At 35.5% G+C, this 72,089-nt stretch overlaps 3 protein-coding genes and 1 long non-coding RNA gene across 13 annotated transcripts; 1 reads left to right on the forward strand and 3 right to left on the reverse strand.

Moving 5' to 3' along the window:
* Positions 1-1,968: 1,968 nt before the first annotated feature.
* Positions 1,969-9,042, reverse strand: LOC120081755 (neutral ceramidase 2-like). The gene is made up of 10 exons (XM_039036907.1): positions 8,666-9,042; positions 7,695-8,089; positions 7,264-7,472; positions 6,446-6,790; positions 5,645-5,909; positions 5,271-5,541; positions 5,004-5,129; positions 4,423-4,486; positions 3,321-3,490; positions 1,969-2,672 (listed from the first exon to the last, which is right to left on the reverse strand). Exons 2-10 carry the CDS (start codon positions 8,036-8,038, stop codon positions 2,124-2,126), a joined length of 2,343 nt encoding a protein of 780 aa, XP_038892835.1. The 5' UTR covers positions 8,039-8,089; positions 8,666-9,042; the 3' UTR covers positions 1,969-2,123.
* A 4,345-nt stretch (positions 9,043-13,387) lies between these two features.
* On the reverse strand, positions 13,388-28,166 carry LOC120081450 (mediator of RNA polymerase II transcription subunit 12-like). 9 transcript variants are annotated; one of them, XR_005482828.1, is made up of 8 exons: positions 27,836-28,166; positions 27,196-27,442; positions 26,891-27,106; positions 22,876-26,769; positions 22,600-22,784; positions 22,349-22,508; positions 20,340-20,433; positions 13,388-14,814 (listed from the first exon to the last, which is right to left on the reverse strand). XR_005482828.1 is itself a non-coding variant. In XM_039036329.1 (6 exons), the coding sequence occupies exons 2-6, from the start codon at positions 27,400-27,402 to the stop codon at positions 22,436-22,438; spliced, it is 4,563 nt and encodes a 1,520-aa protein (XP_038892257.1). In that variant the 5' UTR covers positions 27,403-27,442; positions 27,836-28,166; the 3' UTR covers positions 22,064-22,435. The 9 variants fall into 9 exon arrangements, 3 of the variants coding, with proteins under 3 accessions (XP_038892257.1, XP_038892255.1, XP_038892256.1); XR_005482827.1 differs by having other exon boundaries at positions 20,337-20,433; XR_005482824.1 differs by adding an exon at positions 22,236-22,285 and having other exon boundaries at positions 13,388-20,433.
* A 14,377-nt stretch (positions 28,167-42,543) lies between these two features.
* Positions 42,544-49,104, reverse strand: LOC120080822. Of its 2 annotated transcripts, XR_005482650.1 has the most exons (8): positions 48,761-49,104; positions 48,557-48,671; positions 48,404-48,472; positions 47,792-47,883; positions 43,409-43,468; positions 43,185-43,318; positions 42,873-43,009; positions 42,544-42,789 (listed from the first exon to the last, which is right to left on the reverse strand). It is a non-coding gene; the product is annotated as an uncharacterized LOC120080822 (long non-coding RNA). The 2 variants fall into 2 exon arrangements; XR_005482649.1 differs by lacking the exon at positions 47,792-47,883 and having other exon boundaries at positions 48,761-49,102.
* Positions 49,105-51,607: 2,503 nt separating this feature from the next.
* Positions 51,608-57,702, forward strand: LOC120082232 (cytosolic enolase 3). The gene is made up of 13 exons (XM_039037508.1): positions 51,608-51,965; positions 52,141-52,295; positions 52,509-52,683; positions 53,353-53,424; positions 53,503-53,619; positions 53,906-53,986; positions 54,592-54,668; positions 54,890-54,993; positions 55,250-55,348; positions 55,440-55,525; positions 56,132-56,218; positions 56,737-56,934; positions 57,232-57,702. Exons 1-13 carry the CDS (start codon positions 51,837-51,839, stop codon positions 57,301-57,303), a joined length of 1,452 nt encoding a protein of 483 aa, XP_038893436.1. The 5' UTR covers positions 51,608-51,836; the 3' UTR covers positions 57,304-57,702.
* Positions 57,703-72,089: the final 14,387 nt, after the last annotated feature.

Genomic DNA, 72,089 nt, shown 5'->3' on the forward strand with positions numbered 1-72,089 from the left:
AAGTGTTTTATAGATCTCTAAGTTTTAAATATTCTATTTAATAGGTTCTTTCAATTTCTTTTTCATCTAATAAGTTTCTAATCTTAATTTGTAATGATGGATTTTTGTTTTTTTTAATTTTGGAGCATGTATTTAAATATTTTCATATACTTTTCTTTTTTCTCCTTGTATGTATCTAAAACACTATTTTTTTTACGTCATTAATAGATATCTTCATTACTATATGTCTATCAGCTACATATATTTATTATTAATAAATTAATAGACATTTATCACTGATAGACGTGTGTGATATTAAGATAGATGTCAATGAGCCAGTTTATTATATAAGCAAGTGCTCTTAAAATTATTTAAATAGTTGCCCATTAATTTTTCAAGAAATTATTTAACAGAAACCTATTATTGGCCTGTGTTTATAAATAAGCATTTGAAATCATGTAGAATGGGTCATGCGTGAGGCTTCAAATTTTAATTTATTCAAAAGTTTATAGACCAACATAATAAAAAAAAATTGTGAAAGTAAAAACTAAATATATTTAAAAATTCTATTAGTTTATTTATATTATATTTAATAATTCATCATAACATCATTCGAGTCTTGTGGCTTAAGTAGAATTTCAATTTGGTCTATATTTTTTTCAAAAAAATTATTTTTAGTTCAATAATTATGGAGGTGGTGGAAGATCAAACCATTGATCTTTTAAAGAATAATTGGTACTAGAAGTGTTTGCGGGTTGGATTGAATTGGATTGCCCAATTGCTTGGTTATAAATTTCTTCAACCCAAATAATCTTTATTAAAAATAATGACCCAACCCAATCCAACCATGAAAATTTTGGTTTGGTTAGTTCGGGTCACTCGGGTTACATATTTAAATTTTTGTTCAAAAAAGAAGTTAAACGTTATAAGTAACATTTTTTATTTAATTATTTTCATATATTGATGAGAATTTTCTTTCCAAGTGTTAAAAATCTATTTTTAAGGGTTGTTGGAGAATAAATAATTGAAAGAAAATAATGAAATTAAATAGAACTATAATAAATTTATGTATACATACTTGTATCATAAATAAAAAAAATAAAACTAATAATAAGTCCGAATTGGTTCAGAGTCAGTTCAATTTATTTTGAGTGAAATTATGAAACAACTCAATCCATAAACTAACTTGATCTAAAGGAGTAGATAAACCAACCCAATTCATACAAATTGGTTTGGGTTGATCTGTTTTTTCGAGTTATCATTTTTTTTATTTATCCATTGAAATATGCACGAATTGACTTCAAAATATTCATCATAATCTCATGTTTAGTCTCCCAAAAACGTTTATTCATCTTAGGTTTCTTACATGGGTAGAGAGACCATAAGTTTCTTAGTTTTTTTTTTTTTTTTTTTTTTCTCATTTTTTTTTTAGTTAATAACGTAAGGTGGAGAATAAACCTTTTTTTCATTCTCTTCATCGAGAATTTATTGTTGGTGAATTAATGATAGACTTGATAGCTTATCGGTCAATGCAAGTATAGAATTAGTCAAGTAAAATAAACTACTCTGAGAATTTAAAAACTGAAAATGTAATTTGCCACAAACAAAATCTTTATTGGTTGTTAAAAACTTATTGTACAATGAATAATCTAGATGATTTGTAAATTATATTGTCCAATGACTTCAAATTCTCAACACTATTATCACTGTATGTTTGAACAATGAATAACCAATCATATATATTCTAGTCTAAGAATTTAAAACATTTTTTAGAATCAACTTCCAAACAAACCTTTGGGTTCTGTGTAAGGCTAGAGATTATGATAACATTTGTTCATTTTCTTTCGGTATAATATGGGTAGGAGAATTTGAACCACATACCTTTTGGTCATTAATACATGTATATGCTAGTTGAGGTATACTTATTTTTGACATCATAGATTCATTCTACAAGCTACAAAGTTCTACATGATTCAAAATTCGATCAAATGCCACAAGAAGATTAACTTTTAACTCGTGAATAAATTATCTACATGATTCAAAATTCAATCAAATGCCACAAGAAGATTAACTTTTAACTCGTGAATAAATTAGGCAGACAATCAACATCCCTCCCTACCAGCATAAGTATTTTTCATACATTCTCAAGCTACAACAAATGCACTAGATGAACCTGTAAAATGTCGAATCGATCCCAAGAGACTTTTTGCTGCTCCAAAATGTCTGATTCTGTAGACACCCGACACTGCGGTCTGCGGTATTCTCCACTCTATGGTTGCATAACTTTGAGGACTAAGTCGAGAAGGTCTCGACCACTTAAAGCGTAAGCAGAAGTCATCGTCGTCATAAGCTGGAACCCAAGTATCCTTCTTCTGGAGGATTTCGACGAGAGCAAATGTACCTTCAGTCATCAGATCATTTCGAGGGCATCCAGACCAGAAGCTTACAGTCACCAAGTTACCTCTCTTGAAGGTGGAGTTAAGGGGAACATCGGATTTCACGTCCCCGAAACTCACTCCAATAGGAGTCGCATCCATGATAACTGGTGTAAGCAGGCTTATTTGCCTAGCAAGAAGATCAGGGGGCTGTGGCCCTGGCTCAACAGGCCTACCATCAATGAGGGATTGAGCAAGCTTCTTGAACTCTTGTATGTAGGCATCCAATGTGTGTGGACCATACAATGTGGAGGCACCCTGGGAACCAAGATCAATTGCCAAAATAAAGGAAAGATTTAAATCTCATTTTATTTAAGCTTATTCTAATTTGACCCCTAAACTTTCAACAATCTATTTTAGACTTTTATAGCATGTTTGGGAGTGATTTTAAAATGATTAAAATCACTTTTTTTCATATTTAAAATAGCTTCGAAATACACCTTTAATCATCCAAAATCAATTCAATGTTTAATTTTATATTTTTAAGCATATTTTTTATTCTATTAAAATTGATTTTAAATGATAATAAAAGCATTAAATGACAAAATTGATTTTAATCATTTTAAAATCAATTTCAAACATACAACTAATCTCCAAACTTGTCGTAATTCTACCAATAAATACATAACAGTAATTCTACCAATAAATACATAACAGTAATTCTATCAATAAATACATTGAATGTGTGTTAAGATGCTGACATGGAAATCTATTGAAGTCATACAGGTAGCTGAGATGGTATTATGTTTTTTTTTATATATATATATTTTTAAGTTCAGAAATTAAAATAGACATTTTGAAAAATCACGGGCCAAAATGGAATAAACTAGAAAGTTCTAAAAGTAAAAACTAAAACATTAAATTGATGACAGGTACAGAAAAGGCTGAAAGACCAAATTTGCTAACCTCATATCTCTGCATCTCATATTCTTCAAATGTGGTAACATATTGAGAATAGGTATTAGTCAAGCCTGCTATGACAACATGAACATTACCATTGAATTCTCTCTTGGCTCCAGTAGTTAACACTGTTTTTACAGCATCCCGAAGCCGTCTCCCCGCCATTGTCGTGAATTCTATTAGAGTTTTATAAAAGAAATTAGCATATTGGACTAAGAATAAGAAGAAGGGCCAGTTCTAGGAGAATCTGCAGAAGGAAAGAGACAATATTGGTACATGAGCCATCTACATTTTCCGTAAAGAAAAAATGAATATATTTATAACTGAGGGAAATGTAACTCAAGTTAAGAGCCAAAGATCATTTTGACCTTTTCATTTCGAACTCAAATAGCAAATGGAAGCAAAGATTATACCAGAATACCAAACTGGAAACTTTACAGACATTTTATAAACTGATTTTGAAGTCAGTTAAGATGCCAATGAATAAGCACATTTTACTCAACTGATTATTTGAAGCCAATAAATCTATTACCGGCAGTAGTTTTGGCAGGACCAAAAAATGCTCCCTCAAACAGTCAAATTCATGTTTTGAAGTGATTTATATAGGCTCTTGGAAAAAACAATAAATTGTTTTGTGAAATAGAGTGTTTTTGAGTTTTGAAGTTATTATTAAAGAAGCATTGAGAAGTACTTCTAAGAGTGTAAAATCAAACATCACAAGCACTTTTTGCTCAACATATTATAATCAGTAGTTTTTGCTAGAAACAATTATTTTAAAAGCACTACTTGATGGAAACCATTTCATTAATTCTTTATCTTGCATCCCTCCTGTTTTAAATGATTATTTCCAACTGAATTTGCCCATTATATTACACAAAGTGGATTTAGTCCGACTTTAAGAGTCAGTGCGCATTAAATTAAACTAAGTGGATTTTAGTCCCACGAGCGGGTGCCTATAAAATTACAGAAAGTGGATTTAGTCTCTCATTTACCCAATTTACAAATTATTTATAAAATGAACTAAACTTTAAGATAATCAGTGGTTATAACATTAGGATTAACCTAGCTACAAAGACAGAAATAGATAAATAACAAGGGTCGCTACTACCTCCTGGTACACCAAGAATGACAAGCTGCCCAATGCGGAGAATTTGAATTGGAAGTATTGAAGGCTGAAAAGTTATTTGAGAAAGAAAGTTGTTAGTAAAATTTAGGATCTCAATTATAAGAAAAACAACCATGTAACTAAATTTCAATATCAAAAAGAAATTACAATATCAACCGTCAGCTCAATCCACTTACTATCAATCCAAATCTCCCTGAACTTCTCTTTTACAAGTAATTACCAATTTTCCACACTCAATATTCTAATTATATTTCCAATATATTCTCCCATCAATACTGTTGGAATTTCTATTATTTGTGTAAATATTAGTTGTCAATATTCAGTCCTTTGTTATCATTCTTTTCCATATACGTAGTAGGTCTATTGTCTATATAAAAAAAACCTGACTTAACACAGTTTAAGACAGAATATTATATATATTACCCTCTGAAACTCAAGAATACACTAACATAAAACTTATCAAAAATAACCTTTATCTGATAAATTGATAAAAAAAAGAAATTTAGTCTCTGGAATAGCGGGAAAAATAAAAACAATTTAATAGATTATGTGCAACCACTTACAGCCCAGTCATATGGTATCTTCATCTCGCCAGTGTCAAGCAGAATGGGCTTGGGACTTTGACAAGCAATTTGTTCGTTGCCTGGTGCTTTAAGCAAATTGCGTACCAACTTCCAAAAAGCATTGCCCTTGAATAATTAGAAAAGAAAGAAAGGAAATGTCATGGCAATTAGGACCAACAATTGTCAGTGAAAAAACTGAAAATATGCACACTACTGAAACTGAACTGCTTTCTAACAAAAATTAAGAAATAAATGAATAACAGATACCTTATCATCTCCTTGCTTAAAATCAAATGCTCCAGGTCCATCAGTTGTCCCAGCTGCAAATGCAAACCCCATAGCAGCAGGACATGTTCTTATCACCTCAGTGGCTCCTCCCTGTTTGCTAAGAGACACTTCAAGCTGGGAGAAGTCTACATAAGAGTGACGAAAATCCACTTTTCCTGTGAGCTGCTCCGATGCTTTACTGAATAAATCCACGGCTTTTCTGAATTGCCTCTCACCAATAATACGTGTACTTTCGAACTCATCAGGGTAGCTGTAAGTTAAAGTACATGACAACGTGGTTCACATCATATGCAAGTGATCAATGATTCTTGAAGAAAAGAAAAAATGAATCTTCAATGCAGTGAGTTATGTACCCCGGTCCACGTCCATAACATAGCTCATTCTTTCCCCCGCAAGTACTGTGGTTAAAGTCACATGGTAGTCCAGTGTCTATGCAGAATGCCCCAAGAGTATTTGGGCTAACATCACCACAGTTCGATTGACAAAAAGCAGATACAAACTGAGGCCTATTGGCCTGCCTGAGAACATTTCTAACACGCCTTGAAACGCTAAGAATCCTGGTTGCTGGTCTACCAGGTTGTGACTGAAACGATGCTGCACGTTCCAACAACTCCTGCTCTGAAATATAACATTATCAGGATAAGAAAACTTGTCTATAGCCAATTTACAGCACAACATGGTATATCCAATAAAATGTAACTCTCATGGACACCCGAAATTTACAAGTTTGGTCCCTAAACTCTGAGGGATAATAGGTCCCAAATTTTAAAAAGTACCCATAAAGTTTCTAAACCTTTGATTTTATGCCTAATAGGTATCTACAATATAAAAAGTGTTCAATAAATTTCTAATCTTTTTCAATTTTGTATCCAACAAATCCTTGAACTTTAAAAAATAAAAAGTTGCATATGAGTAAGGAATATTTGATGCAATATGGGAAGTGTGTGAACCTATTAGATAAAAATGAAATTTCAAAGACTCATTAGACACTTTTTAAAGTTTAGGAACCTATTACATACAATTTTGAAAGTTTAGAAAATATTTAGATGCCTTTTAAAGTTCAAGTACCTATTAGACATAGCCCTAAAAGTTAAAGGATCAAACTTACCATCTAACCAATAAAATAGTAGCACATCAAGAGCTTAGTAACTTACTGTTTTTAAATACTTCAGGAATAATGTTTGAGACCCTGCGTGGAATACTATCCACTTCAGATTCACCAGGGTGCATGGTTCCAGTGCCCTTTTGCTCAAACCAATCTTCCATAAATCTTGCAGCCGCACCCTTGTTATCACCACTTATTAGTGAGTTCGTACGACTCATAGAAGTTCCATGAGTTGCAAACCAATTGAAGCTACCCACAGGACCCCATTCATCATCTACGAACTTCAAAAGAGTCATTTCTTTGTCAACATCATATTTGTATCTGCTGCGCTCAGAGGCAGGATTATTTAGGTAAGCACTCGGACTGCGGTTCACACCAGCATCAATGAGTTCTCCTGTACGAATATTAATTTTATTCCAAAAGGTTAAAGGTTTAAGTAACAAGTTTCTAAGTAGTCCAACAGTTGAAGTTGTTTACTAATCACTATAAGCGTGAATCTATGCTCTCACTCAGAATGATCAGATTCACTAGTTGACATGCACATGCTGATGATCATACAAGTGATGAGTTATGAACTAAACAAACATTTTCATTCAAAATACAATTTTTTGTAAGATCAAGTTTGAGATATAGAATCTATCTTCAGCAGGAAATTGAACTACCGTCTGAATACTCTGTTGCAGTCATTAGGAAACCCCACTTCACAACAGCCAAAGAATATACAAAGAGAATTCAGATTTCGGCTCATCTGTATGATTGTTGAGGACATGGATAAACTGACGTGAAAATATAACCTCACCAAACAGGGAAGTCCAAGAGAAGATAAATTTTATGCACCCATAGAAAGTAATGTTAATGCATTATTACCCTTATTTATTAAAATTGATCCTGGCAAGAGATTTTCGTGAGCTTGTATGATGCTCTTCTCGATACCATCCACAAGTACATCAAATGACTGGCGCACAAATCCAAGAGATGTCACGATATACACAACATACTGGAGATAACCACCTGGCCCAGCATGGGTATGGATTCCACTAATAGCAACATTCTTTTCAGTGTATAAGTCCCCATACCTACATATGTTAGGATTAATGCTTTAGTCTTACAAGGTTTATGCTTTTAAGATAATACAGATCTCCCCTCTGGTCAACCTTTTTCCGGCAGTGAAAACTTATGAGTCATAAGAAAAAATGCCCGGTAACAACATACAAACTGAACTAGAACCTAGAAGACAAGAAATGTGTTCAGCAGATAAGAAATAATTATTGATGAAGTAGAAGAGACATAGCAAGTACCTTGCCTTCAATCTCTCAAGCACCTTAATTGTCACAATCTGTGAGGCCATACAAGCATCAAGATTTACAAAAATAACCCGTTTTCCTTGAGGCTCTGCGACAATGAATGCACGAGCTCGTAATCTAAAGTGAACTCCAGATGCAATTTGTTCTGCATTTGCATATCCCATCATATTGACATCTGCTGCTGGTCCAGTGATGTCATGGCTTCCAAGACCAATTAGATATTTGGATTCTGAGAGCACACTTCTATTACTTTGTAGAAGCACTAACATATAAATACACAACCAGATAGTTCCCAATGATCTCCGAACAGTAAGATCAAACAGAGAAGATAGCTCCATCGCACTCTACCAAATAGATCAATCAGCCCTTAATCTGCTCTTCTGATCATCCTTCACAACATTTATGTTACAGGTCATTTCATATTCATAACTCAAAATCTCAACCACAATAAGCCTCTTCCAATTAATGAAAAAGAGGAAAGAAAAATAACAAGAAGAACGACAGATCCATGGACTCTTGGAGAGAAATACAAAGTGGCAGAAAGAGAAAGGCAAACTAAATAAAGCACATATATTGCATGTGGTTGAAATGTTTGTCTGTTTTGGTCTTTCCTTTATGCATAAAAATACTATGCGCATTTCCTTGTACGCTTAAAACTCTTTATCTCTTAAAAACCCATCAAGCAGTCATGGAAAACGTCCAGACCACAGGGACATAAGAAAAAACCTCAAAATAAAACATGAAATTAAGAAGTGGGTATCATTCATATTCTAAAATTTCCAACTTCAACTAATCTTTTCAATGCCATTACTCCAGAGCTTACCATTGAAGAATCAACCCCTTCTCAATCAAATCAGCAATGAATCGACATACACAACTAAGATTCAATTAGAAACAAGAAATTGGAATAACATTCCAAAACAAACACAGAAACTAAGATCGAATGAGAGCAGAAATTACAGTACCTGAAGCCAATTGAGCGAACAAGAAAGTTTTCAAACGCCACGAAATAATCAAATCGATGGAACTGTGGCTGTTCCTTTCACAATGATGAAGACGGATAGAGCTCGCGTTACGTTTATAAGTGGAGTGGAAATGAAGGAAGACGAAGAAAAAGCAAGTACACGGGCATTACCACGATCAATTCAATGGTGGGTGTGAAAAATTAATCAATAATGAAAAGAAGAAATTGGAGAAGAATCGGAAACGGACCCACTGAAGTTTTCACATTGAATAACTAAGCTGACGGTTAGTGGGGTCGATGAAGGATTATGATAATCGCACTGGGGCTGAGTTGTTCGTTGGAGAGAGATTTAAGGAAAATACCCAAAATTGAAAAAGGGAAAAAGAAGAAGAACAACTTCCCACTTTAGTCTTCAATTTTACTAAGAATGGCTCCTATTTATCTGCTATTTATTTGATTTGTATATTCATCTTATTAGATCAACAAGCGTTGAGGGAGGGTTCGAGACGAAGATTTTCCGTAAGAAATTTACGGGATCAGGTTTTTACGTAAGAAAAGAAGATAAATAAAGTAAAGGCGGAGTCTTTGTCTCTATCAACTCGGAAGAATTTTTTTTCTTCGTTTAAATGTGGATTCTCCCTCTCGTTTATGGACAGGTTCGTAAAAGAATTTTCTCAACATAAAATTTCTTCATTCAAACAAATTTGGAGATAAAATAGAAGAAATCACAAAATGTTTAGTAGTTCAGCAAAATGTTTTAAAGTTGGGACAAATTAAGGAAGAGACCAATTGCTCCCTCCTTCCTTCTTTGTTTTACCTCTAGAGTGTAAAAAAATAGAACTGATCAAAATGTGAACCTACAATCTTTCTTATAGTTAGAAAGAGTTTCTTGTTCAGAAATTCTTATAAATAAAAAAATTCTAAAAATACTTACAAAAAGTTTCAAAAGTGTTTTATATTTTTTTAAATTTTTTGTTATGTGAATATTTTTAAATATTTTTTATATTTAAAAAGACCTTTTCTTGTTCTTACTAGTAAAGAAAGGAACAACGTATCATTTTAAAAAAAAATCATGATGATTTAATTTTGTTTAAATTGTCAATTAGTATAATATGGAGTGTTATTCTCTTTTCATAAAATATTCTTTTTTTATCTATGTGATTGGTTCGAGTTAATTTTAATAGTCAAATATTAGTTTCATTAAATTAAACCATAGTTAAGTTCCAATTTCATCCAATACTATTTTAATCCTTCCTTATTTGTTCTACCTTACAAGGAGTAAAACAACAAAAAAAAAATTAATTTTTCCTAGAGTTCTTCATACTAGTGAGAAACAGTCCTTTACAAAAGATTACATATTTCATAATCGTTTAACTAGATTAAAGTTGTCAAAAATAGAATTTTATTATCTTCCTTTTTAATAAAATATTTTTTTTGTCTAAATACTCGACTCAATTCGCTAATTTTAATCTTCCGCTATTAATTTTATTAAATTAAATTATAAATTTAAACAATAAAATAAAATAAATAAAGTCGAAAATATAAGGACTAAATCTAAAATGAGTTTAACTCACTTAATATTTATACTATCAAATTTAAAGTTAGATATTTAATTTCTCTACTTTACTTATTATAAAAATTATAATATAAGAAATTAAAATAGAATTTAAAACAAGCCAAATGAATTTTGAAAAAAGTATTTCATTAAGCAATAAGTAGTAGGCACCGTTTTTCGGATGGAATGGTATATGTCATCCTAATAAATATTATTTACCAAACTATTATTGAACAATAATTTGTGATCTGCCAGTTACCTCGAAATACGTTCTAAGAATTGTAACATCTACCAAAAAATCAAATTAGCCTTCTATATAAAATATATATATATACATCTCACACTTATTGTTGAATTATTGAAATTTCAAAATCATTCAACATTTGTGTTATTCAATGAAGAGTTAGAAATTTTAATTTGAGGGTGAAATTTTCAAACTTTTTAAATCTACGATGAATTAAAATGATGGTACTTGTTGATTAAATTAGTTGAGTTATACTCACAATGACACTCGTTATTTTTTGGTTAATCTCGTTCTACATTTATAGCATAGCATTCTTAAAAAGAGCACATTAATTAGTCTAAGTATCTTGAATTTTTTATTTAAACAAATTTCACTCCTTACTTCAAAAGAAAACAAAAATGGTGATTGAACTTTGTCAACTATATTCCACCATCTTTAGAGGAACAAATAATAAAGTGGACATCAAAGTAAGCATAGTCTAAATGGCATTCAAATATGCTAGTAACCACGAGATTGTGGTTCGAAAGTTCAAATGTCATTATTTCGAATTATTGTACTCAAAATAATTATAATAATAAAGTAGGCAAGGCAACTGTTTACTGATTTAGGTTAGAAGGGTTAAAGAGAGAGTACAGAAACAAAAATTTATTGGGGGCAAAGACATCTTTGTCTTACAAAGGCAAAATTGGTCAAATAAATCTATCACTATAACTGGCGATCTACATTGTTGTTATAAATAATTGATCGAAATATTGATAATATGTCATGTGATATATATTTCTAAAAACTATATAAAAACAAATAAATCAAATAAATTATTTAAATTAATAAATAAACATTTTATATTTTTTAAATAAGTTAAAATATTCACATTAGTGACATGTTTCTTTTCTATATTTCATGAATTTTCTTACAATATAATGGAAATGTCGATTCATCCCTTATGTCGATGTTGAACTCATGGAAATTAAAAAGTCTCAACATGCAAACGAAAATGTAATACTATGATTATATCATTTCTTTGGTATGTTCTTCCGAGAGTTCAAGTATTTTGGACCAACGTTTTTATTCTCCCTACCTATCGTTGGAATGCCTTGGTCTCAACACGAAGTTGGATAGGTAAAATATGTCGCCAAAATGCTGATAACACTTGCATCGTCTAGTATGCAGGGTGTCTTGGTGTACAAATATCACTACTTATAGCGGGAGTGTAACCTTTGGATACATGCATAATTCTCATAGAATTTACTGTTTAAATATTCTTTAAAATTTATAGAACAAATAGACACAAATTTAAAAGTTTATGAACTAAACTTGTGATTTAACCTTTTAAAAATTAATACTAAAAATTAGAACTTTTAAGATATGTTTGATAGATCCTTAAACTCTAAAAACGTCCATAATTTTCAATTTATATCTAAAAGTTTCTCAAACTTCAAATTTTGTTATAGATCCTTGATTTATTACATATTCTTTTTTTTAAAAAAAAAATAGAAAACTATTACAATATTATCTTATACTTTTGATTGTTAGAATACTTCATCATTTTCAATGAAATATCCTTTTTCTCTCAATATTTGCAATATGAACTAAGGACACAAAATTATATTTCAATGACCTTATAGATACTTCCATTATCGAAGTTGAGTTGCTTGAAAAAGAAAATGCCCATAAATTTCTATGAAATGGTTTCACAAGTTTTGATAACATAAAATTGTGTCGTAAAATGTACTGTTCAAAAAAATTTCAAAATTTATATACTTATTAAACCTAAAGTAATTAAAAGTACAAATTTATACCATATTTTAAAATTGGAGGACTTTGAAGACTAAAATTGTAATTTAGAATAACTTCAGATATCCACTAACCATATTTTCTAAGGCCTAGAAAAACAAGAAACTTTGTATGAACATAAAAAAGATGGTTGTACCCAACTTTAAATTGGCACACAAGTACAAACAATTGATGACCCTACAACAATGAGTATTGATCATTTTTTTAGTAATTCATAACATCAAAGAAAGGTTATCCCTACTTTCACACAACTGATAGCTTCATTTAAGTAGATTTAGGTCAAGTGGATGTCTTATCTAAGCCACTTCTTGATATGATAAAAAATAAAATACAAAAGTTATATAAACTACAACGCATCAAGGGTTGTTGCCATTACAGTATTAAATATTTATCCACATTTGATATATTTCCATCTACATTTTCACATATTCATAAATTCACATTAGCAACACTAGTGAAATTCATTCCTAATATCATTGTTGAATTTATAGACATATAGAAATGTCAATAAGAATATTAAACATGTAGAAATTTTACTTCATAATTAAAATGTCATATCTCAAGTTAATATATATATATAAAAAATTGTTTTAAATGTCAAATTGTTGAAAATATTTTTAAATATAGCAAAATATCACAGTCTATCAGTTCACAATCTATCTATCAATTAAACACTGATAGACAATAATAAACACCAGTGACAAACAAATTTATCTATCAATTAGACATTGATAAACATTAATAAACATCAATGATAGATATTAATAGACACGAATAAACCCTAATGTCTACCAACGACTTCGACACTAATAAAAATGAACCAAAATATTTACAAATGACATTTTGCTCTATGTTTGTAAATATTTTATTTCATTTTTCTATATTTAAAGACAACCCATATATATACATATATGTTACACTTTTTTAATAAGTTTAAATAAAACTGATTTTCAAAAAATAAAATAAGATTCACCATTTGGGTTCACATTAGTGACAGTAAAAACGTTCGTACATTCTCTCAAATTCCATTATTTAATTCCATAATTGGATAGAATGTTTATCAAGGATTCAAGTTCTAACTCAAAATATAATTGCAAAAGGACAACATAAATGTGAACTAATGGCCGAAATGTCAACAAAATTTGCCATGGACATTGATCATTATACATTTGGGGGATGAGGAAAGCATAAGAAAAAGAAAGAAGAAAATTCAAATTCAAATTATGAATATAAGGGTTAATGATTTATTACACAGCCTCATTAGGGAAATATGGTCCAAAATGAACACCAAAATTACAAAAAGAGAGTGAGGGCAGCAACACCGAGATTGAAGAGTGCAGAGATGATTTTGAAGCCACCTACTAGTTCATTAAATCAAATATGTTAAAACAGTTAGTTCATATAATCATACAAATAATAGATCCATATCACTAATCTCCCATTTTTCTTCTCAAAGTCCCTTATTTAACTTCTCTAGTGTTTTTTTTTTTTTCTTTTTACAGGCCGATTGGATGAATCCCCATGTAATTTTGTTTTATTTTCATATTTTTTTTTTCACATCTTTTTCTTTTTTTAAGGGGAAAAAAGGTACCAAAACTCTTTGTTTCATGTCAACTCTCCAAAATCTATGGCAAGATTCTTGACCAAGTTCTGAGTTTTTTTTTTTTTTTCCTCTTTTTCCCTCTTCTTTTTGCTACTTTTTCAAGTTGGGAATCTAACGAAAATTAATGAAATGAAAAGGCCAGTTGAAGATTCATGGCAAGAAATATTATTCCAATCTCTAACTAGTCCTAATTGCAAAAGGATTACTCCCAAGGTATTTTTAGATTGTAAAAGCATTGGACTACATTTGAGGCTTTAAAATATGGGAAATATCTATGATCTTCCAAAATTTTACTTTCTTCCAAGTCTTCTACCCAAAAAGAAAAAGGAAAAAAAAAATCCTACTTTTGAATTGATCCATAACCATAAGCAATCCTCTTGTCATGCCTAGGATTTTTCAACCACCATTCATATCTTCTCAAGGTTCAGAGCCAAGGCCACAATCCTGATCCTATAATTTTCTACTACCTGAAATCTTAAAAAGATATAAATGATTCAAATTTCTATTTCTAACCCAGAAGAAAATTAACTGCTTCCAATTGAAACAAATTAAACATAACTTAACAGAAAAATGTATGGTGATCGTAACAACCAAAACACAAACTTGAGAAGTAGAATGTAAACTTACAAACAGCTTAACCAGGACGGTTCTGAGAAGATACAGAATTACTTGTATTTAAGATAGTTACGAAAGAGGACATTACCTATATCCAGAAAATTAATGAAGATATGATTTAACTCCATCCCACCTTATCCTGAAGTGCAGAAAACCTAAAAAATAATCATGTTCAACGAGCAGCAGATAGATTACTGCAGGTCACTAGGGGTGCAATCAAAACCGAAAAACCACCCAAAACAGTAGGTGGCTGGTTAGATTCCAATTGGGCTCAAGCAGTCAGGGCTTGGAGTGTAGCACATCGAACGCTAATCGGTTAGTCATGATTACGGGTGCGACCTACCAAACATCACCCAAATCAACCAATTAGCATAATCTTCTTTCTGTTCTTTTTAGTTTATGTCCTTCATAGTATGTTTACTGTATAGCATTTAGATTTACCATTCAAATAAAGGAAGCCAACCGATTTGGAATGGATTAATCTCAAATCCCTAAGACATGGAATTTTTTTTTAAAAAAAAAAAATCTATTTCTAATTTGATTTAACAATTTCAACTTCAATTTTCATCAGTCTGACATTCTTCAGAAAGAAGCCGTAGTCTGCATTGCAATCACATATCTTAGTCCATAGTCCACACCACTCTGAAAGTTCTAATTCTCCACACCATTTGATTTGGGCATCGTTGATTGAAGATTGAAGTAGAACTTTGAAAATCCACAACAATCACATCAATGGCAACAACACACATCAATCTTGTCAACTCGATCAGTGTTGCATACACAAAGTTGAGTTGCTGACAGCACAGCAGCGAGCAGTCCAACCAATCGACAGCGCACAAACATGAGTGAAGGGCAATAAGCAGTCTCATCTCCTCCTCCTTAATTTACTTTTTTACACCTAACCGCTTCGTATCCACCCCATCCCTCAAGCAACTAATTCATTAAGTGGTGAACCATTAACCTAACTGACCAAACCAATGGTCTGCGTGATTCGGTCAGCATGGTTATAACAGGTGGGTGATTCAGCTTCCATTTTTCATTTTCCTTCAATAAATAAATGGTCCAAGTACGATTTTACCCAAAAACTGAGGTAAATCAGGCAGCCTACAACCCCATGGGTCACTAAGAAACTCAGGCCACCCACACAAAAGTATATATGAACAAAATTCTAAAAATGCACAAATAAAAAGTCCCTCACGATGGCCACTATCCATAACCATGCCTAAGAGCCTAAGAATCAAAGGAATGTTGCCTTTTTTGGTGTTTCCATTAGGGCTTTGATTTGGGGTCTTCAGCTTAAAAGAAACAAAAGAGACTTTTTAAGATATGCGAGCCACCTCCTTTTTACTACTTTTTGGAATTTTATCCTTTTGATTTGGTGTATTACCCTATTTCTTTCATCCTTTTGAATTGGTGGACCTTCTTGAAAGTAGTTATCTTTGGTAGGGGAAGCTCTCTTCTCCTGCACCTAGGCTGTTTCTTCAAACTCCCTCCCATTATTCAAAAAAGTGTATTGTGGGCTTTAAACATGCAAGGATTTTCTAGCTAAACTTCTGCTGCAATTCCACCTCTTTAACATTCTTAATATCGTTCTTAAGGAAGAAGCCCCTAGATTTTAAACCCCATCAAACATTTTTGTAATGTTTTCTGCAATCTATACAAGACAGCTAAGAAGAAAAAAGAAAATAATAATAATTAATTAATTGAAACACTACAAATTTTTGTCTAGAAATTAGAAACACGGCAGCTGTCATTCATTATTGAACTAAATATCTGTCTCAGAGCGTCTACAAAAGCCACTAAAACATTATAATCTCAATTTTGGTGGCCAAAGGCAATCACCAAGTAACATAACATTGCATAAGCATACTAAATAAGCTTAACATCAATCTCATTTATCAACTCAGGTTTACAATAGATAGGTCAGTAAGCTAAGTAGATCTTCTGAAACTAAGTGCGACAGAGACGGGACAGTCACTAGTTAAGCCGTAAACTTCTCTTTGTTGATGTACTGGGAAGGAAAGGCTTTGAGCAGAAGTGTAACCAATGGTTTGAGGGAGGATGCATTCATGGAATTAAAATTCAAGTTTTCTGATCAGAAAACCAAGGAGGCAAATAAAAGCATCTACGGAGCCAGGTAGGGGATCCACTCTCATTCCTCTTCTTCATTGTGGGCGACATGCTAAGGTATGATTTAACAATAAATCAATGATGGCAGTTGTTTGGAAGATTTAGTTATTAGAAGTTGGGAAGTGGTTTATAAAAATAAAATTAAAAAATATGTATATATATCTCTTGAGTTTGAACACCATGCAGAAGTGGGATTCAAAAGTTTTGACTTATTGGAATGACCGATTGAGCATTCAATGCTCAAATCGGCTTTGGAAGACCTCTGGTCTGAAAAGACAATAAAGAATGAATTTTATAAAGGACACTTTCATAAAGACTATTTTTTTTTAAAAAAAAAAAAAGGGGAAAAAAAACTAACGACAATAATTAATTTTAACATTTATTGAAAATACATGAACTAGTATTAAAAGTCGAAGACCTTTACAATGCTTCCATCAACCATGCAAATGTTTCCTTACTCATCTTAAAAGGGAAATTACATCACATGTTAAAGGTACCCAACATCTGCCTATAGATAAATAGAGAAAACTCTAATGCGTGGAGTCAATATACCAACCAATCAAATGAAGGGTGTAGTAGAGGGTGATCGGGAAATGAGTGTCTTAACTTCAACTTGCTTGGGTGATGAAGGTAAGCAAAGATTTCTTTCTAAAAAACCAACGGTGGACAGAGAGACGTGCAAGTTAGAAATTTACAAGATGTTTTCCTAAAAGTCTAAAATTGGCATTAAGCAAAGTCGTTCTGACATATTTCTAAACCTATCACATCTATTTTTCCCATGCCCAGGCAATCAGCTACAAATTGACAGGTGACCATATATAAATAAAATGGAGGTCTGCAAGAATTGGGCCTTTGAGCGAAAGGAATGATAGTCTTGTGTCAAAACAGTTAGGCAATTTCTTAAGGAACTGATAGATCAGATCTAGCGGCAATATTTATACGAATGAAGAAAGGGTGTGTTTCACTAAAATCAACTCTTGAACTTCACGTCTCTAAAAGACATTGCAAGATATAGTTTATGGAACATTTGTCAAAAACCTAAGAAACTCGAAAACAATTACACAAGGTACTGCCAGATTTCCAGAATAGCAACAATGAAAATAAGATATGATTTTGATCTTCCCTACCTTTTGACTTTCATAAACTGGATACGAACAGCTGCTTGTAAAGCAAGCAAAAGGACTTCCATTAATAAATTTTGAGTGTTGTTTACCCTTTAGCAAGATCCAAATAAACACATTGAACTAATTGGGAATTCTAGACTTCCAGCAAACCTTGCACACAGACTAGGATAATAAGAGAAAGCTAAGCTCAGTGAGCAAGGAAAGCACCAAGAAAATGTTAGGGTACTTCCTAACCAAAATAGGATCTGAAATATATTGACATATAAAGATGAAACTACATGATAACCCCAGTATAAAGGCACTCAAAACCTCCCCTATTAAGTATGCTAACCCAAGCCCTAGATCACTCAACAATTCCCCATCTACTCTCAATCACTCTCCCTCTATTTATAACCAAATACACTAACTTCCTAACTAACTATACTTATGCCCTCTTACTAATGTCATACTAAGATATCTAACTAGGACCTTTACAGAAAACACTGCAAATACTCCTTTCCTTTGGATATACCATTCGAAAATCGGGTAAACCTTCCTCCAAAGCAAGGAACTAAATTCCTGAATTTAAGATTTCTTCTAGTAACTTCCAAGACTTCATTGTTCTATCAAAGCATCATAAATAAAACAAAGAGTGCTAGAAACCATCCAAAAATACTTGTAAACTGAGAAAGACACTTAATTTCTGACCAAACATCTTCCTAAAAGTAGGCCCCACCTTCCATCTCCCACTATGATATGAAACGAGAGAATTTCTCAAAGAAACACCCCAAAATAATAAGTTATTCCACCAAGAACGAACTTCAGCCACTACCTTCCAAAGGAGAAACATTGCTAAATTGAAAGGAAATATCTCAGACCATTCCCAGACCAAAATAGGTCATGGAAAGCAAATCCATGGGAAGAAGCCTGGATCGACAATCAATTCCCTGCTGCTAGATTTTCCAATTTATGTGATGGAGCCTTAAGCAAAAATGGGTGAGTGAATACTAGGGTGAACAAATTAAGGTTTGAAACTTTGAGGCAAAAAGGAAACTAACCAACTTGGAATTTGAAGACCTTAGAGATAATAAATGCTGAAAATATGGGTGAAGGGTCCATTTGGGAGTGCTTTTCACCATTGCAATAGTACTTCGTTAAAAAGTGCTTCCTACCTCAAAAGTTTGTGCTTTATAAATACAATTTGAAAGTGCCTATCAAAAAATCCAAATGCACATTTAGAAGTGCTTTTGAAAGAAACAAATCATTGATGCTCTAATCAAGTGCTTTTGGTTTACACATTATTCCTTAATTACACTCTATACACATTTTTCTCACTAATCTCTCTTGACACACCTTTCACTAACTTCTCATAATTAACTCTCAGCAATTTCCCACTGAACTTTCTCTCATCGCAACATAGAACTCTCACACTAATTACAACATGGTCTCTCTCTATACATATTATTTTTCTCACACTAATTACAACATAGTCTCTCTCTATACATACTAGTTTTCTTTTTACATGCTCGCTCCCCCTCATTTTGTTGTTTTCATAAATTTAGTTAACATAGTCTCTATACATACTATTTTTTTTTACATGCTCGCTCCCCCTCATTTTGTTGTTTTCATAAATTTAGTTAACATACTCTCTCTATACATACTATTTTTCTTTTTACATGCTCATTCCCCCTCATTTTGTTGTTTTCATAAATTTAATTATCATCACAAAATTTTTATCGAGCGTGCAAACAAACTAGAAATCAAAATTCCCCAGGAGATTCTTTTTTTTATTTGATAGGGTGCAAAAGGTATGGACCACATATCTGAATTGTGCTTGACTTGGAATGAAAGCAAAGGAGTCACAAGAAGAAGACAGTGAAGCCAGCTCCACAGACTTGGGAAGGAAGAAGAGGAGGAGGAGAAGCAAAAGACAAGAGACGGACATTTGTAGGGTGCATTTCATAGTTCTCACCATAATTACGCTCCCTCTGCAGTTACCTCCACAATTGGAGTGGTTTTTCTTGCAAACTCCTATGGGTAATAAATACATCTTGGTTGTAGCTTTTCATAAAATCAATACATACAATAGATCCTCTGCTTCCTCAAAATTAAATCTGTAAGAGGATGAATAAGCTGGTACTTGGGACTTATTAGCAATTGCTGTATGACGTCCTTTTCCAATCTATGGATAAAGTGAAATGTATGTCATCTTTTGGTTTTTCTGGTTAATAAGAAACCAAACAAGTTTTTAGGACACCGCTATAGATTCAGAAGAAATATGGGGAATAGTGTAGAATTTTATCTTATTCCAAGTGTGCACTTCCAGAACTAAGATAACGTCCATTTCATTGATGTACCAGCAGAATGCTTTTTGGTTAACACCCCTCACTCCTTTTCACTATTAGGGCGTATTTCAGTTTTCTAGCCAAAATAAAAATAATAATAATAAAAAGAAGCTCCTCCCCTAATAATGAAAATTATGGCTGAAACCTAAATTTTATGACATTAATGTGAAAAAAGAATTGATGGTGCAAGAAACAGAATTTAAGCATCAGTGCAAGGTTAATAAATAGAAATACAGCAAAGTGATTTGCAACTAATGCATCTTTACATCAAACACATTCTTACCACCTCAAACAAAGATGACTTGCTAACCCTTTCCACTGAACTTTCAGCATTTTGGTAGTCTGCTTCGCCCAGAAAAGTACAGGTTGAATTGAAAGATCTATTATGAAAAACAAATTTCACCAAAAAAATAGAAAATAGAAAATCAACTCTAAATATTGACCGTGGAAGCTTAAATAGTTATGATGGAATAATTATCAGATCTTCAATAAGAACATAAAAAAATTGGAAATGGTAAAGAATTTCAACAACAAAATCTACACGAGCTCATTCCATAATTCCTACAATATCTAAGAAAAGAAAGGTGTTATTATCCTTCTTCTTTTGTAATTTCAAATTGACTGTCAGCTATAGTTCAGTCTATGGATAAGAACCCGCTAATACATCTAATATGCCATTTCAACAAGTATTGCGAGATTAACAGGCTTCCTACAGCAAGCTTTCTTCATATGTCATTCTGAATAACTTGAGTAACTATTATATATGAATCTTTCTTTCCGTAAATTTTTCATTAATAATGAAAAGAGGATAGTTACATGTCTTTTAGGGGGTCTGTTTTTCAAAGGCAAAGCAAAGGTTCTGGAGTTGTGTGGCTTGAGTCCCCCCTTCCGCATATTTGGAAGGAAAGAAACCATAGGATTTTTTAAGATAAATCGACTTAGTTGGAGTCTTTTTGTAGTAGTGTACAGCATACGACTAATTGAGGGTGTTCTAACCCTAAGCAGTTCTGTTGTAATTATCATCTTCTTAGGATCATTAATGATTGACTGAAAGGCTCTTCTTTTGTAGTCTTGGGAGGACTTTGAAATCCAATACATCATTTCTTATCATCTCGTCAAAATAATAATAAGAAGAAGAAGAAGAAGAATCTTCTTGAATATCAGCCTCCAATCGTCCCTTTTGTTCATTACAACGTCATCTAAATTTTCTAAATATATAACTCTCACGAAAGAAAAGTTCCTCTTGATGAATTTTTTTCCGCTCATACCTCACTCAGATCTAATCCACTAAAACACAGTAGTGCTTATGTCAAGGATGGGTGCTTAGTTTCAAAAGAAACTAGTATCTTATCTTGATAGACATATCATCCAAGAGAACTAGTGTCTCCTCTAAAGTTAGAAACATGAATTATTATGTTCAGAAATTGAGATTGAGATTGAGGAGGGATTGTATAATAACTAGTGTCTCCTCTAAACTAGTGCCAACCCCCGATGAGTAAACAAAATAAAACTGGTTAAAATGATACAGTTTACGCTTACAATAAGTTTAATCAGTATTTCATGGGCTTGCCAGTTTGTATATCCATGCCACTCAGATTAACTAAACTCAAAGATGCCTAACCTGTTATGAAGCAACACTTCAGCTTTTACCCTCCATAGTTTTTCTTTCCACCAATTAATAAAAAAATAAAAATAAAACTAAAGTAGATGATTGAAAGCGCTTTCCTAGTGAAAATTTGGTCTAAACAAGGTATACTTGGCATACAATGATACACGACATGAGTTGTAACAAGCATAGCCAGGTTAGTTACTCATTTAAGGACTCTCTCTCCCAGACAAGAATCACTTACCCTAATGCTAAACGCCCACAAGTCCGGACAACTTATATAGCTTCTTTTGCTAGGAAATCTTTTTGACAGAGACAAACTTTTTTCATTTCAGTGCCAAAAACAAAACCTAAGTGAAAAACAAAATATGTTTCCAATAATGCTGATAAAAGGAACATTATGGTTTCAGATGAAATGGCATTTAAAAGGGGAATATGAAAAGAACATGTCATCACAACGATAAACACAATGAAGTGATAGTCATATACTAAACTTCTACTACTTAATGTTGATGTCTACACGAATCCATCCCAGAGCCAAATATATAACCTAGAGACAAAACCAACAAACTTAACTGCCAGAGAACTTCATCCTCAAGAATCATCTTCATACATGGCAGATCAACCTGAAATAACAAAACTAGAATAAACCACCCAAATGAAGAAAAGAAGCATAGATGGGGAATCACCTATATCACTAGATGTAACAAGACCAAGGAAACAAAATTGGCCTCTGTAAAACGGAGTCCATGAGTGTAACAAGAAGAGTTGCAAATTTAATGCTTTTTCCCACGGCTCTCAAGACCAACATTCTTTGATTTGTCCTCAGAGGAATGATCATTTGGAGTTCTACAAGGAAGTAATATACATCAAATTATAATTAACATAAACTCAGAAGAATAAGACAGCAGCAATTATAACAAAAGGACGTCATACTTACACTTTATGTTTCTTTGCATTTTGTTTGATGCTCTGCACCATATCCATAGCCATCTTCTGGTGCTCTCTAGTCTGTGAATGCAGTTCCAAGCCTTCAACTGTTTCGCAATCAACTTTACAAATCCTACACCATCCCATGCTGGTTGGTTTCCTCTTCCTTGAGTTATCAAAAGATTCAACGTCTCCCTGAAAATTTTCATTTTCAGAAAACAAGGGATAGAATAGAAATGCAGAAAAAAAATAATAAATATGTATAAATTTGAACATGAAACTTAACTGCAAAAAATCTACCATCATCTGCAAGCCCCTGACGAGAAAAACTACTTCTAAACCCAGGTTCACCAAGCCGTGGATGATTTGGCCTATGCCCTCCACCAAATGGCTCAAAGTTACCAAGCACAGACAGATCTCCTATTCGAGAATGACCAGGATGTGAACCAAAAGCAGTCAGCTCGCCCAAACGTAAATGCCCAGGCAAGCTTCGAGGTCCAAAATGTCTATCTTGTCCAATTAAATCACCAGTTCTCAGATGTTCACTCATCCTAAAATTACCAGGGCTCTCAAAATCACCTCTTTGCAGATGGCTTCGAAAAATAGGAAATCTAGACTCGCGGAATGAAAGTGGATCACCAAAATGACGTGGGAAGTCTTGACCATCAATTTCCTCCACACCCGTAAACCCTGGATGACCTCCAAACCCACGTCCATGATATTCATGAAGAGGACTTCTTGGACCAAATCCATCTGCAAAACGCCGACCATAACTTCCTGGTGCAGGAAAATCAGAATGTCCACGAGATCGGTCTGCTTGTCCAATAGAATCTTCATAAAAACCAATTGGTCTCTCAGCATCTGTAGGATGTAATGCACTACCCATATGACGAGGAGGTAAAATTCTTGAAGCAGCAGCACCATCAATGGTTAAGCCAGTATCATAATTTTGCCCATGCATTCCCCTGTCAAAGGGTCTCAAAGAGTAATTCCCAATTCTCTGAGCAAGATCAGATTCCAATTGAGAAGGCCGGGGGAATTGCCTGAGAACATCTTCAGCATCTGTCTGATTAATAGGACGGCGAGCTGCATCTAGCGGAAAGGGATTCAACTGTTCTTCATGCATCAGTTTGAACCTTTCATCCCTCAAACCAAGTTTGGAAGAGGAGTCAGGACCAGGGGCATTCAAAGACAACACATTAGGAGGGATTCCTGTGAGATGTGGTGGACGATGTTCCATGGTCCCAGGAAGATGGGAATCAAGTCTTGGCCTTTGATTTGAAAATATCTCCACCTCCAAAGGATGAATGGGACGCTGAACACCAATTTGAGCTTCAGGAGCATGCAGTAGTCCCCTTGAATCAAAAGCCCCAGGAAGCTTTGAACGGAAGTGCGCTCCAACTGGATCACCAAGAGACATCTTTGAACCCCCTTGAGAAGCAGATGGTTGGCTTAGACTATAGGTTGCTTGAGAACCAATGGATCGCTCCAAAGCTTGCTGAGGACCATAGTGGCCTAGCCCTCTACCAAAAGAAGGGGCCGAACCAGATTCTGGAATGCCACCCGGAAGAAAGGGTTCAGATGGATTGAAAGGTTGTCCAGGATGAGCTACCAAGCCAAGGGCCCGTGGCCTAACTTGCATGGACGGATTATTTGAAAGTTGTGCCTGATGATAAGGTCCTGGAGGAGGTCCTGGTAATGAAGGTGCTGCCGCACCTTGTTGAAGTGCAGATGACACATAACTACTCGGTGGTGTCTGATGTCTTGTATGAGCAACTAGAGAAGCTGGATGAGAAGTCACTGCTGCCCCAATTTGAGTACCCCCAGTTTGAGGTGGATTTTTATCTTGATAGCCATGTTGATTCAACATGCCAGGACTACCAAGTATTAAAGATGATGTAGTAGTGGCACCTTGTTGGCCCTCACTTGTACCAGAGGAAGGGTGCAGAGTTCCACTAGTGTCATTCTGCATCCTCTTGCTTTGTTCTTCACGTAGTTCAGTGCCTTGTGATGAAATCTTCTGAAGGGATTCTTCCTGGTTTCCTTTATTCTCAATAACAAGATCCTCCATTTTCTTAGGTTCAGTGCCAAGATCTTTCTGGTCCTGAATACTGACTTCCCCCAACTTATCATTTCTCGAATGATCAAAAGTACTTTCTGTTGCCTCTACCTTTACCTTTAGCTCATCCTGCTTGGTCTTACCACTGTCACCTACATGCAAATTAGAGTCCATTGCCCCATTTTGTGGAGTACGTTCAGTAGATGCATCGGCATGAAATGGTTTATCCCCCATAGCATATCTACCTTTATCATCAGGCACCTTCAAACTAGCTTCAGATTTTTCAGTCTTCAACTCACCAGCATCCGCCCCCAGATTAGATGACACATCCAAATGATTTGCAGCTCTTTTGGCATCCTTTTGAGAAGATAATAGACTCTCTCGTCCATCCAGGCCTTTTTCTAATTTGCGGTCACCAAATCCATCTGGCAACTGCACCTGGTTACTATTGTTACCAAATGCGTATCCCTGTTTTATAGTAGGCTGGTTAGCACCAGGCTGTATTGCCCTCACTGGAACACAAACCATGGACTGTGAATAAGGAATAGATTGTACTCCTTGGTTAGGCACTAAAGGCCTCCCGTCAGAACTTTGAGAAGGATTGTGTTGCATGCCATGAGGTAAATTAGCATTATGCTGCAAGTGCGCATAGCCATGATTATATTGTGACAGAGAATTTGGGGGTCCAGGTAGACGCATTTGGGGTGTCATATGCAGTTGATGCTGCATAAACTGCCCTTGCTGTCCAAAATGCTGGTGTTGGTGCACAACTTGCTGAGATGCAGACTGTTGCACTAGCTGCATGACAGGACGCTGGTTGGCTGGCTGTCCAGGGCCTCCAGTTTGTTGGCCATGGGAGTGTATATGCAGTTGTGCTGCAGAAACATTTTGAACCTGATTGGAGGACGGCAATATTGGTGGCTGTTGCTGGTTTTGGTACAGAGGTGGTTGGGATGGACGCATGGGAGGTGGTTGTGGCAATTGAGACTGCATCTGAACCAGCGGTTGGGCTTGTTGGTGAGCCCCACCTTGCGCATGCGGCGATGGGACATTTTGAGGAACTCCCAACTGCATTTGCTGGTGATGCTGTGGCTGGGGATAAGAAGGATAGCCCGTTGCAGCATACGTTGGTGGATTCTGCGTTTGGGGTTGTGCATTAGGCGTCATGGATAGAGATTGATTGATCTGTGGGTTAGGAAGCTGAGAATGGTGTTGAGCGGGGGCTTGTGACTGGGATGGTGGCTGAGAAACAGAATGTTGAGGCGGATGGAAAGGAGGATGCACCTGTTGCTGAATTTGAGCCTGGGAATGTGGTATCTGGGAATGGGACTGCTGATATTGAGGCATATGCACAGGTTGCTGCGAATTGGGCTGAACTTGAGGATATGACTGAGGTTGAGGTTGAGGTTGTGCTTGGCCAGGCACAGGTGGGTGACCCTGCGGTTGGATCTGAGAATGCAGGGTTCCAGCATGATAAATCTGCTGTTGAGGGTTGACCTGTCCCTGGTTCTGAGATTGACCAACCGCAGGTGTTTGGGCATGCATATGTAATTGAGACTGTGGCTGAGTTAATGGTTGAGGCTGTGATAGAGATTGAGGTTGGGGTTGGGGCTGGGGCTGGGGCTGGGGTTGGGATTGGGGTTGGTGATGGACCGGAACTTGGGTTTGAGATTGAGGCTGTGGCAGTGGCTGAGTCTGGGGCTGAACGTAAGCCTGAGATGGATGCTGGGTAGCTACGTGTGAAGGAAGGGCCTGAGATGGTTGTGGCTGCTGATACGGTACACCAGCTTGCTGCTGGTAAGGGTAGTACTGCTGGTACTGCTGTTGATAAGGATCATATCCAGGATACTGCTGGTAGTACTGTTGATACTGTTGTTGCTGCTGTTGATACCACTGTTCTGCAGTCGGCACAGCAGCTTGAACAACAGCTGAACCCTGGGAAATTGCATTAGCCTGCTGATTAGGATCCTGTGCAGGAGCACTAACCGCTACACTCTGCGAAGATTGGGCTTGAGACTTTCCCATTCCAGCAGACTGGGCCTGATCAGTAGCAGCTACCGTGCCACTGGCTGCGGTGCCTTGAGCACCGTCTGCTTGTTGTGCTTGAGGCTGCTGCACACCCTAACAGTTAACAATATAATCGAAAATCAACAAACAATAATAAAACTAAAAATATGTACATTATTATCTTTACTTCTCAAAGCTGAAAGGTAATTTAAAACAAAAGCAACATTGAACTCACTGGACAAGTTTGTGCATGCTCCTGTACTTGCCGGTGTACAAGTTGAATTCCACACCGATTGCATAAAACAGGGGAATTACCGAAAGAACATCCAGAACAATGAGTTACGCAATCAGACAATGGGCCCTGCCAAGTGCATCCACTCCTATGATACAGGCAATGAACGGCTATTTTGCCGATGGTCTCAGCAAGAGTTTTATTTGATTCAACAAGTGGCTGCAAGAAGTAGTGAAATTGTGAGTATCAATATAGATAGATGTAGCACGAGTACTAGAGTTCATGGCCACAGAAATAAAAGATATAACCTTAGAATCAGCTTCTGTAACCAAGTATCCGTCATATGGGCAAGCCCTGGTGGTGCTAACTACATACGTTAAACAAGGCTTGCAATACAAGTGAGTGCACTGTGACTGCAACGCTTCATGTGGGTAAACAAGCAAGCGGCAAACTGGACAGAAATATTCCCCAGCAAGAGACTGAATGTTCAATATGCACTCGTTGTCAAACCCCATACTGAAGTTAACTTTCTGCCGCAATCCCTACCGCATCAACCTGAAATCAATGGAATTCATTGTACAACATAAGAACCCACAATTAATAGAAGAAGCAAGAATTATTCAGAAACTAAATAAACCAATCAATCGTGTGTGATAAATGATAATGAAAGTCACTTAACCACAAGCTTTGAAAATGAACTCCCATGGTGTCCGCTGTGGATGAATAAACACTAAATATTGAAATCGATTACAAACCACATTTTCAAAACTTTTGTTCAATGAGAGACTGGAGAAGCCAATCAGTGCAGAAGACGAGTAAATGAACATGAAACTACGAACAACACAGGAAACTGGAAATTGACAACACTAAAACCAATAAAATGAGAGGGCCTGATCAAAGATCAAACAACGAAGTCATGCATAAATTTCAAACGCAACTATTTCGTACCCCAAGAAACAAGAAACGGGATTTCAGATTCGACAACCGCTTTTAAACATCATCAACACTGCTGAGGCCGCAAATTAGAAGTCATAGAGAAGAAAAAAAATTAGGGTTTGGATTACCGAACAAGTTATCAAATTGGAGGGGGGAAATATAAAGAAAATTTTGAAGAAATCAATTTCAGATTGGGGAAATGGCTAGAAATGGAAAAAGGTTCCTTCAAGCTTGACAGAAACCAGTGTAGGAACTTCGAAGGAAAGAGCTATGGCGGTGAAAAGAAAGAAATGTGAGTCTCTTCAGCCCTAAACTAGGCCGTGGGCTGTGGAAATGGGATGCCAAGTTCCCCCTTGACCTGCTGACGGCGTTTGTGGAAATGCTGCAAATGCCCTAGCAGCTTAACGGCTGGACGGCGTTTTGTGATTCTTCCGTCACTGTGGTTAAAAACTTTAAGGTTAAATTATCAAAAAGATCCTCCTAAATTCTAGGTGTTTACCATAATACTAAACTTTAAAATTTTTATTTCAATTCTCCAAGTTTATAGATGGTCATATGTCCTTTTTTTTTTTTCCTTTTTTTTATTGCGAGGATGGAGGTCGAATTCAATCTCTAAGTCAGAAAGATCATATTAATTATGGTTGAGTTATGCTTCACTTTGACATGTTTCTTTATTTTTTCATGTATGTATTTAAATTTGTTCACATAAAACAATGCATAAGTTTTCGTCCATAAATTTAATTACAAAGTTTTATTATAGTTATTTTTTAAACAAACCTTGAACTTGAAAGATTATAATGAAACTTTTAAAAATTTAACTGTTAGTTGTTACTCTGGGTTAGACACCACCACCAAAAATAGTAGTCAACGCCTCAACTGCTCGATTTTCTACTAGCTCCTCTGTGAACTATTCACTAGGAATTTTGACCACTATTACTCAACCTAATGCTAAGGTTCAATTCATGGTCCTCCTTTGTACCGCTACATTCTTCATGGTACCCATAGGACCTTCATGGTACTGTCAAGTCCTCTGCAGAAGTCCTTTATGGTACTATTAGTGCCTTCATGGTACTGTTAGACTTTGTGCATAAGTCCTTCATGATATTATTAAGACCTCTATGGTATGATTGGACCTGCATCATATTGGTATTCTCTCTGCAAAGGTCCTCCATTACATTACCAAGACCTTCATGGTATTGTTGGGTTCTCCAAGGTACTAAAATAGGATCATCTATAAAGATCTTCCGTAGATCCTTCGTGGTACTACTAGGTCATCCACGGGTACATGAAGATCTTCTGTGGGCCGTCCAAGGTTGTTCATGGGACTACCAAGTCTTCTATGAGTAATATGTATCAAGGCCTCCATGGGTTACTAGGACCTCCATGGATTCTCTTAGCTTTTTAGCTCCTTTATAAGCCTTCATGAGGTTCCCCATGAGCTCATTGAGCTCCATTGTGAGTCATCTAGACTCCTTCACAAGTGCTTCAAGCTTTTTCACAGGTCATTTGAACTCCCTCTAAGCTCCCACATGGGTCAATGAAGCTTCCTCACGAATCATCTAAACTCCCTTTAAGCTCTCTCTCGAGTATATTGAGGTTCCCCATAGGTCTTCTATGCTTCCCCCATGGATTCTTTTAGCTCCATCATCGGTCCTCTAAGCTTCCTCATGTATCGTATTGAGGTTTTCCATGGGTCTTTTGAGCTCCCTCACGAGCACCAGCCAATCAACTCGAATCGGTCTCCTAAGATCATGCATAGGTACCCATTGATCGAACATGTCCCCTAAGCCTCTATCTATGTCATTGGACCTCATATCTCTTTAAACTCTTGATCTTGCCCATCTCTGTAAATCTACTCATAAATGTAATTATTCAAACAAAATATCTATTAAGAGGTTTTTGTTCAAATGAATGACAAAATATGGCCATAGGAATTAAATGTCACATATATAGTATCACTTACGGCTTGGTTTTAACTATATAAAATACTAAAATTGTTGTTATCATTCATTTACCACATAATTCACATAATTAGTTTTTATACTTGAGCTATAATATCAATTTACGTGAATGATATTTTAAATCATGTTAATCATGCCTCTAGTTTTTAAACATCAATTGTCATGTATATTTTCATTGAACATTTAATTTATTCTTTAAAATAATACGAGGATATTTAAAAGAAAATAAAAGTTAAAGGTTTAAATTTAAAAATGTTAAGCTACCACTACTACAAAACTAGGCTTTAATATCGGTTTAAAATCGGCATTATAGAGGTAGAATGTTGGTTGAAAACTAACATTGAAGATCGTGTTATACCGAACCATGTCCAACAAAATTCGATTTCTCCTTTCTGCAACCCCATTTTGCTGTAATGTTTCAGGTGCTGTGAGTTGGGATTGAATTCCATGATCTACTATTTAGTTTTAGAATTGTAAATCCATATACTCACCACCTCGATCAGATCGAAGTGTTTTGATTCTCTTACTTAACAAATTTTCAATCTCAACCTTAAATTATTTGAACTTTTCAAGAGTTCAAGACTTATGATTGATTAAGTAAATGTAGCCATATCTAGAGTAATCATCAATAAAGCTGACGAAATACTGATAGCTAACTCGCTTTAACATTCATCGGACCACATAGGTCTGAATGTATAAGTTCGAGAGGCTCCTTGGCACGAAGAGCTTTGTCAGAAAAAGATCTTTTAAGTCATTTTTTCCCTCAAGAAATGATTCACATGAAGGTGGAGAACTGTCTTTTAACTGATTTAGATGATCATTTTTTATCAATCTTTCAATCCTGTTGAGATTAATGTATATGCAGTTATGCTGCGGAAACATTTTGAACCTGATTGAGGATGGCAATATTTGTGGTTGTTACTGGTTTTGGCACAGAGGCGGTTAGGATGGGTGCATGGGAGGTGGTTATGGCAATTGAGACTGCATCTAAACCAGTGGTTGGGCTTCTTCGTGAGCCCCACCTTGTGCATGCAGCGATGGGACATTTTGAGGAACTCCCAACTGCATTTACTGGTGATGTTGTGGTTGGGGATAAGAAGGATAGCCCGTTGCAGCATACGTTGGTGGATTCTGTGTTTGGGGTTGTGCATTAGGCGTCATGGATAGAGATTGATTGATCTATGGGTTAGGAAGCTGAGAATGGTGTTGAACGGGGGCTTGTGACTGGGATGGTGGCTGAGAAACAGAATAGTGAGGTGGATGGAAAAGAGGATGCATCTGTTGTTGAATTTGAGCCTGGGAATTTGGTATCTAGGAATGAGACTGCTGATATTGAGGCATATGCACAGGTTATTACAAATTGGGCTGAACTTGAGGATATGACTGACGTAGACCCTTCATAAAACTTCTTAGGTTTCAAAATAATGTTTATTTCTTTTTCCTTCAGTTTCATCATTGATTGATAAGTCTGTAACTCATTCAAAGTGTGGTCAAATTACAAGTGATTTTGTTCATAACAACATTTGTTCTGAACGGCAGATAACTCTCCGGGAGAGATTCCAATATCATGCTTACTTAACTCGTCTCATCTATCATCACCTCGTGAGCCTCGGCAACATTAAAATGAACCATCATATCGAGAACATGTTATCTTACATTGGTTCCATCTTTCATGCGCGTAACATAGACATATTTAATGGCTTCATGTCTAAAAGAAGATGATGGTTGCTCGGACATCTTCTGTAATGATGCCATTATCTTACAGGCAGTGGGCATGACCTCATGCTTCTTATTGAGTACATCAGATATACTTGCAAAGATATAGGTCCGAGCTTTCTCATTCACCCTTACCCACCTATCATAAATGTCCCAAGCATTTCAGTTGGCTGTTGAACTGGGAACCGGAGGACATTCCTCCGTCAACACAAACCTCAGATCATCCACAACTAATATCGTATTAATGTTTGACTTCCAGTTCGAATATCCCTCACCATTAAATTTATCAGAAGCTAGCAGTTGTATGATTGAATTCGATATTGCTGAAACATTTTTAAACAAACTCTATTAAATATGCATCTAAATCCATTTTTAGCAAAATAATAAAGTACCCAATAAATCTTTATTTATTTGCAACGATACTTTATTGATTTAGAATAATTGCTACCGAGGGGCAGTCAAGAATTCCTTCACAGAAGCAAGACAGCTCTTGACCAAATACTATCTCCATAATAACTCATATTTCAATAGTTCTTTTGGTTATCGTTTACGGTCAAGATCTTTACTGACAATTAGTAATTCTTGTAAGTATGACCCGTCATTTTCAGATCTTATAGAATGGTGTGAATATGCCTCCGAAATAGAAGACAATACCCAAGACTGAACTATAAGACCCTATTCATTTTACTGAAGCCTAGGTTGTTCCGAATCCTATGTTACAACCCTCCGAGAGGATCACCGCGGTTTACAACTAGCTAGTGCCACCTAAAAACGACAGCAGATACAACATAGGAATCTCACGGTTCAAACTAATGGATGAGACCGTAGGACAATGTTGACACATTTCCTTCACCCACTTATTATGAACTACCTCCCTCATTCACCTTGTTATCGACTCATGCAAACACTTTCCGAATGGAGCAGTTGCAGTAAAAGCGATACGAAGCCAAGCATGGATCTCACGGTGTGAACTCTTGAGAACGTGAGAGTTAATAACTATATATCGAATGTATTGTTAATCTCCCACTGAAGTGTTCTATGTGTTTGGGTATTAACTTGGGTGTAACAGTTAAATTTAAACAACCTAAGTCTAAGAGGTTTATCCAAGTATAACGCTTATAAATGGATTTAACCTACAATGTCTAGGTGATAAACCATTTTATTACCTCACATCGCTCACGCAAGCTCATAAAATCAATTAACAACACTCAATCTTTCGGTCATAATCCCCAGGTAGGAGGTGTTCCATAATCCATCAACTTAAGTACCCCCAGCCTTAGACAGGTTTATGAACCGATATGAGTTTGTAACCAGATTTTACAAGGTAACAATCTATTTTAACGATTAAAACTAGTTGTTAACCTAAGTAAACATGTAGCCGTTATTTGTTATGGATTTTAAAAGTCTAACCCAATTTTATAACAACTCACACAATTTTAAACATGTTAAACATCCACAACATTCAACAAAGGCATTCAATATCTAATATAACCATTATATTAAATATAACCCTAACATGCATACTATATATTATAACATTTATAACATACGTTCAATGCATGTAACATGCTTCCTACGGTGGGGTTTTAATTCTACATGGCATATTGTATGCATATACATGAATTATTTAATTATTACATACATCACATGCATAAACAATTAAATAATAACTGATATGGTTTTAGTTTTGGCATAAACAAGCAAACAGAACCTAACTATTACAAACAACTTCAAAAACATATTTGAACCACTCGAACCGCTCCAAACCGGACCCGAGCATCTTGAACCGAACTGGATAAGTCTGAACCGTACCAACCAAAAACTCTTTAAGACTGAACCAGATTGGACCTTGAGAAAACTGATCGAATCGACTGCTCTTGATCTAAACTCAAAATCTCGCTAAGGCTGATCGTGTAACACTGAAGGCTATCATCTAACGTCATCACCTAGTGTTGGGCAGAGGTACACAATCGTTTAGTGTCTTCTGTCTATCGCATAGTGTGATCGTTTAGCTTTCGGGTAGAACTACACGATCGCTCAACACTTCTTGTCATCGTTTAGTGTCCGCTGCAGCTACATGATTGCTTAATTCTATCGCATAGAACTTCATCGCATCGTCGAGCGTCGCACCTACACAATCACTCAGTTCCATCGCATAGAACTTAAATGCATCATTTAGCTCGCATTGCAGCTACATGATCATGTAGTGCCATCGTATAGCACCTACAATTTAGTTCCCACGCAAAGCTACACGATCGCGTGGTGTTATCACATAACATCTTAACACATCATTTAGCTCCCGCAGGTACCTGATCATTTAGCGTCTAACATTACAACGACCAACACCCATTGCTATACGATCATCTAGCTTTTCTTTACATCGTGTAACGCTTGGAGCTAGACGATCATTTGGCATCTGAACCTCAACCACGATTTTAAGCAGAAGCTCGAAAAATTGGAAACAACATCTCGACCTTCTACACTTGTTTCTTCAATTATAGCTTAATTTCAACTCTAATGACTCCAAATAAATTACAGACTCTTGATAACACATATAAGCTCATTAATCAAGAGCCAATTACAAATTTAATTGAGAAATTAAAGAGAAATAAAATGCCAAAACTCAGAAAACCATATCAGTGCATCAGTTTCATATATCTCATGAAAAACACCCACCACACCAAAATTAAACCGAATTGAATGCTTATATGATGCTCTGATACCAATTGTAAGAGTGTATCAACATGTAGCGGAAGCAACAAGGATCAATAAGCATTCAAATTCACTAATTTTGGCATAAACTAAAGTATGCTCATCAAATATAAGAGGGTTTGTAGTCATACCTTTGTAGAACTCTTCAAGATCTTGATCAACAGCAGTTGTCTTCTCCAAATAATACTGTGAACCACCTCAAGATCTTTCCCACTATCCTCTTGGAGCTTTAGAACGAGTTATGGGACTCAAGAATAGCTTGAAGCAATGGAAAATCAGAGAAAAGCTCACTGCACCACACTATTTGAAGAACTCTTCTTCAATTTCTCTACAATTTCTATTGAATGCCTACCTCAAAATCACTTCAATCTTCTTTATTTATTGCAGGTGAATATGCAAAGAAGAACATTGCATGAGTTGCAGCTCATGCTTGGAGTAAATGAAAAGGAGGAAATGGTGTTTGTGTGAGCATGTAGAAGATGGGTAATGGAAAAACTTGTTTTTTCCATTTGTGCATGTTTCCAACTTTTCAATTTCCATCAAAACCAATTTCAAAATCAATTTTGATTTTAAAACTGAAAATTTTATTAATCTTATAAAATTAATTTCATAAATTTATTTTTAAATAATACTAATTAATTTAATATCAAATATTAAATTAATTTTTGCACAAATCCATCTTTATATATTTAAATATATATTCTCCTATTCTGTTTAATTCTAATTTGAACGTTTCAAATTAACTTATCAAGTTACTTTAAATCTTATCCATTTACGAGCTAGTAGGGACCTCGCAGACCTACACATCATGGGCTCCAAGGATCTGAGATTAATCGGCTAAACTCATTAGATCGAACTAATCCCCATTCGTTAACTAATGGGTCATTCCACTATAGTCCATAGTTGAACTCCCCTCACTGTAGATATATTATGTCCACTTTATATAGCCATATCGTAATCACAGCTGGGTCAAGATAACCATTTTACCCCTGTGAATACATCTTGTTTCTTAAGTTCCCACTGACCCTCTAATAAACAATTTTGATTCATAATCTCTATCACAAGAAGGCGGGGCCCCGATTGTTCAAGACCTGGAATCAGTACTTAAGAGAATAACCTATCTGCTAACCTTAAATCTGATAGGAGTAAATTTCATCTTGCAGGACTATGTCCCAAACTATTCATCTAGTCTTATCCCTAAAATGGGAGGCTTATTGAGCAGTGTTGTTGGACTACTCTCATCATTTACAGATTAAAGGATAATCTCAAACAAACAGGAGTTCATGGCTAGCTCAGGATTAAAATCGAGTTAACCTAGGTTATTTAATAAATGAATAGTCAGTTTTAATAGTAAACGATCGTTATAAAGAAAAGTGACTATTTTTGTGGTCCAGTCTATATGCAAACTCATTGCGTAGGATGCCCCACTCACATGTCTCAACATGAACGATCTGTAGATCACATCGTTTGTAGCACTTTACAACTCTCTGTAACAACTACAAAGTGGGTTGCATCCAATAGTGTTACCAGGATGAGATACTAATTTCATCCATATACTTATTAGACCATTTATACTATATATAATTAAATTGATCCTATTTATGTCACTACATAAAGTTACAATATTCAAACTATAGCCATGGATATGTTTATTAGATTTTCATAATAGAATGCAAAATCAACAATTTATTATTATTAATAATAGAATGTTTAACACGAACTGCGAATTCTAGGACATTTCCAACAAAAATAACTAGGAAAGTGTTAGAGAATACACCGTGATTTTTATAGTGGTTCAGTCAAACACGACCTACATCTACCTTTCCAAGCACCTCTTGAGATTTTGATTAAAAAATCTTCTTAGACTCTTTCCACGGAGGAGAGTCGAACTGCTACCTTGCTTCTTTTACAAGTTCAAGAGCAAACTCGATCCTTTCCATGGGTTAGGATCCAACCGTTACAATGTTTTTTTTAAACTTTAAATCATACAATAAAATTCTCATGTTTAACTTCTTATGGGTGAAGAAGTATTTTAAACTCTTATGGTCAATGAAAATCTAGATCATTTCCCTATACAAATAGTGCCTCCAGATCTTCAAGGCAAAAACCACCGCTGTTAATTTTATGGGTGAAGAAGTATTTCAAACTCTTATGGTCAATGAAAATCTAGATCATTTCCTTATACAAATAGTGCCTCCAGATCTTCAAGGCAAAAACCACCGCTGTTAATTTTATGCGTGAAGAAGTATTTCAAACTCTCATGGTCAATGAAAATCTAGATCATTTCCCTATACAAATAGTGCCTCCAGATCTTCAAGGCAAAAACCACCGCTGTTAGTTCCAAGTCATGAGTAGGATAGTTTCACTCATGATTTTTCAGCTGGCGGGAGGCATAGTCAACCACACTACCGTGTTGCATAAGCACATAACCCAATTCCTTTTTAGAAGCATCACTGTAGATCACAAAACTCCCGGAGCCACCAGGTACTGTAAGAACCAGTGTTGAAACCGACTTCTGCTTGAGGTTATGAAAACTATCCTCGCAAGCCTAACTCCAAACAAACGAAGCTACCTTCCTAGTTAATTGGGTCAATGGTGTGGCTATGCTAGAGAAATTCTCTACAACCTATAATAATATCCAGCCAAACCTAGGGAACTGTGCACCTCGCTGACTGTTGTGGGGCGGGGCCAATTCGTAACGGCCTCGGTCTTTGTTGGATCCATAGAAACCCCGTTCTTCGACACCAGGTGCCTAAGAAAGGATACCTTATGTAGCCAGTATTCACAATTTGAAAATTTTGCATATAACTTATTCTCCCTCAGCGTTCCTAGGACTTCCAAAGATGTTCCTCGTGCTCCGCCTCTATCTTGGAATAGACCAAGATGTCATGAATGAAAACAATTACAAAGGTGTTAAGGAAATCCCTGAACACTCTGTTTATCAAATCAATGAACACCGTTGGAGCATTGGTCAACCCAAACGACATTACAATGGACTTATAATCGTATCTAGATCAAAATGTTGTCTTTAGGATATCCTTGTCCCTTATCCTCAGTTGGTGGTAACCTGACCGTAGGTCGATCTTAGAGAATACAGTAGCTCCTTGTAACTAATCAAACAGATCATCAATCTTGGGGAACGTATACTTATTCTTGATGGTTACTTTATTCAACTCCTTGTCGTCTATGCATAAGCGTAATGATCTATCTTTTTTCTTGATGAACAACACTAGTGCACCCTAGGGGGGATACATTGGGTTGTATAAACCCTTTATCAAACAGTTTTTGCAATTGAACTTTAAGTTCTTTCAATTCGACCAGAGTCATTCTGTACGGACCTTTTGACATGGGAATGGTGCATGGCTCCAATTCGATCGCAAAATCGATCTCCCTGGGTGGAGGCAAACCTGGAAGTTCCTCTGAAAATACATCAGGGTATTTTCTCACAACTGGTTCTGAGGTTTAGGCAACCTCGGTTTCTCTGGTGTCAACTACGCTAGCCAAGATACTCCAGGTACCTTGGTTAAGCAATCTCTTAGCCTTCGTGGCTAAAATCATCTTGGGCAAGGCCNCATGGGAATGGTGCATGGCTCCAATTCGATCGCAAAATCGATCTCCCTGGGTGGAGGCAAACCTGGAAGTTCCTCTGAAAATACATCAGGGTATTCTCTCACAACTGGTTCTGAGGGTAAGGCAACCTTATTTTCTTTAGTGTCAACTACGCTAGCCAAGATACTCCAGGTACCTTGGTTAAGCAATCTCTTAGCCTTCGTGGCTAAAATCATCTTGGGCAAGGCCACAGTCCCGACCCCTTTGAACTTAAAATTAGCTTCCCTAGGAGGGTTAAAAATAACCTCCTTACGAGAACAACCTATGCTGGCATGATTAGCAGCCAACCAATCTATGCCTAGAATCACATAAAAGTCCCGCATATCCAACACTATTAGAGTCACATCAAGGGCGCGATTTTCTATTTCTAGTTGACATGCTTTTATCTTTTTGCTTGCTATCATAATTTCTCCTGACCGAGTAGACACCGATAAAACATAACCCAAGGGCTCTGAAGCTAGCATGACATTCTTTACAAACAATAACGAAATGAAAGAATGAGATGATCCAAAATCAAATAACATTAAAGCATAGTGCCCCAAGATTGGGAATGTACCTGTCACTACTATTCCAGAACGTTCAACTTCTCGACAGTTGGTGGCATAGACTGGACTGTGTTGTTGTTGACAGTTTGAACTACTTTGATGAGAATTCGGGGGTGTTGGGATTTGTGCCCTAAAATCTCATGTCCTGTAGTTTGTAAACAACTTTGTGAGAACACTTGGATGTATAATATATATGATATTTACTTCACTTATTGACTTTGCACATTTAGATGTTTTTTATGTTGGGTTTATGTCCTAAAACTCGTGGTATGTAAACAATGGATCTTATTCTGAAAATTCAATAAAGGTGTTATTGAATAGATCTACTACTTGAATAGAAATCCAATAAACCTAAAAGTCCCTTGACTATTGGATGAGTACTTGAACTTTATGTGGAGACATAAAGGTGGATCATGTTCGAGTAAATAGTCAAAATAATCTATAGTATATAGATAAGGTTGGGTACCTTATCCTGATAATACTATTGGATACTGCCTGCTCTATAGTTGTTACAAGGAGTTGTAAAGTGCTACAAACGAAGTGATCCTAATTCGTTCATGTTGAACATGAGGAATGTGGGTGTCCTTGTGCAAAAGAGTTTGTACAAGATCGAACCACGAAATGAGTCACTCTTACTTTATAACGTTGTTTATTGTTTAAGACATACTATTTCAAAGCGATGACCTAGGTAACGTGACCTTAATCCTGAACTAACTATGAACTCCTATTTATCTGGGATTGCCCTTAAATTTTCATAGGTGAGGGTTGACTCAACAGCACCGGCTCAACATGACTACCATTTCAGGGTTAACTTACTAATCAAGGTTATATCGAGTGGACATAATATATCTATAGTGAGGAGAATTCAGCTATTAGCTTTAGTAGAGTGACCCATTAGTTAATGAATGAGGGTTAGATCAGTTTAATGAGTTTAGCCGATTAATCTTGGATCGTTGGAGCCCATGATCTGTAGGTCCATGAGGTCCCCCTACTAGCTCGGAAATGGATTAGCTCTAGAGTAGCGTGATAAGTTAATTTGAAATGTTCAAATTAGAATCAAACGGAATTGGAGAAAATATATTTAAATATGATTTAAATATATGAAGATGAATTTGTGTAAAAACTAATTTAATATTATATATTAAATTAATTAGAATTGTTTAAATTGTTTAAATAATTATTTATTAATTTGATTAGAAAATTAATTTATGAAATTAATTTGTAAAATTAATAAAATTTGATTTTAGAAATAAAATATGATTTTAAAATCAAAATAGTTTTTGGAAATTGAAAAATTACACAAAATTGAAAATGAGTTTTTCATCTTCAACTAGCTTACAAGGAACCCACCTTCTCCTTTGGTTTACTCCAAGCATGAGCTGCATCCCATGCAACACATCTCTTTACATGATAGTCTATAATATATTGAAGAGATTGGAGTGAAGAAACGGGTGGCGAACCGACTGAATTTTTGCTGAAAAATTCGGATGAAAAAATTGTTCTTCAATGGGTTGGTTCAGTGAGCTTTCTCCATATTCCCTTTGATTCCAACTTATTTTGAGTCTCACAACTCAATCTAGAGCACCAAGAGGATAGTAGGGAAGATCTTATGGTGGTCACACAAGGATTCAAAGGATTTAGCAGGTAGAAATAGAGATTTCATTGGTTCGGCCAAGGTATGTTCTTGAAACCCATTATACTTTGTTTTTAGCATGTTTCTTTTCAACCAAAATTAATGAATTAGAGTGCCTATGGATCCTATTTCCTTCTGCTGCGTGATGATGTTGATTCAACAATTGGTATCAGAGCATCTTATAAGCATTCAATTCGGATTAGTTCTGGTTTTGGTGGGTGTTTTGTATGAAAATATGAAACTGTTGTAATGATATGGTTTTTTGAGTTTTGGCCTTTAATTTATCTTTGATTTCCCATTTAAATTTGTAATTTTCTCTTGCTTGATGAGCTTTAATATCTTCCCAAGAGTCTATAATTTATTTGGAGTCATTAGAATTAGAATTAAGTTGTAATTTGAAGAAACAAGAGAAGAGGCCGAGTTGTAGATTTCGGACGATCAGCCTCTGTTCATATATTCGTTAAGCTTCAGTAGCTAAACGATCGTTTAGCTTCATGCGTTAGATAATATAAAGGAAAATCTAAACGATCATGTAGCTTCGAGTGTTAATCGTTTAGGTGTTGTGCGTTAGACGATCGTCTACCTCAGGAGCTAAGCGATACGTTGTTTTGCTATGTAATGGTACTACACGATCGTGTAGCTTCGAGTGGGAGCTAAGCGATGCGGCGAAGAGCTATGCGATGGCACTGAGCAATCACTTACACAATCTTTACCTTTGATCAGGAGCTAAGTGATGCGGCGAAGAGCTATGCGATGGCACTAAGCGATCGCTTACACGATCATTTACCTTTGATCAAGAGCTAAATGATGCGGCGAAAAGCTATGCGATGGCACTGAGCGATTGTTTACACGATCGTTTACTTATGAGTGGCAGCTGAGTGATGCATCGATTGCTATGTGATAGCACTAGGCGATCGCTTACCTTAGGCGCACGCTAAACGATCAAGACGCGGTGCTAAACGATGGAGCTATGTGAAAGTGTTTGACAATAAGCGATCATATAGCATCTTCTGGCACTAGATAATGACACTATACGATAGAAGGCGAACACTATACGATCGTGTAGCTTTGTTAAACGATAGATGTTGGTTGCTAAATGATCAAGCCAAACGCATGACGATGGTCATCAATGCTAAACGATCTGACTTAACGAGATTTTGGGCGAGAGCAAGATCAGTCGGTTCGATCGATTCTCTTGAGGTTTGGTCTGGTTCAGCTTCAAATGGTTTGTGGTTGGTTCGGGTCAAACGATTCAGGTCCGATTCAAGCGGTTTGAGCAATGTTGAAGCTGTTTTTGTAATAGTTAGGCTTTTGTTTGCTTGTTTTTTCCAAAACTAAAACCATATCAGTACGTGTTTAATTATTTATGCATTGGATGTATGTTATAATTAAATAAATCTTGTATGTGCATATAGTATGCCATTTAGATTGAAAGTATGTTATAATTTATAGTATGCATGCTAGGGTTTCTTGTATTTAATATAATTGTTATATTAAATATTGAATGTTTATATGTTGTGAATGTTTAGCATGTCTAAAGTTTTATAAGTTGTTATAAAATTGGATTAGACATTTAAAATCCATAACGAAGAACAGCTGCATGCTCATGTAGGTTAACCACTTGTTTTAATTAGTTAAAATAGGTCGTTAAACTTATAAAACTAGGGTTACAAACTCAACCAGTATATAATCCTGTCGAAGGTTGGGGGTATTTAAGTTGACGGTCTACGGAACACCTCTTACCTGGGGTTATGGCCGAATAACTGAGCGTTAATAACCAGTTTTATGAGTATCCATGAGCGATGTGAGGTAATAAAAGCGTTTATCATCTAGACATCGTAGGTTTAAGTCCATTTATAAGAGTTATACATGGATAAACCATTTAGACTTAAGGTTATTTTTATTTTGCGGGAAAAGAACCTAAGTATGTAGTTACCCAAACATTAGAACACTTCAGTGGTAGTGAATAACTTTTATATGATAGAGTTATTAGAAAACTTCAGCGGGAGATTAATAACATATGCGGTATGTTATTCTTAGCTCTTACGTCCTTAAGAGTTCACAGTCTAGATTTAAGCGGTACTTCGTGTCACCTCTGGAGTGACCTCCCTTCGGAGAGTATTTTTAGCTTAAATTTAGATTCGGGTGAATAAGGAGAAGTTGTTCGAACATAAATCAAGTGTATGATTTCAAATGCCACCACTAGAAGAAATTTTGGGCTTTAATATCGGTTAGCAACCGATATTAAAGATAGTGTTATTAAAGCCATTTAATGTCAGTTGCCTAAACCGACATTAAAGAGCTTTAATAACACCAATAACACAACCTTCAATGTCGGTTGCAACTAACGTTAAAGCTTGTTTTTTTTTTTTAATTCTTAACCGACATTGAAGCCCGAATCTATCCGTTTTATCGATTATTGTCCGTTTTTTAAATTCCCTTGCCAAATCCATTTTTTTCGATAAAAAAGTATAACATGATACATCATCATCGAACGCTATGGCTATGACATATTATTCATGTATGGATTGTAAATCTATTACATTTAATCCGCAAATTCTGCTATAAAATTATAATTTAAAAGGCGTACAATAATTCAGGCCTTGAAAACACAAATTACAAGTAATACAAAGATTATGATTTTACAAGGGCAACAAAATCTTTCGTGTAAGGGCAACACAATTTTATTTGTCTACAAATTTGGGAGGGTTTGAGAGATTAAGAGATGTAATATACGTTGTTGAGAAGGACTTCATTATCAGGATTCTTCTTCTTCAGCTCCTCTAGCAACTACAGAAGAATTGGAAAGATTTAGAATTTAACTTCAACTTAACAAGTAAAGTTACTGCACACAGTAAAAGTTAGCAGCAAACCTCGGCCAGGCGCATGTAGGGTCCTCCAAGCTGCATTTTCTCCATAATAATGTTGCAAGTTGCCGATGATAAACTCTCCTTTCGCATCCTTTCGCTTGTCGATACTCCCGTGGTAATCAGATCCATGTCAATAGTTCCTGAAAGTTTATTGCAAAGAAGCAAAATTGAAATTAGGATATGAGTTAAGAAAACACACATCACAACACACAAGAACAATATCAAGTTCTAAAATAAAATTCTCTTAAACCTAACTTCTAGCAAAGAGTCATACCTTGAACATATAAATTTATACAACACAAATTAAACACCTACCTTCAATTTGTCATGCATAGATGGACTCAGCTTATCAACAATCATTTCCAGCATATCACTCTCGACAACCATTGCATCACATCCATAAAATTTGGATAGACATGATCATCAGCAACAACAAGTCGCACCAAAACCTGCAGAGAAAACTCCATTTCTTATTAGAGTGCAAACTAAGCAGCATTTAAAGTATTTTTTATGGGGAAGCCTTCAAAGGCCGACATTACCTCCATAATAGATGTAATTCCAATTAAATCAACTAATTGGCGCAGTACATCTTGATGAGCCTGCAAAAGGGGGAATGTATGAGATGGCAGTTTAATTGCTAAACTGTAGAATAAAGAAGTCTCAAAGAAATTTTTTTGACTAAAACGCAGCTGTATGTTGGGAACCAAACACAATCATGCAGTGTAACTCTAGAATTACTTTGGGAACCAAACGCATATGAACATAACAAGTCAACTCTTCAGCACCTGACTCAATCAAGAAAACTTCAAAGGGAAAAAACGAAACTACGACGAATGCTGACATGTTTCAAATTCTGGAACAGTTTAGAGGGACAAAACAAAAAAGAGACACCTACATGGACAATATCGTTTTCCATTTCGCAATGAGTTTTTCATCTTTAACTAGCTTACAAGGAACCCATCTTTGTATGATAGTCTGCAATATATTGAAGATATTGGAGTGAAGAAAGTAGTAGTGAACCGATTGAATTTTTGTTGAAAAATTCGGATGAAAAAAGTGTTCTTCAATAGGTTGGTTCAGTGAGCTTTCTCCATATTCCCTTTGATTCCAGCTTATTTTGAGTCCCACAACTCAATCTAAAGCACCAAGAGGATAGTAGGGAAGATCTTGTGGTGGTCTACACAAGGATTCAGAGGATTTAGCAGCTGGAAATAGAGATTTCGTTGGTTCGGCCAAGGTATGTTCTTGAAACCCATTATACTCTTTTTTTAGCATGTTTCTTTTCAACCAAAATTAATGAATTAGAGTGCTTATGGATCCTGTTACCTTCCGCTGCGTGATGGTGTTGATCTAACATTTTATTTTACCATAAACCAATAAACTTAATATCCCTAGTTGTCTTTATGTAACTTAAGCATGTATGTAGTGACATACAAGTGGATTATGTTTTAAGTGACAACCAAAAGAGTTTGTAGTATATGGATATAGGAAGGAAACCTTATCCTGGTAACAATACGGACGTGGCCCGCTTTGTGAAATTATTGCAACTGTTGTGACTTGTCACAGATGATCTGAACCTGATCATTCATGTAGTGGATATGCGAGTGGGGGTGTCCTATATAAAAAGTTTGTATAAGACCTGACCTCAAAGTGTTAATGTCTTGTCATATAACTCCCGTTCATGAATGAGACTTCACTTCACTATGATGACCATAGGTAACATGACCTCAATCCTGAGTGAGTTGAGAACTCTTGCTATTGAGGGCGGTTCTTTGATTTTCACGGGTGCCAGTGGCCAGAGCACCGACTTAAACCTACCATTTTGGGGATTCGTCTGATTTGAGAGCTGAGGACTCAACTTCACAAGATGGAGTTCACTCCTTCCACAAAGGAGGGATAAGTAGATAGATTGCTCTCTTAAGGGCTGATCCCGAGGCTTGAACGATGTGGCACCATGTACCTTCTCATGGCCCGAGAGGTGTTCACACATAGTAGGACTATGTTGTATTGTTCATTAGAGGGATCGGTGGTACTTAAGGAGGAAAATGTAATTACAGGGGTAAAATGGTAAATTGGTCTGCTATAATTACGAGCATCTGTGAAAGGTTATCGTACTGATGATTGGTTTATCTAATGGACATAGAAATTATCTATGGCAAGAAAGTTCAACTGTCGATCTTTAGTGGAATGCCTGGAAATTAACGGATGGTGGATATCGTGACTAAAAAGTTTAGTCAGCTATTCACGTACCGTTGGAGCTTCGAGCTTTAGGTCCATAAGGTCCCCTTGGTAGCTTGGATACAAGTTGAGAGTCAGTTTTTGGGTCAGTTTGAAATGTTCAAATTGACAATATGGAGTTCGATTATATATGATATAATTGAACTAGTTAATTATATATAATATTATTAACTTTATGTATGAGATACATTAATTTGGACGAAATTAGATATAAATATGATTTATATTTAGTAGAAGAAAATAATATAATTAATATGGGATATTAATTTATATGTTATGAATATGATGAGATCACATTCATTGGACGGTTAAAAGGGAAATGGGATGGAGTCTCTTCTGTTTTAATAATGGATGAGTGAGTTGAAAGATCACTTTGAGACGCATAAATAGCTCACAGTGTGTTAAGCATGAGATGTACGAACATTGTGTTAAAAAGTGTGTCATCGCTTAGAAAATCAGTGCTTATACGATAGTGCATGCACGATCGCTTACCCATTACACCATCGTGCGCTATTTACTAAACGATCGTTTAGCCCCAATATTTACTAAACGATCGCTTAGTTTTTCCTACACGATCGTTTAGACAATCGCTTACCCTTTTTTCCTACACGATCATTTATTTCACCTAAACGATCAAGCATATTGTCTATACGATAGACGAACTCATTTCCCATTTTCTTGATCGTTGTGTACGATCTCTCTTCCTTCTCCCCTCTGTCAAATCCAAACAAAGCCCACACTTTGGATTCTCACTCCAAGATTACTGAGGGCTCTGAGTGGTGGTGTCATCTTCGTTTTCTTCTATTCGTGTGGAGATTGTTTGAGGTGGACGATTGAGTTTTAGATTTGTTGTGAAGAATAAGTCTTCAACTGGTATGATCTCTAGATCTCTTTAGCATTATGAATGCATTTTAGTATGTTTGAATGTATATGTGGTAATTCTATCACAATGAATTGGAAAGATCCGCTTCTGCTCGTAGATACTCTTGAATAAGAGTTCCTTCAGGGGGTTGACCCCCTGCACTCCTAGAACCACTACTAGGGCATTGGTCAGCATTATTGAAGCAAGTCCCTGCACCAATCAGACAATGTCCCCAATGATGCTTCCTTTACGACTTGCACATCAGCCTATCCCTTCAGACTTCTCCTGAAACAGCAGTTTGTTGCTTGTTGTGCCTTAGCGATCTGTCCGTGCTCTAGACCTTCTGTAGAGGCTCCGGTGCTTTTTGCTCAGCTTCCTTCTTCTGATATGGGGGTGGGTTCTACCATCAAGGACTTCAAGAACTCTATCCCTGAGGGACAACCCACTCGTGCTGCCGCTCGGAATGCTGCTACATATGTGGGAGGCTCAAAAGCTTGCACAATACCTCGTATCCCATCTTAAAGTCCCTGCAAAAATTTTAGTCTTCTTCACTTCAGTAGACACCAGATCAAGGGCGAAGCAAGATAGTTTGTCAAACTCCTCCTCGCTCCTCTACTGTCATGGTCCCCTACTTCAGGTTCATAAACTCAGTCTGCTTGTTGTACCTCACGTGAACAATGAGTACTTTTCGTAGAACCACTCTTTGAATTAGTCCCATGTTGCTTAGCCCCCATTAGCTTCTATGATTCTTTCAGCTGAGCGCCACCGACACTAGGCATTATTGATGAGAACAAAGGCAACATACTGCAACTTCGACTCTTCTGGGCACTTCATGTGCTGAAAAATCCTTTCCACAGTGGACAACCACAATTCTAATTTAGTTGGGTCTTTCAGGGACCCATTAAACATTGGAGGGTCACACTTCTTGAAGTCCTGCAGATATCCTCCAAAGAAGAACCTGCCACAACTTGATTTGGTACCCTGTCTTAATTATGAACTCGTGGTGTCGAGGCTGGCGGGGGTGGCACATGCTGTGACTGTACGTGCTGAGCTATCTACTCGATCACAATATCCCTTAGTTTCCCTACCATAGCCTACGTGACGACATTCCTGATTGCTGCAGCCATGGCAGTATACTCTATTGAAATCTCTGAGGGAGATGATCCTGGCAGGGGCATGGTCGAATTTCGAGGCTCGCTTCTTGGTCTAAGTCTTTGCTAGGTTGACCTAAAAGGGTCAAGGGGCAGTGGGTCCCCCGTCTCTTAGCTTTGCACCTCAAGGTCTTGCACAACCGGGTCCTGCTCCCCAATAACATTCTTACCTGACTACCCCTTCCTTTAGTTCGTAGTGCCATACCTGATAACCACATGGAACGCTTTAACAAAACGCTTGTAGGGAAACCCATCAAATACGACTATACAACAAGTAAAGTTTCATGCATAATTCCCTAGAGGACTTAAGAGACATAGCTAGCGATGACAAGAGATCCATTTGTGGCCATAAGAAACATTTTGGACTCACAATGTAAGTCAGTCTATAAAACCTGAAACTTAGGTTCTGATACCAACTGTAACGACCCAAATTTCTATTATGTTTTTAGGACGCTACTATGTACATGCATAGACTTGACGATAAAATCCTCGAGGAAAAAATTAAATAAAAGAATTAAAACTTTTATTTCATTAAATAAAACTTAAATAATAGATAAATCCTAAAAACGTCGTTCGGGGTACCCTTGAAAATCAATTAAACAAATTAACAAATGAATGAAGGGAATGTCCATAAATTTTAAAAAATGATAGACTCCTAAATCAAGCCCTACCAGATGAACCCTAAGTGCGGAAGCGACAACATGTCAAAATAGTTGGGATCACGAATCCCTCTTATCATTCACCGGTCTATCTCTACCTTTACCTAAAAACATGAAAGGAAAATAATGAGTATATAAATATACTCAGTAAGCGACCCACTATTGAACCCATTAAGCGAACTATTAGTCTTCCCATTGGGACTCAAGTGCACAACAACACCATAGGCATAGACATAGGCATAAGCATAAGAGGTGAGCCCGAATGTACGCTTTCATAAATATAGGTGGTGATCCCAAGGGAACAGTGTACATAGGCATAAGGTATGAGCCCGAAGACTCACAACATGCGATGTGCATAGCCCGATAGAAGTGCTAACAGTCACTAATAGTCTCACATAAGCATAAGCATTCAATCAAAGTCTTAAATCATGCTTAGGTTTCACACCAATTTCACAATTTATCCATCAACGAACATCGCAACAACACATAATATCAAAACTCCATGACATAAACGTAAGCTTCCAAAATTCTAACTGACACATGTCAAAATATTCCAAGCCAATGTAGGAACCATAACTTAACACATACTTGGGTTTGAGGCCAAACCGGTAGTAAATCACTTACCTCAAGTTTAGACATAAAATTCACTTCAAGCACACCAACCACCAAGTTCCACACACTTTGAGTTGAATCCTAAAGCACAACCCAAATTGACTTTTAACATTAACTTCACATTCTAAATCACAATTTCATTCTACAGAAATTTAAATCATTTACCCAACACGTTGTTTGTTCCAAAACCACCACCACAGTTCAATTAAGCAGTCGAAATCGAACCTCCACTATGCTGGGCAACGTCCTAAAACCAAAATCTCAAAATCTTGAATCCAACCTAAAAAATTATAGGTAAATTAGTTCGGCAAAAAAAAAAAAAAAAAATTTAAAGCAATATTAATGGGCATTCCAAAACCCAAAACTTACCCAAATCATAGAATTTCGTGACCGACAAAACTGAGGAAGAACGACGCCTGGCTTGGTCTCGGCGTCCTCCGATTGAAAGCGACAGGCACTGGTTGGCAACGCAAACAAACGACAATGAGGGTTGGGTCGACGTATGCGAGCGGCTTTAGGTGCTGAACAGTGAGCAGCTTTGGGTTAGCATCGACAAGGCTAACGCAGCGGTGCAGTTGGGCACGAGCAGCTTTGAACGCCACAGACGAAAAATAAGGGAAAAGAAAACAGAAGGGGGAGGGGGGTGCTTCACGATTTGAAGAAGGAAAAGCTTTTTCTTTTTCTTTTTTTTTTTTTTTCTTTTTTTCTTGCATGCTTAATGAGGCAACCCTAACATATAAATAAACTCCTTTTAAAACCCTAATCCCAAGAACTCCAATAAACCCTCTCCTATTTATTTATTTATTTATTGTATAAATACATGTTTTATTCCATTTTACTTTCGAAAAAGTAAATCTCTTAAATCTCTCAACCCAATAACTTCCAAACTCAAATTTAAATCTATAAACTACTTGACACATAATTTTAAACCCAAAACAAAACAAATTAATTTTCACCTTACAATTTTTGGGATGCCACATTTCAAGTCTTTGAATCAGCCCTTAAGGGAGCAATTTATCTACTTACCTCGACATCAGGGAATGAGTGAATTCCGTCTTGTGTAGCTGTGTAATTCCGTCTTGTGTAGCTGTGTTCCTAACTCCCTAATCAAAAGAATCCCGAAAATGGTAAACTTATTGAGTCTAAGATCTGGCCACTTTCACCCATACAAATTAAATAAACGCCTTCATAGACGGGAGTTCACAACTCACTCAGGGTTCAGTCACATATGGTCATTCTGGTGAAATGTAAGCTTCTATTGTTAATGATATTATATAATAAGACTAGTCATTTCGTGGTCTGGTCTTATACAAACTCTTTTATATAGAACACCCCCTCACATGTCTCTACATGAATGATCAGAATCATATCATTTGCAACACTTTACAACAATTGTAACAGTTACAAAGCGGATCTTATTCGTAGTATCACCAGGATAAGGTATCCAACTTTATCCATCTACTACAGACCATTTAGGTTATTACTTAATCCACCTATATGTCTCTACAAACATGTTTAGGCTACAAACGATAACATTGGATGTTAGTTTATTAGTTTTGTGGGTTAATGCTACTACATGTCAAATAAAACATCTCATATTTTATTAAATAAATTATTTGTACATTATAATTACGAACTACAAGATCCATGAGATTTAGGGCATCAACCCCAATTACAATCTGGCATACATCATGAACCCCAATAATGTATTTAATAACTATACTAAAGGAATTTGGCCAACAAGTGCGTAGCTCAATTGACAAATTGTTCATACTATCAATTTCATGGTTTGAGATTCGATTCCCCCACCTCACATTTTATTACAAAATCTTAAAAAAAACATTTATTATATACTTCGTTTTTTTATAACTATACTAAAAAAAAGTAAGAGTTGAAACTTTTTCATTTTTTTGGGGTGTTGAGTTGATTATTGTAGTCAGTAAATTATAATAGTTTGTAGGTTATAATAATCTACTATTTTAGTACGAGTAAATGAATAGTAAACACCTAACAAAAAGATATTGAAATAGTAATAATGTAATTAATGGTAGACTATAATGGTTGGAAACAATAATTACTATAATTGGAGCCCTAAATATGAAGTGAGTTAAAGAGAATCTCCAAACACTCACTCCACTAACTTCGCCTTGGTGTCTCAAACACTCTTGACGTGTTTACTATAACTGATTGTGGTTTCATTATAATTAAAGAGGATCTCTAAATAGAGTTCGCTACAGCTAATGAGAGTTTCAAAATAGTCTTCATACATCTAATTGTAGGTTAAAATAATTATAGTCTTCGGTTATAATAAAAGGATGAAAACACTAGGTGGACTATTAACTCAACCTAGGGGCTAAATGTCCCTTTAGTTTGTTGAGTCTCCCAAGCAGTTGTTTGAGACATTGTTTGTGAGGTGAAATTAAACATAATAGTTAGTTTTCAACATTAAGGTCTTTTTATTAGCGTTAAGGTCTTTTTATTCTATCGTAGACTAGTCAATTTACGATTTTTTTTTCTTTTTTTTTTTAATTCATGGTAGTTTGAAGCAACATATTAATAATTTTCATTTAAACTAATAATTAAAAATATCTATTTTTTTTTTAAAGTTGGAGTATCATTGGACTAAAGAAAATAAAAAAGTTTAGGGGATATTTTATATCTTCTCAAACAAGAGTATTTTATATAAGATTGAAATATCATCTTCGTCCCTATATTCTAAAGTATGTTCAATTTTAGTTTATATATATATTCAATTGTTTAATTTTAGTTTCTATACTTTTAACAAATCTTAAATTTAGTTCATCAAAATTAATTTATATGGTATTTGATTAAATAACAATAATAATAATTTTCTTATAAGTAATTACAACATGTGAATGTATTTTCAAATTTGATAGTAAAAATATTAATAGATAATAATTTTTTAAAAAGAAAATCAACAATAAACTAGTCATGAACATCACATTTAAAATTTATTGGAATTACATTATTAAAATTGAACAATTGATCGTATAAATATTAAAATTAAATAAATTTAAAAATATAAAAGTCAAAATGATATTTAAACCGTATGTATTTTAACATGATACCAATAAAAGTACTAAAGTGAACTGAACTTAACAATAAAAGTCGAATGTTGATACCATCCCGAGTAGCTGTGTACTAAAATTAAAAACAATACAACATTGGTTAGAAAATAGAAAACTAGAATTTAAAAAAAAGAAGAAAAAAATAAGAAAAGAAAAGAAAAGAAAAAAAAGATATTCGCAACGCCGCATTACAGGCTACCAGTGGAACGGCAACGCCCGATGCTGCGAAGGTGTCCATAGTTTAACGCAAGGTCTCGTTACTCCAAGTCCGGCGGCAACACAACAACAGAGAGCAGCAAGAAAATTCAAAGCTCACTCCAAGATCCAATCCCTGTGTTTTTCTCCACCAATTCGCCATGGAGAAGAAGCAGCTGAAAGAAATGTCCGTTCAAGAGTATCTTGACAAGTTCATGCTCTCCCGGAAGATCGAGGAAGCGGTCAATGCTGCTGTTAGGGCGAAAACTCCCGATCCCGTTCTCTTCATCGTAATCTCTCTCTCTGTCTTTCTGTTTTGGCTTCTTAGAAAATGCTGGTGGAAATATAATTTAATTGAATCATTGTTTTTCTTATACCAATCATTGAAACTGGAAGGAATTGTATTCAATTGATTTGTATCGTAGTTCATTCTTCATCTCTGTTTACCCTTTTTTTTTCAAACAGTCGAATCATATGAAGAAAGCAATTCCTTCAGTGATTACAAAAATTAAAGCCCGGCAGATCCTCGATAGCAGAGGAATTCCGACTGTTGAAGTTGATTTATACACCAATAAAGGAGTGTTCCACGCTTCCGTGCCCAGTGGCGATCCGGCTGGCATGTAAGGTTCCATGGATATTAGCATAAGCTTCAATTTGAAAGAAAACAATTATCACAACTATCTTCATATCAAAAGCTTTTGTTAGAGGATGTCTTGTGAACTGTTCTGGTGGCATTTTCCATTTCAACGAATGGCTTTCTTATAAGTTATACCTCTCGAGTTCCTATACATTTATTTTCAATTAGATTTTGAGAGTATAATTGCTTTTCCTAGGTACGAGGCTGTAGAGCTACGCGATGGAGACAAGGGGACATATCTTGGAAATAGTGTTACTAAAGCAGTCAAAAATATCAACGAGAAGATATCGGAAGCATTGATTGGTAGGGACCCTACGCAACAATATGAAATTGACCAGGCCATGAAAGATTTGGATACGACAGAAAAGAAGGTGGTAGTTCATCTATTTTCCTGATCTCACAAACTTGATGTGAGTGTTACTTGTATGCTAACTTCTGCTTCATTACTGTGCTCTGCTATATCTGGTGCTTGTGAGCATTAATGAAATGTTAATGGATGGAGAAGATTGAATTTAGTTAAGATCCTATTCTGCACTATCTATTGGGAAATTGGACAAATTATTTTTATGCTGAATTCTTATCATGTGCATCTGCATCATAGTTAACATTTTGTCATAAATCTAAGTTCCAGTCTACCTTGAAGATTCTCTTAGCAAAGTTTTCGCTTACGGTGATACTGATTTGCTAAATTTGTTGGTACAATCAATTCTGAGTTAAAGAGTGTGGCTCTGATATCTCAGATTCTCAACTCAATATGAAAGAAGAAAAACTTTGCATATATATTGATTTAAAGTCTCATGGATCAATGTTATTCTTTTTTCTTGAAACGGGACATAATAATAATAAAAAAAATTTCTACTCCCTTTGCTATTTTGGACATTTCATTATGGTAATGTGCATGTTTGTCTGTATAATGGATGGTTTATGAATAGAAGATAATCTCATTGGATTGTTCCTCCTTTCACAAAAAAATTATTTCCTAAGGTGGTCTATTGTGATGCCTTTTAAGTTAGTAGTCTTCTTTGGCGATAATAATGCAGGGTGAACTTGGAGCAAATGCTATACTTGCCGTGTCAATTGCTGTATGCAGAGCTGGTGCTGCTGAAAAGGAGGCATGCCTAGATTTAATTGTTGTCCCCCACCCCCACATGAGTAGTAGAATCCTGTATTCTTAAACTTTGTTTTTTCAGGTTCCACTCTATAAGCATATTGCAGACCTTGCTGGCAAAACAAACTTGATACTTCCTGTCCCAGCCTTCACTGTACTTAGTGGAGGAAAACATGCTGGCAATAATCTGGCCATTCAGGTATGCTGTGGTAAGGATCAAAGTAGTTGGGATCATTCTTCTATTTCTTCTTCTTTTTCTATTAGATGTGAGGGTTCTTTAAACTGCATATAAGCTATAGCAAACAATCAGTCCAAGAAACCATTGACTCTGAATGTACTCATTGTGTCTAGTAATTCATTCTATACAGAACTGTATAAATGGAAGCCATCGTGGTTTGCAACTATACAAGTTTATATTGGTATTGAAGGATTCCCATTGTTGTGTACTGTGTCTATTGATTTAGACTGACTTGAATTGTTATCAGGAAATCATGATTCTTCCAATTGGAGCTTGCAAGTTTGAAGAGGCACTAAAAATGGGCTCTGAAACTTTCCATCACTTAAAGGTTTGATTTCATTCAACTGCCCAGTCTCTGGGATTTTAACTTCACCTTGTCAATGCATTCAATTATATCAGTTCAAATATTTTGTAAAAGGAATATCTTAGTTCGTCTTCTTCTTTCTCTACATGATGATTTAACATTTTCATGCCATGAATATGTATATTCATATTATCAATAGCGAGTATTGCTATTTTAATTTGGGGGGGGGGGGGGTGTGTTGGTTGTTAAGTATTACACCTCATTGAATATCTAAAGCATTTTGCATGCATAGCACCAATTTTAGAGATTCATAATCGTCCATATACATGTCTGAAACCTTAAAGCATTATCTGTCTCATGGCATGCTCTATTTTTGTTTTCCTAGCTGTGTTAGGTTCCTTAACCATTATTGTAGCTTGCCAAGTGTGTTCAAAATGCCAAAACTACAAACATGTTGCAGAGTTCTGCAAGACTTAACCACTTATCAATCTATTAAAAAAATAATGTCATAATATTTTCCTGTGGGTTTTTGCTAAAACTCCAAGCAAAAATGTTTGCTTTATTTGGAAGCGACATTCTTAATTATGCCATATATTATTAAGAATGTAATTTCTTTGGAAAAATGGCAGGTTGTAATTACTGAAAAGCATGGTGCCCATGGATGTAATTTTGGTGAAGATGGTGGATTTGCCCCAAATATATCCAGGCAAGATACAAGTACCAATTTCTTTTGCTTTGCTTCTATGGATCTGTTGAACTAGTTTTTCCCAAGCCATGATGAAGAACATTCTAGCATGAGAAGGATGGATTACATGTTTGACAGAACCCTGCATATTGTGTACTTTTATGGTTGTTGGCCGCATTGTTGAGTTTTTGAGATAGAACTGAGTCAAAAACATGTTTTAATTAGTTGTCTTCTATTGACAGTTTTAAAGAAGCCCTGGATCTTGTAGAAGAGGCTATTGGCAGAGCAGGGTATAACGAGAGAATCAAGATAGCAATAGATGTTGCTGCTACTAATTTCTGCATGGGTGAGAGAGACAAGTTTCCTGAATAAGAGCCTAACTTGAACAATTGGATTTGAAAAACTGGAGAAATGAATCACAAGATGATCAATATGTGTACTACTTGCTGATGATGATAATCCACGTTCATCACCCCCTCTCCAATTATTTTTCCTTACTTGACAGTCTCCATAGATAAAACCCATTAATTTGCTTATGCTAAATAAATGTTTACTGACCTGCATCAACATTCCCCTAAAATTACACCTTTCGTTCACTATAGGTACCAAATATGATCTTGACTTCAAAGCTCCAAACAAGTCGGTTCAAAATTTCAAGTCAGGAAAGGATATGATAGATATGTACAAAGAGCTATGTGCTGGTATGTGTGTTACTTGTACAGCTTTATGATTATGCATTTTTGCTGCTTGTTTCCAACAATGGGCTAATGTTCTCTGCTCTTTTGTTTTTAGACTATCCGATTGTATCAATTGAAGATCCATTTGACCGGGAGGACTGGGATCACACCAAACATTTTTCTAGCCTTGGAATTTGTCAGGTTTCTCCTCGTACTCATTTCTGAAGTGTCTAATGGAAGAATATTTATTTTAAATCAAACGACTGGAGACGGTGGTCAAAAGTCTGGGGTCTAGGGTTGAATATAATAGTTAAAAGATATTTGTATGAGCAAGACCCAAGAACTTATGAGTTCAAATTCCCTGATGGTAAATTTATAATATCTGTATGCCCTTAGTTTCTTGCCTGGCCATGTATGTTACTAACTTACTATTGTGTCAGAATATTCTCCTTCATTTTGAGCCTGATAATTGTGTAGAACATCAATTTGATTACACTTTTTAGCATCAAATTGCTAGCAAATTTGTAGAATACAATTAACCAAACTGTCAAAGAATCAGACAACTTGGTTGCTGTGCCTATTATAGCAGTTGAGGAGGCTTCTTGATCTTTCTAACTGAAAAATGAAGAAGAAGATAATATCCTTTATATTATATTCAAGTTAAATGTTTTCTTGACCTTTTGAATCCGGAAGCTTTTGTTTCTGTTTCTGTTTAATTTTCTTATTTATAAGTTCACTCAATCCCGTAGTACTCTTTAAACTGGTATCACTGCCCAATGCTTCTTCAACAATTTTGATTTTATGTAGGTAGTGGGAGGTGACTTGTTAATGTCGAACAAAAAGCGAATGGAGAGAGCAATTGATGAGTTCACTTGTAATGCCCTCCTCCTCAAGGTAAAAACCTTTTTTTTCAAAAAAAAAAATAAAAAGAAGAAAATTTACAAACGTAACATTTCTTTGAGCATCTTCTTTTCGACATGCTGTGGAATATTCTCATGTCTGAAGTCTGTTCATAATATCATTAATCCTACGAGGCTATGGAGAATTCAGAATTGGAACTAAAATATCATACTGGTTTTTTGCAAGCATATTTTCTGGTGCAAAAAGCTACGTTCCATAGGGAAGCCTGATTTGATAGAAATCTGAAGAAGTGTTTACTTCTCATTGATTAAATCACTTAACATTTTGAAGCATGTCCTTAATTATTCAAAATTAATTTAACGTTTGATTTCACACTTTAAATGCAATTTTGATACGATCAAATTTGATTTTGAAGAATTAAAATTAAAAGCATGTTTTGACTATTTTCGAATATGTGATTTTAACCATTTCAAAGTCACTTCCAAATATAACCCCTAAAATCTCACCGATTTGGCTTTTCAATTTTGATAATTTCATGGGACAAAATGTAGGTAAACCAGATTGGTACGGTGACAGAAGCCATTGAAGTCGTGAAGGTTGCCAAGGATGCTCAATGGGCAGTTGTGGCATCTCATAGATGTGGAGAAACAGACGATACATTCCTAGCCGATTTATCTGTTGGACTTTCCACATGTCAGATCAAAGCAGGCGCACCGTGTAGAGGAGAACGGCTAGCCAAATATAATCAGGTCTAATTTCTTGAACATTTGCCTCGCTTGCCTAATCTTCTTCGTACCAACAATACATACAAGCTAGTGAAAGGAATGGCGTTAAATTTAATGCAACTTAATTCGATAATCTTCAATGGTTTTTAATCACACGATACCTGATAAAAGCTTTTTGCATTGCATTACCTTAGCTGATAATCAAAAGATAGTAGACTTTTACGGCGTGGTATCTTTGATTTCATTTATCAAAATGATGAGATTACAATTTCGTTAACTACAAGGAAGATGCGTTACTAATATTCCATGAGGTTAATTCAGTTGCTCCGTATTGAAGAAGAGCTTGGAGATCAAGGAATTTATGCTGGTGAAGATTGGAGGGCAGCGTGCTGATTTTTTGTTTGTTTTATACCTCAATTTTTCTGAACTCCATACGATTTCTTTCCCATGCCTTGACAACACGGTACGACTCCGACCACAGTGCTGTTTCTTTTATTTTCTCTACTTGTTTCATCAGGCTAGAAACATTAGAACAATAGGGGATACTAAATATTTTGTGTGTGTGTGTGTGTTTATTGTTTTCCTAACTTTAACCAGCAAGTTTTGTGATTTGGAGAGGAAGTTAGCTGTGAAATACCAAGCATTCTGGAGTATGAGGTTTATATCTATAAGTTTCTAAGCAGCTGTTTAGTCATACTTTCAGATAATTGGTTCTTTAAAACATAGTTTTTAACTTTTCTTTTTCAATAACTAAAATTTATTTTTCTGCTTGATAAACTATCGAGCTGTTTAGTTACTATTGTTTCACCATATATTTGTAGTAATTGATACTTAAAAGAAAACATATGTATGATTGTGAATGGCTACTTAAAAAGATTATGGTTTAAATTCTATTTGGGTCCATGAACTTTGACTTACGTTTTATTTTGGTCTCTAAATTTAAAAAAAAAGTTCGTTTTAGTCATTAAACTTTCAAAGTGTTTATTTTGGTTCCTACTATAAAGATTATGTTAACATTTTAAAGATGAAATATATTAAGGATGAAATTGCATTTAGCATGGGTTGAGCAAGATAAAGGTGAAATAAAATATCAACAATCAACGTCTCAAAATAGCGAACGGTCAAAATCTTGGACGCATAATGACTTTTGAGATTTCTTATAGACATATGCTTTACCACTTAATTCAAAATTGAAACCTTTAGATTTTTTAGCATGACTAACTTATTTGATAACCTAGTCATCTAAAAATACAAGTCATCTCATCATTATGTATAAGAGTTAACATAATTTTAAATTTTTAATAGCAGAAGTCAAAGTAAGCACTTTTTAAAGTTAAGGGACTATAATGGACGTTTTTTAAAAGTTTATGGATCAAAATAAAACAAGATTCAAAATTCAGAAGTTAAAATAGGATTTAGATCAAAGATTAATTAGGACTGTTTGGGGACGATGATATCAACATGGAAAATTCAGGGATCAAATCGTTGGAGAATGTGGAAATTTTGAAGCATGGAAATTGACATGTTGATGTGTTTGCTATTTATCACCGAAGGCGGAGGGACTCCCTTGTTTATTACTTTCATTTATAATTTGTCACATTATTAAATGGTAATATCATGGCAACAATGAATGTGAACAATTCTCCATGCTATAGTTTTTTTAGAACTCCTTTCAAAGATAGGGGCACCAATCAATTCAAATTTTAAAGGCTCTTACATTTTTAAATTCTAGGGTTTGAACCAGTACACTCAAAATAAGCATAATTCAAGGATAGATGTTGAAATTTTCATACTATCACTAATATGTATGTATATACATATGCATATACATATACATATGCATATAATATGGTTGCTTACCTCTAGTAGGTAAAGAGACGGTGTTCAAATATATTTTAGTTAGTTTTGCAAATTACTTTTTATCACTACACCTTCGTTTTTAACGATATAGTTTTTTGTTTGTTTGTTTGTTTTTTTTTTTTTTTTTAATTTGCTAATGCAAAAACTTGCACGCCTTCATTGTCGCCATGGGCCCTTCGTGGGTTGTTTGGTGGCGAGCTTCTCTACTCTTAATGAGATTGTGTGAAAGAGTACTCATATCAGTGTAGTGTCGAACTGACCACACTTCAATATCTAAGTTAGTACAAGAAGTATATAGTTTAGCTAAGATAAAGTTAGAGTTCTCCTTTATTTACTTGTTTCTTTTCCTTAGGGTTCTTGAATGAGGTTATTTGTAATGCCCTTCCTTTGACACCCGCTTGCAGTTATGTATAATGTCAATGTGATGTCGGGAGGATTACGACCCTAGAGATTGTAGAGTGCTAGACCGAGTTCAACTAAGTTATTTTTCGATTAGTTTTTTTCCTTTGACTTGGCTAGTTAGGATAGAATCCAAGGTTCTGACTTTTTTCTTTTGGGATACATGTTTCCCCATGCCACCTCCTAATTTTCTTTGGACGTGGGTTCTCCCATGGGCATTGGGCCTTGTCTAGGCTAACCTTGCAACAACTTTCAATTGTGAGACAATTATTTCTTGTACTTTAATTTAAGACAATTTAGTCTCCGTATTTTCAAAGTTGTAACAATTTAATCACTATTGTGAAAGATTCCATCGAAATTAACAGCCAATTTTTGTTATTTAAATTTGTAGTCATAAAAGCATATTGGTCCCTAGTTTAATGATCTACCTATTTAAGAAATTTCATTAAAGTTTTTACAATAACTTTCATGACAATGATTAAATCGTAAAATTTAAAATATAGGGATTAAGTTGTTACATAATAAATGTCATAGGCTAAATTATTACAAAATTGGAATACATAGACTAAATGATCACAAATCAAATTTTATGGACTAAATCGTTATCACCACGGGAGTTCAGAACAAAAAAATGATTTATAACTCAAACGTTACACTAAAGACTAGGACACTAAAAGTTTCAAATTCTAGAGAGGTTGTCCGACGGTTTTAAAAATCTTACAAAAGTCTCCTTTTTCATTCTAGAGGCTAAGTGTCAAACCTCTAAATCTCGAAGCATATGACATGGTAGGCAAGCCATGTCGAGCGGGGGAATAGCATACTTAGGACTGACAAGAGGTTAGCTAAGATACATGCCCAAAATGTTGAGACATGCGAGCGGATGCACAGCAAGCTAACAGGAGGTTTGCATGACACAGGGCTTGGCATGGGCAGGCAGGCTGTGCCCCATGCTTAGAGGTTAGCATGGGCACTCAGTGTGCAAGTGATGCAGTCTTGGTGCCATCCTGATGCAAGCAATCAAACGTGTACTCAAGGGGAGGCGAGCTTGGTCCGAGACAAAGGGGAGTGCATTCCGTCAAGAGCTTGACTAATAGCTTGTATGTATGATATGTGGTGAATATTTTGATGAGACACTTAATAATGGAAGAATATTATTAAGTGTGCTTGACCAAATAAGCTAGCAAGCATAAATGTAGGCGATAATGGTGGAAATTCATGATCATGGGCATCATGGGTAGTTATTCCCTGGTTTGTAGGAAGGTGATCCTAAAAATAGTAAGTGGGGAAAATGGATGTTAAATAATAGGAAGAAGTGGTCATACCCTCCTAAAATGTAGGAGATAAATGTGGACATGGGAGATTGGCCGTAATTTCATGGGTAGTGGGTGGTTTTACCCCACTAGGGCCATTCCCACATTTGTTTCCTATTATTCCTCTTCCCACGCCTATAAAAGGATGACCTTGGGGGTTGTCCAAGGAATTTAGTGATACATTCATTCGTTGAATTTTGAACTTGTAAGGTATGCATAAAAGCACCGAGTATGCTTCGTGCCACGTGTTGTAGACATCAAACAATACAAGAATTTAAGTGTATATTACACAAGTTGCTGACACGGACTGACGCCAAGGAATGATGCACAAAGGATAACGTCTATGTGTATATGGGTGGCACACACAACAATACTCATGATGGCTTCAATATGACACTAGGATTAGAGTTCCTAGTCACGGCAAGAGTGTCCCTTATGCCTTATCAAAGTGAGGTGCTGGTTGTTGGGTTATATGTCCTAAAACTCGCAGTCTGTAAAATTAAACATATTTTATTTGCAATAAAGATGTTATTGAGGTTTATTCAATAAAGTTGTTATTGAAAATGTAAATTGCACTTGTAAAGCCCAAATCCAATAAACTAACGAACCCCTGGCTATAGTATAAATACTCAAACCTTATGTGGAGAAATAAAAGAGGATTAGGTTTTGAGTATATAGCCTAAACGGTCTATAAGTACAAGGATAAGATTGGGTACCTTATCTCGGGGACACTATGGATGCGACTTGCTTTGTATTTGGTACAAACGATGTGATCCCAAAATTGTTCATGTGGAGACATGCAAGTGGAGGCATCCTAAACAAAAGATGTTTACATAAGACCGGACCACGATATAGTCACTTTTTCTTTATAACTACCATTTACTGTTAAAAACTTACTATTTCAATCTAATGACCTAAGGTAACTCGATCTCAATCTTGAGCTAACTATGAATCCTGTTTATTTGGGATTATTCTTTAATCTGCATGGATGAGAGTGGCTCAACACCACCACTCAATAAGCCTCCCATTTTAGGGGTAAGACCGGATAGATAGTTGGAGACATAGTCCTACAAGATGAAATTCACTCCTACCCGTTCTAGGATTTTATTCATAACAATGTGTACAGATTACAAACTACGACCCTCTAGGAGAATTAGAACACCAATCCCAACAAGTAAATAGGTTGTTCCCTTAATTACTGACTCTTAATTTTGAACAAAGGGGCCCTACCTTTTCTATATGATTGAGAGGGACTTGGTTTATTGGTAGAACCATAAATCAAATGTTCATTAGTGGATCAATGGAGACTTAAAGAGCAAGATGTATGATTGAGAGGGACTCGGTTTATTGGTAGAACCATAAACCTAGCTGTTAATACGAATGGCTTATGAATGATCAACTTACTAATTATGGTCAAATAAATGGATAGAAATATATCTATAGTGAGAAGAGTGCATCTATTGAGCTTTAGTGAAGTGACCAAGTATTTAATGAGTGTTGATTAATTCAGTTTAAAGTGTTTAGCCAATTAATCTCGGATTGTTGGAGTTCATGATCTGTAGGTCCATTAGGTCCTCCTACTAGCTCACAAAAGGATTAAATCTTAAAATAACGTGATGAGTAAACTTGAAACGTTCAAATTCGAATAAGAGAATTATTAAATATTTAACTATCGAAATAAACAAGATTGGAGAGCTGAAGAATATTTAAATATGATTTAAATGTTAAATGTATGAATAGAGATTCGTGTATCGTGGAATTGGTGGTTTAACAATATAATATTTGATATTAAATTATTTTAATTAGTTAAATTATTTAATTAATTATTTGAATTATTTTTATACGAAATTAATTTGAAAGAATTTGATTTTGTCTAAAATTAATTACATAAATTAATTTTAAAATCAAATTTTTTAGATTTTATGAAAAATCAATTTTAATTGAAAAATTGAGATAATGGGATAATATCATTTTCTTCCATCTAATTCCACTAAAGGCGTGAAGTTATTGGTGTTAACTCTTATGAAATTAAAAATTGCATGTTCTTTTAATAAATGAAAAGGAAATTTTCTGAGATTTGAGTTCATGCAACTGAAGTTAGGTCTAAGAAAACCTCTTTGTCATCCTCCAAAAATTTTCCTCAAATTCAAGCTCATTTTGGATTCCACCATCTAATCTAAAGTCCTAGAGGATAGTAGGGAAGATCAAGTGGTGGTCTACAAGGTGTTGCAAAGGAGATTTGAGCTGCAATTAGAGTAATTGAAGACTTCTTCATAGGTAAGTTACTGAAACCCTATTTCTTTATTATGAACATGCTTACTTGATTTCTAAAATTAATGGAGTTAGAGTACTTAAGATCCAAATTGCTTCCGCTTGTTGATTGTCAACACCAACACTAATCTCAGTGGAGATGACCCTGAGCTTCGTGACAATAATGATGGTCAAAATGGATGGTTCAACTAGACATAAGGTGGTGTCTGCCCAACAAACCCATGCCGGATTACAGCAAAGGATGCTTGCTTATTTGGCAACCTCAAGATAAAAGCCAGATAAGTATGAGAAAGTGCCAGACACTGTGGCAGAAGATCCTTAGTGATGCCTCAAGAACTACCAAGGGATCTTCCTCCCTGATGAACCACTAACCACGAGATCAAGTGAGGGCAAAAAATCAAGTAGCCATCCACAACAAGAAAGTCCTTCAGCCAAAAAAGTATCAGAATAAACAAAAGGAGTCCAAAAAGATGGGTGGATCATGGTGCATCGAATAGATTTCCAAACCCAAATGTTGTAGGACTTGTCCTACCACATTGTCTAAGGCAACTTTCTTCATCAAGTTGACCTTACGCTGAGATACACACACAAAGGACAACGAGGAGATATTTGCTTGAGGATGACTTGATTCATGTAAAGATTGAGGGGAGAATCACAACCCTCAACAGATAGGACACTCATGAGTAGAACGAATGATGGCGCCTTTATATTGTTCTTACTCTTGGCCCAAAATACACGAATATATGGAGGCTTTGTCAAATCAAAGTCTAGTATGCCAGCTAACATGACAAGGAAAAAAAAGGAGTAAGGTTGAGTTATTATGATCTCTTCCCATTACCGAGAAAACCTGAAGCAATGGTTTCAATGGACTTCAACATTGGCCTGTCGAGGAGTCACCAGAAGCAGAACGAGAAAATCCATTATATAGTGCTCAATTTTTGGAACTTCACGGAAATTGGTAAGGGTCTAGCAGGGTGGCAACTGAATAGCAACCTCTTTGTCCTCAGAGGTTCTGACAGATACGATAGATGTGACTAGAGACAGTCTAGCCAAGATTGTGCGCAGCTGAAGGCAGGAGACTTTCAGATTTTGAAGTGGAAGACTTGCACTACCCAATCTTTCCTTTCAGGTGTGGAAGAGGATAAGATGTCCATCAAGGCTTAGTGTAAACGGACAGTGTATTGGGGTTGATGTCCTAAATCTCGTGGGTTTTGTAGTTTATAATTGTACTATACAAACAATTTATTTATCTAATAAAATAAGAAGTATTAGACATTTAATAGCATTAATCTACAAAACCAATAAATTAAGATCCAAAGTTATCTTCTGTAACTTAAACATATATGTAGAGACATACAGGTGGATCATGTTTAAGATATAACCTAAACGGACTGTAGTAGATAGATAATATTGGGTATCTTATCCTTGTGACACTACGAATACAACCCGCTTTGTAGTTGTTATAAAGTGCTACAAATGATCTGATCCTGATCATTCATGTAAAGACATGTGAGTAGGTGTGTTCTATACGAAGATTTTGTATAAGACCGGACCAAAAATGAATAATCTTTCTATATAAAACCATTGATAGAAGAGACTTGTATTTCACCAGGATGACCATAGGTGACTTGACCTGAATCCTACGTGAGTTGTGAACTCTTGCGGCGGCTCTTTGATCTGCATGGGTTAGAGTGGCTAGTTTCGTCGACTCAATATGCCTACCATTTTAGGGATTTTTCTGAGTGGAGAGTTAGGAACGTAACTTCACAATAAGGAATTTACTCCTACTTTGTAGTTAGAGCAAGTGGAGAAATTGCTTAAGGGCTGATTCCAGGGTTTGAATAATGTGGCGCCACACCCTTTCCTGGCTCGAGAGGGGTTTGGTCATAGTTGGACTATNCTTAAGGGCTGATTCCAGGGTTTGAATAATGTGGCGCCACACCCTTTCCTGGCTCGAGAGGGGTTTGGTCATAGTTGGACTATGACTTATTGTTCATTAGAGGGATCGATAGTACTCAAGGAGTTAGATGGAACTACATGGGCAAAATGGTAATTATGACTCTGTTATACTTACGAGCAATTTATGGAGGGTCAACGAACCATTGATTGATTATGTGCAATTGACTCAGAAATTTATTTGTAGTGCGAAGAGTGCAGCTGCCGATCTTTAGTGAAGTGATTAATAGTTAATAGAAGTTGGTTAATTTAATTAAAGAGTTTAATTAAGTAATCAAGTACCATTGAAGCTTCAATCTATAGGTCCATAAGATTCCTTCGGTAGCTCGACGAGGATTAGTAAGAATCGAATTAATTTTGGATTAATTTGAATTATTCAAATTAATTGAGGAAATTAATTATATATGATATAATTAATATAATATATTTGATATATTATAATATAAAGTTTTATTTGAGAGAAAATAAATAGTTGAATTTGATTCAAATATTAATTATATGAATGTGATTCATATATGAAAACTATAGATTATAATTATGTGAATTTTATTCATATTGATTACCATAGATTAAATGAGAGAATGTTAAAGTTTAAGTTATATTATATGTGATATAATATCAATTATAGGTTGTATGTTATATTAGGTATAACATATAGTTTAATATATAGTATATATAGTAAAGTAGTTATTATATATATTTATATATTAAATTAATTTAATTTTTGAAAATTAGTTTTAAATAGTCTTCTAAAAATATTTTTTAAATTAATTAAAAGGAGAGAGTTATCCCTTAATTCTCTCTTTATGTGGAAGTGGGATAGTTGATTTCTAGAAATTCATTTTCCCCCTTCATTCAACACAGAACAATGTGTGCTCTCCCAGGCAATCCTTCTACAAAAATCTTTCTCTCAAATTCTTCCTCCCCCTCTATCAAAATTACTACGAGAAGCCCACAAAACTCTTTCCGATTCTCAACCTTGAGAATACCTTGGTTTCGCTCTGGTGGTGTCTATTATGGTGTTGCTATAATTTTTGGCATGTTCGTGTTCCAAGGAGAACGTAGAGATCATTTAGAGAGGAATTGTGAAGAATTATTTTTTCAAGGGTAAGTGTTCTCCAACCCTAAGTTTCTTATCATTTTCGTTGATTAAAGCATGTTGTATTAGTTGGGTTTTATGTCCTAAAAACTCACAATTTGTAAAATGATAAACATTTTCTATTATCAATATACTTGTTATTGATCTCATAAATTGTATGAAAGTCTAAATCCAATAAACTAAGACCCATGACTATTGTATGAGTACTTGAACTTTATGTGGAGACATAAGAGTGGATCGGATTCGAGTAAATAGTCAAAATGATATATGGTACATGAATGAGATTGGGTACCTTATTCTGATAACACCATTGGATGCGGCCTACTCTGTAGTTGTTACAAAGAGTTGTAAAGTGCTACATACGATGTGATCCTAATTCGTATATGTTATGACATGAGGAGTGGGGGCATCCTATGCAATGAGTTTGCATAAGATCAGGACCAAGAAATAAGTCACTCTTACTTTATAATGCTGTTTACTGTTTAAGACTGACTATTTCACCTAGATGACCTAGGTAACTCGATCTTAATCCTGAGCTAGCTATGAACTCTTGTTTATTTGGGATTGCCCTTAGATTTGCATAGTTAAAGGTTGGCTCAACGCGCGGGCTCAATAAGACTTCCATTTCAGGGGTAAGACCGGATAGATAGCTGGGGACATAGGGTGCAAGATGGACGTAGGCTGAGAGAGTTGGTTTGGTGATTGAATCATAAACCAGTTGTTTATTAGAGGATCAGTAGGAACTTGAGGAATAAGATGTAATCTCGAGGGTAAAACAGATATTTGACCCAGCCGTTATTACGAACAACCTGTAAATGGTCGACTTGTTGATTATGGTTAAATCATGTGGACATAATATATCTACAGTGAGGGGAGTGCAACTATGGGCTTTAGTGGAATGACCCATTAGTTAACGAATGAGGATTAATTTGGTCTAATGAGTTTAGCCAATTAATCTTGGATCGTTGGAGCTCATGATTTGTAGGTCCGCGAGGTCCCTTACTAGCTCGTAACGGACTAGCTCTAGAATAACGTGATAAGTTAATTTGAAACGTTCAAATTGGAATTAAGGAGATTAGTAATTATATGAGATATAATTATGTTTAATTTTAGAATTAAACGAAATAGGAAAATTTATATATTTAAATATGATTTAAATATATAAAGATGGATATGTGTTAAAATTAATTTAATATTTGATATTAAATTAATTAAGTTTTATTTAATAATTAATTTATGAAAATTAATTAAATTTTCATTTTTAAAATAAAAATAGATTTATAAAATCAAATTTTGTTTTTTTAGATAAAATTGGAAAAATTGGAAAACAAAATCACAAAATGGAAAAATGGATTTTTCCATTATCCATCACCTAAGTAGCTCACACATGAAGCATTAACATTGCCTTGTCTTCTCCAAACATGAGCTGCAACTCATGCAACTCTTCTCTTTGCATGTTGATCTGTAATATAATGAGAAGATTGGAGTGAAAATCGGACATGCAATTCATAGAGTTTTTGAGTGAAAAACTGGTTTGAAGAAAGGTTCTTCAACAAGGTTGCTGCAGCGAGCATTTCTCCTTCTACCCTTGATTCAAGCTTGTTTTGAATCCCACAACTCAATCTAGAGCACCAAGGGAATAGTGAGAAAGATCTTGAGGTGGTCTACAACAAGATATGGAGAAGATAGCAGTTGGAGATGGAGCTTTGAAGAAGTTCTACAAGAGTATGTCTTGAAACTCATTTTTCCTGCAAAAGCATGCTTTATATTTTGCCAAAATTAGTAAATTTGAATGCTTAGATGATCCTTGTACTTCCATTGCTATTGATACAATTCTAAAATTGGTATCAGAACATCAAATAAGCATTCAATTCGGTTTAATTTTGGTTTGGTGGGTGTTTTATATGAGAAATATGAAACTGGTGCACTGATATGGTTTTCTAAGTTTTAGCTGTTTAATTCTCTTTATTTAAATTTGTAATTGGCTCTTGCTTGATGAGCTTTTAATGTGTTCCCAAGAGTCTGTAATTTATTTGGAGTCATTAGAGTTGAAATTAAGCTGTAAATTGAAGAAACAAGCAAAGAGGCCGAGTTGTAGTTCTAGAAAATCAGCCTTTGTTCTTATTGATGCTGAGGTTCCAGTTGCTAAACGATCGTCTAGCTTCAGACGATACACGATGTGAAGAAAATCTAGACGATCATATAGTAATAGGTGTTGGTCGTTGTGATGTTGAACGCTAGACGATCGTGTACCTACGAGAGCTAAACGACGCATTCAATTTACTATACGATTGCATTAAGCGATCGTTTAGTTTTGGCGTAGGAACTAAACGATATGTCGAATTTACTATACAATGGTACTATGCGATCGTTTAGCAACGATGCGCTCTAAGCGATGTGATGGAGTGCTATATGATAACACTGAGCGATCGTTTAGATACAGAGCTAAGCGATTGTATAGACGAAGTGCTAAGCGATGCGTTGAAGTTTCTATGCGTTGGAACTAAACAAATCACTTACCTACCATGGTGAACGACCAGATGATGTTCAATACGATGGAGGTAAGCGATCGTTTAGCTACGACGAATACTGAACAATGACATGCAACGCTAGACGATGGTGTTAAACGGTCGTTTGGTTCTATACGATAGAACTAAGCGATAGTTATGAAGAGCTATACGATAGCCCTGAGCGATCGCTTACTTCGATCGTTTATCTTTAATTGGGAGCTAAATGATGCGTTGAATTGCTATGCGATAACACTATGCGATCGTTTACGTCTATGCAATAGCTAAGCGATGCGTTGAGTTGCTATGGGATAGCACTACGCGATCGCATACCTTTGTGCGGCAGCTGGGTGATGCGTTGAATGCTATGCGATGGCATTAGACGATCGTTTACCTTTTCGCGCTCTAAACGATCAAGTATTTACTAAATGATCTGGCAAAATGCAAGATGATGGTCGTCATTGCTAAACGATGAGACTTAGTGAAATGTTGAACATGTGCAAGGGATGCCGGTTCGATCGGTTCTCTTGTGGTCTGGTCCGGTTCAGCTTCGAATGGTTCTTGGTCGGTTCAGTTCAGACAGTTCGTGACCGGTTCAAATTACTTGAGTTCGTTTTGGAGCGGTTCGAGCGATTCAGAAGCTGTTTTGTAATAGTTAGGCTTCTGTTTGCTTTTTTTTTTTTTTTTCCAAAACTAAAACCATATCAGTCTATGTTTAATTATTTATGCATTTGATGTATGTTATAATTAAATAAATCTTGTATGTGCATATAGTATGCCACCATAGGAAGCATGTAACATGCATTGAATGTATGTTATAATTGTTATAATATATAGTATGTATGTTAGGGTTTCTTGTATTTAATATAAATGTTATATTAAATTTGAATGCCTCATGTATGTTATGGATGAATAACATGTCTAAAGTTTTATAAGTTGTTATAAAATTGGGTTAGACATTTAAAATCCATAAACAACAACTGCATGCTCACGTAGGTTGACCACCTATTTTAATTGTTAAAACTTATAAAACCTAGGTTACAAACTCAACCGATATATAATCCTGTCTAAGGCTGGGGGTACTTAAGTTGATGGGTTACGGAACACCTACTACCTGGGGATTATGGCCAAATAATTGAGCGTTGGTAACCAGTTTTATGAGCATACGTGAGTGAAGTGAGGTAATAAAATGGTTTATCACCTAGACATCGTAGGTTAAAATCCAATTATAAGAGTTATACTTAGATAAACCACATAGACTTAGGATTGTTTTATTAGCCGAAAAGAACTTAAGTATAAATCTACCCAAGATAGAACACTTCAGTGGCAGTTTAATAACTTCTATATGATAGAATTATTAGAAAACTTCAGTGGGAGATTAATAACATATACGATACGTTATTTTTAGCTCTCATGTCTCTAAGAGTTCACAATCCAGATTTAAGCGGTACTTCGTGTCACCCTGGAAGTGACCTCCATTCGGTTTAGCTTAAATCTAAATTTTGGTGAATAAGAGGAAGTTGTTCAAATATAAGTCTATTATACGATATATAGATTTCAACTGCCACATCACCACATAGTTTACACCGTGAGATTCATATGACGCTTCGTGTCACCCTGAAAGTGGCCTCTATTCGGAAAGTATTTTGTATGAGTCAATATCAAGGTAAACGGAGGAAGTAGTTCATAGTAAGTGGGTGAAGGATATGCGTCAATATATTCTACGATCTCCTCCATTAGTCTGAATCGTGAGATTCCTATGTTGCGTTTGTTGGTTTGCTTTAAGCGGCCCTTTGCTAGTCATTTAGCAACGACTATCCCCTCGGAGGGTTGTAACATAGGATTCAGAACAACACAGGCTTCAGTAAAATGAATAGGGTCTTATAGTTCCGTTTTAGATGTTGTCTTCTATTTCGGAGGCAAATTCATACCGTCCTATAGGATCTGAAAATGGCGGGTCATACTTACAAGAATTACTAAGTTGTTAGTAAAGATCTTGACCGAAAATGATAACTAAACGACTATAGGAATAAGAGTTATTCCGGGGATAGTGTTTGGTCAAAATTGTTTGTTTTAGCGAAGGAGTATATGACTGCCCCTCGATAGCACATATTCTGACCCACTAAAATATCGTTGCAAATCAATAATGGTTATGGGTACATTATTACTTTTTGCTAAAACTTGACTTTGGATTTAGTTACAATTTGCTAATTAGAATTTGTTTGAATTTTATCAGCATGTCGAATTCTAGTATACTCACTTCAGATGTACATAACAATAAAATCAAATCAACAAACAAATTACTAGTGGTGGATAATACCAACAGAGTTTTAACAGAGGACTGTCCTCTATCTCCTAACTCATCTAAAATTATGAATTATGTAGATGAGGATGTTGAACTCAAACAACAAGATAAATATGGTTTACTTGTTATCAATGCCTGTTTAGTGGAAAACGATAAAATCTGGATAATTTATTCAGGTGCCGCTAATCATATATGTACTATCTCACAGGAAACAAGTTCCTGGAGACAGTTTACAGAAGGTGAAACAATCTTTAAGGTAGGGACCGGGTAGATTGTTTCAGCTAAAGCAGTGGGAGATTTGAAGTTATTTATAGGAGATAAATACATTTATTTGAAAAATGTATATTATATTCCTTCTCTGAAAAGGAATCTAATAACTGTCTCTTGTTTGCTAGAATAAAATTATAAAGTTTATTTTGAAAATGGTGAAGTGTTCATCAAATTGGGTAATAAACAAATTTTCTCTGCAAAATTAGAAAATAACTTGTACATGTTAAAACCAACTGAGGTCAAAGCTGTTTTGAACATAGAGATGTTTAAAACACTGGGACTCATAAGAAGAGGAAGATTTCTCTAAATGCCTATATTTGGCACTTGAGACTGGGTCACATAAATCTCAACAGGATTGAGTGATTGGTTAAGAACGGTCTTTTAAACAAGTTGGAAGACGGTTCATTACCATCATGTGAGTCTTGTCTTGAGGGTAAAATGACAAAAAGATTTTTTTTTTCTGAAAAAGATCTTAGAGCCAAAGAACCCCAGAGCTGATTCATTCAGACCTTTGTGGGCCTCTAAATGTTAGAGCAAGAGGAGGGTATGAATATTTCATTACTTTTATAGATGATTATTCTAGGTATGGACATATTTACCTAATGCACCAAAAGTTTGAAACTTTTGAAAAGTTCAAAGAGTATAAGGCTAAGGTTGAGAACCAATTAGGTAAAAAGATTAAAACACTTCGATCGGATCGAGGTGGTGAGTATATGGACATAGAATTCTAGAACTATTTGATAGAACATGGAATTCAGTCTCAACTCATAGCCCCTGGCACACCTCAACAAAATGGTGTGGCAGAAAAGAGAAACAGAACCTTGTTGGACATGATTCGTTCCATGATGAGTTGCGCTCAGTTACCAAATTCTTTTTGGGGACACGCAGTTAGGACTGTGGTATATATTTTGAACATGGTTCCCTCGAAAAGTGTTTCTGAAACACCTTACGAGCTCTGGAGAGGATGTAAAGGAAATTTATATCACTTCAAAATTTGGGGTTGTCCAGCATACGTGTTGGTGCAAAATCTTAAAAAACTGGAACACTGTTCAAAAGAATGCCTATTTGTAGGCTACCCAAAAGAAACTAAAGGTGGTCTCTTTTATGATCCAAGGAAGATAAAGTATTTGTATCGACAAATGTAACCTTCCTGGAGGAAGATTATATAAAGAACCATCAACCTCACAGTAAGCTAGTAATAG

This window comes from Benincasa hispida, chromosome 7 (genome assembly GCF_009727055.1).
Source record: "Benincasa hispida cultivar B227 chromosome 7, ASM972705v1, whole genome shotgun sequence".
In the NCBI taxonomy this organism is placed as follows: domain Eukaryota; kingdom Viridiplantae; phylum Streptophyta; class Magnoliopsida; order Cucurbitales; family Cucurbitaceae; genus Benincasa; species Benincasa hispida.

Excerpts from the sequence above, each read along its gene's own strand:
- LOC120081755 (XM_039036907.1), bottom strand. The coding sequence starts at position 8,038 with ATGGAGCTATCTTCTCTGTTTGATCTTACTGTTCGGAGATCATTGGGA. Across the intron at positions 4,487-5,003 it reads AGATACCATATGACTGGGCT|CCTTCAATACTTCCAATTCA; the intron begins GTAAGTGGTTGC and ends ATAACTTTTCAG. Across the intron at positions 2,673-3,320 it reads ATGAGATGCAGAGATATGAG|GGTGCCTCCACATTGTATGG; the intron begins GTTAGCAAATTT and ends CTTGGTTCCCAG.
- LOC120081450 (XM_039036327.1), bottom strand. The coding sequence starts at position 27,402 with ATGGGGTTTGACAACGAGTGCATATTGAACATTCAGTCTCTTGCTGGG. Across the intron at positions 27,107-27,195 it reads TTACAGAAGCTGATTCTAAG|CCACTTGTTGAATCAAATAA; the intron begins GTTATATCTTTT and ends TACTTCTTGCAG. Across the intron at positions 22,509-22,599 it reads AATGCAAAGAAACATAAAGT|AACTCCAAATGATCATTCCT; the intron begins GTAAGTATGACG and ends ACTTCCTTGTAG.
- LOC120082232 (XM_039037508.1), top strand. The coding sequence starts at position 51,837 with ATGGAGAAGAAGCAGCTGAAAGAAATGTCCGTTCAAGAGTATCTTGAC. Across the intron at positions 52,296-52,508 it reads AGTGGCGATCCGGCTGGCAT|GTACGAGGCTGTAGAGCTAC; the intron begins GTAAGGTTCCAT and ends TGCTTTTCCTAG. Across the intron at positions 56,219-56,736 it reads GTAATGCCCTCCTCCTCAAG|GTAAACCAGATTGGTACGGT; the intron begins GTAAAAACCTTT and ends GACAAAATGTAG.